Genomic DNA, 72089 nt, shown 5'->3' with positions numbered 1-72089 from the left:
CATTAATTGGAGACAGTTAGCGAGGAATGCATACATTGGATTTCAACATAAAGTGGTTTCAAATATTTGAAAATCCAAATTGATGGATACAACCTTATGAATCTGAGATCATGCCATTTGTAAACCATATTTATGTATAAAGGGTGTTGTGCTTTTGAAAGTATATATAAAAAATGATGTATATAGAATTTTATTCGAATCGAAAATGGATCCCGCCCGAAAAAAATAGAATACAAACGGGATTCGAATTGAGTTGGCACGGTAAACGTGCACTCTGCAAAATTTGAACGAAGCGGGGAAAGTCGCAGTAACCGCCCAAAACCAAAATCTGCGAGATGGAAATTACTACTGCCTATCCCTGCCACGCAAAGCCTATCTGCTCGATTTCTATACGTTTCGATAGGGGTAGGTTTGTAATTTCACTCAAACGTGACATAACCGCCTCTCACCCGGATTCATACACGGTGGGCTCCAAAACACAGTGTGTCCTCGGCCGAAATCGACTCCCTCCTCGATTCATACACGATGGGCGCTAAAAACAAACTCTCGTCGGCAAATATTCGGTTTATGCGAGGTTACCGTCCTATCCCCAACCGACTAATATTGTTGTGATGTAGGAGTAGGAAATTTGAAACGGGGGCTAAGTTTGTAAATTTCCTCGCATTTGAGACGAGCGTGCCCTGAAGACATGGTTCCCCTTCCTCTCTACCTCCATTTCCCATTCGTACTCCATGGGCACCAAAACACCCTCTCCACCCCAGCCTCCTCCGTCCGCTACCCCATCCACCGCCGTCCTCCTCCACCATGCCGGAGCTGATACCCCCCGCCGCCGTCCATTACGAGAGATCGACCTCTCTCATCCACGGCTTCGGACCGAGATCCTTGCATCCCGTCCTCTCGCTTCATCCCCGCCGTCGTCCACCTTGCCGGTGCCGCTCCTACGACCGTCTCATCCACCGCGCCCCGCCGCCACCGTCTACCCTCCTAGATCTGCTTCCACACCGCCGACAGCCATCACTACTGCAGCACCGTCAAATTCTCAGCAGATGCATACACGGCGCCGCACCAGAGGCAGTACTCTTTCGTATCTGCTCAACTTATTTATCGCAGCAAGAAAATAGATCGCCACTGCTTTACTCTGATTTCTTGTCCATCACTTACTTGCTAGTTGAAAGCACACATTGGTTGCGAAGTTGCCTTTGTCCGGTTTGCACCTTCAGATCCGCCATGGCATGCTCAACACTATACTCCCAATGCTTATGGTTTTCCCCTTTTATATACCACACTAGTTAAATCACAGTAGACTAAATTTCAAAATTGGGTCAGTCGATTTTTCAGAGCTCGCCGGAGTTCGTCGGTGCGAACGAAGGGGCTCGGGTGGGGACAGTGGTTGTGGGGGGCGGTGGTGGGGCCTCGCCGAATGAAGAAAACTCGACGCGGGTGGGGGCGGGGGTGGGGGTGGGGGTGGCGGAGGAACGCAGGCGGTGGGGGCCGGTGGTCCGGCCGGCGCCCGTGCGGTGTTCTGTATGGGAAGAATCAGAGACGAGGAAGAAGAAGGGTTAGGAGACGTAGGATCTTCATCCAACCGCCTGAAATGGTCAACTGATCCAAATGACAAAAGTCACGCGACTTGCATGCAGACATGCTCCTGAATCCATCAAGCTAAACAACGTGCCACTCATAATTCCAAACTTGTTGCTCAAGTACAAATCTGATATGATGCTGATATTACTAAAACAGATAACATTTAATTGGTCAGCTAATGTTCCTACTTTACTTTTGAAAAGCACGTGCACCACATATAGAGAGACAGCTGGGAGTTGCTTTCTTAATGCGCTCTGGTTCATCATGTGTGGGCACTGTGCAACGAACATTTTATTATCCAAAATCTGCTTGCTCTTCTTTAGCTTGTTCCTCTTCTGTTCTTCTTTAATAAGAACTCTCTCCGTTCCTAAATACAAGTCTTTGTATAGATTCCACCATGGACTACAAATGGAGCAAAATGAGTGAATCTACACTCTAAAATGTATCTGGATACATCTGTATGTGATCCATAGTGGAAATCTCTACCAAGACTTATATTTTGGAACGGAGGGAGTATGATAGTAGTACAGTATGTTCCTTGTAGTGAAGATGAGCAAGGACATTGCAATGTAGAGGTCTATTCGGTCGGTTGTGATGGACACTTTGAACTCTTCGGGCCTCCTTGATTCGTAGGATTTTGTAAACATGGGAATAGGATCTGTAGTGGCCTGCCCACTTGAATCCTATAAGAATAGCAAGGAAATGCGGGGAGCTGTGTCGCCTTTGAGAGTTACACTGATATTAACAGTACCGCACCTTCAGTTGAAGAGAGCTGGTATCCGAAGCCTTTCTAGCCGTACCGGCAATACTAGCACATATATTCCAGCAAGTTCCACTTTGCTGATTTTACTCTGATGCTTAAGGTTTTCCCGTTATATCTACACTATGATCTGTGTAGCTGCTTTGTGTCGTACTAGCAGTAGTCCACTCTTGAAGCAAAACACTGCAATGACTTACAAAATTGGCACCAAGGCATTGAGTGCCATTCTGGATGCAATGAAACTCATACGCTCCCCACCTATTGACTCTTGTTCAGAATATGATCCTAATGACTCTTGTTCAAAATTGTCACATATAGAGAGACAACATGGAATTGCATTTCTTTGGGCGCTGTGATTCATCATGACTGGGCAACCAACATTGTATGCCATGAAGCGGAACCTCAAGAATATGCTTCCTCTTCTGTTATTTAACATGTTCCTCTTTTGTTATTCTGTATTTAGTACGTACAGTATGTTCCTTGTCAGGAAGGGGAGCAGGGACATCTGCAGTCAACAGCTGATAGAGATGGCCTGTACGTGATCGATAGGCTTTCAATTACTAGCGGCAATACAACACCTTATTTTCAAGCCAGTTTCACTTTCCCGATTTATATATCGTGGCTATGGTGTACCCCTTTTATGTACACTATGATCTACCTAGTTGCTGTGTGCTCTTGTTATCATGGTTTGGCAATAAACTCTCTATACAGTATATTTTGAACCTATCATCTGCCAACTATCCTTACTTCTGGAGCCTATTTTTTGTGTACTTGTGCTAGATTATATAAATGCACGCACCATATTACAGCACACATGAGCTCTCTCATCAGAATCCAGTGATAGCACACAAGTGTTTACAGGGGCGCCCCTATATTAGAATATCCTCTGCATTACAAAGATAATCTCACAACTATTTATGTTTTCATGGTTCTCACATATTATACGTAATTACAGTGAATATCAGAATCCGCGCATCAGAAGAATATTGTGGAACACTGCAATGACTTACAAAATTGGCACCAAGGCATTGAGTGCCATTCTGGATGCAATGAAACTCATACGCTCCCCACATGTAGATTCTTGTTCAGAATATGATCCTAATGACTATTCTAATCTCGAGGAGTCAAAGGCAGATGGCCTGCCATGTTCACCCATCAAGGTGCCTGTTCTAATTTGGCAAGGTTTTATTGATTGCGCGTATCTTGCATATGTTGTCTTGCATTTCTTCTACTTTGTTGCACCGCCATCTGCTTAGTTTACTCATCATATATGTCGAGATGCCATGCCCATCCATTATCAATATATATTCCATCTATCATCATACCATGTTTCACACTAAATGTTGTTCTTGTGCATCAGACATCAAAAAGGAAGAGGGTGATTGCCGAACCTGAAGGAGCACCAGCAAAGTCCTTGAAAACCGTGGTTGTGCCGGAGAAATCAGACAGCACCCCACTTATATTGGTTGTACAACCAGTGACACAAAACGTAGGACCGACTGCAGCAGACTGTAACCATACTTCACTGGCCACACCACTAGCCCCACCACACAGGACCTGCACGCTAGCAAAAGGTATGCTGATTTCAGTTGCCATAGCAACAGTCGTATCACAGAAAAATCCCACTCCAGCAAAAAGTACAGCAAGTCCACTGGCCGAAGACCTATCCCAACTGCAGAGACGGCCAATTCCTGTAGATTGGAACCCCATTCCAGTTATTCCCAGTTTAAAAGACAATGCTTTCAATGTTGTTAGGGACTACGTGCATATATTCCCATCATGGGAGGATTATAGTGAAGACAAACACCATTTTCACATCTTCCTGTCCCACTTACGTGTAAGTGCTATTATTGATGGTGATTATTTTCCTATTTTCTGCTGATTGAACACATCAATGATTTACATTACATTGTTGTAAGTAGGCGAGGGTCAATCTGGATAGTCATGACTAGCAAAGCTTGCTTGCGCTTTTCAAGGAAGCATTGCAGCAGTATTTGTGTTACCTGAGGAAATCACACTTTGATGGCAAGTCTATAAATGAATTTCTGCTGAAGTCTCCTGTGCTAAATTTAGAAGACATTGAATGGAAAAATCTTGTTATGCACTGGTCTCGTTCCGGGGATGAGGTACTGTCTATGATATCGCATGACAATTTGAACTTCTACTTTTCCGCATGTGCCTTACGGATCTTTTTTGCAGGAAATCTCCTTGAAAAAGAATTCCAGTTTGAAAAGAACGACAGGATATCGCAAATATGCTGCCCGCTGCTTTGCTCTTGTTAGTACCTGTTGCCCTGTATCACTGTACTTGCATACATACCTGGTTCATTATGTGACAGCAGTATGCATGATATCTTTCTTATCAATTGTTCGCTCCAAATTATCTGATCTGTATAAATGGTTACATTAGTGTAGAATATATCCAATGCCAATGAAATTTTTTAGCTCTGTATTGTTCTTGTAAGTACTTGTTGTCCTTTATCAGTGTACTTATATTGACAGGTAGTTGTTCATGTACTATCACTCTGCAGCTTATTTTCCTTTGCCCTCCATTTTCTACACATCAGATCTATATTTACTCTTACCATAAGGTTGGATAACACCGATGGTACTGAAGAAGTTTAGCTGTGCATTGCTCTTGGCTGTACCTTTTGCCTGTATCGCTGTACTTACATTTATAGCTACTTGGTTATGTAGCATCACTCTTCATCTTATCTTAAATATTCTCCATTTTTTCTTATATTATCACATCTATATTTACTCTTGACAAAATGTAGAATAAAGGCAATGCTTATGAAGAAGATTCTGTGGTAAACTTCTTGAATTGCCCCCCCCATCAGCATGGACAAGGGCTTTATGGAGCCTGTCTTCACCAATAATGTAAGTTTGTCCTTCTCAAGCCTTCAAACTTTGTTGTGTATATTTGGTTAGGCATGACTGCAACAGCTGTTTATTTTTGGTGTTTTCATCAAATTGCATGTTTAAAGTTTATTATGTAGTTCATAAACAAAAGTTTGTCCTTCTTAATTTAAGTTTTCAGTTGTACAACCAAGTTCCTGCTTCATACCATGTAAATTAAACTATACAGAGCAAGTGATCTTCTTTTGCACTGCATGTATGCTTCTGTTCTTGATCTGTAATCCAGTGGTGTGGTGAACCTACCCACTACAGCACAATGTCATATTCTGCAATGTCTTAACTATGAACAATGTCATATCATTCTACTATTATTTAAACCGTCTCTTTATTTGCCAATCTGAAATGGGATAAATTGATAGCACACTAACCATTGATACTTATGAGTTCTTGATCTGTAATCCAGTGGTGTCGTGAAGCTGTCAACTCCTTCACAATGTCATTTCCTGCCAAGTCTTGACCTGAACAATACCATATTGTGTTAATGCAATTTTAAACTGTGTCACTTTATTCGTCAGTAAGAAATGTGATGAATTGTCAGCACTGATACTTTTATATGCAAAACATGTCATCTGTCTGCTTGTTTATCTTTCAGAGTGAGGAGGATATAAGTGTTAAACAAGCGCAGTCTCATCAGCTTGCTCAGCTGCTTGCGCTGCAGCTCCCCAGCAGGGCTAACCTTTCTTGAACTCTACTGAAGTGCTGTCGGTTTTGTATATTATTTGGTCGGCGTGTTTATTTGCACTGGTGGCGATCTTTGATGCCCAGTGTATGTAATCTGCTGTCTGCTTGTGCTTTATTATCATAGTGGCGAACTTTGATGCCCAGTGGATGTAATATGCCGTAATTTCTTTGTTGTATAGTCTAGGTTTTTTCTTATTCACGATGCTGCAGTTATTATACTGTATATATATCCTGTCTTCGCAGTAAATCGGTCGAACCGTAAAATTACGGTACATAATCGGGCCGTCATGCAATCACGATGTATGATCCGCATCATGCGCCCCGTCATCTTGGTCCATTAAAAGGCCTAAATGTAAACTGGCCCACTAGTAGATTCGGGCCTTTAATAGGCCGAGTAAACCGTCGACCCTCTTTTCGCAACAAAACTCAATGGGCTTTTAGGAGGCTGAGAAGCAGGTTGGGCCTGAAACGTGCCGAACAGCTCACGGGCCGGCAGCAGCCCGAAATTGACCTCGGCCCATGATTGTGCCAATCAAATCATGGGCTTTTAACAGGCCAAAATTGTCTCTGTCCTTGTTTGGCCCAATCAGATTATCGGCTGCGAGAAGGCCGAATGCAAACCGGGCTGTAGTTAGGCCCAACTATATGACGGGCTTTTAACAGGCCGAAATTAATATAGGGCCGAAATGTTAAACGGGCCCTTAACAGGCCGAAACTAATATCAGGCCGAATTACTAAATGGGCCTTTAGCAAGTGGGCCCAAAAGCATAGCGTCCAGTTGACGGGCCGAATCTGATATGGGCCATAATTTAGCGCAAAGCCTCTTAAAGGGTCGGACCTGATCTGGGCCGTAATTTGGACCAGAACGTGGTAGGCTTTTAACGGGCCGGATCTCATATGGGCCATTATTAGGCCCGGAACGTGGCAGGCCATTAATGGACCGGATCAAATATGGGCCGGCATTTGGCCCAAAACATGGCAGCCAGTTAATGGGCCGGCCTACTAGGGTCCTCAAAATCTTGTGGGCCTACAGCTGGGCCGGCCCATTAATGTTGGTGAAATCTTGTGGGCCTTTAGCTGGGCCGGCCCATTATGGTCCACAAAAATCTTGTGGGCCTTCACCTGGGCCGGCCCATTATGGCCCGCAAAAATCTTGTGGGCCTCTACCTGGGCCGGCCCATTATGGCCCGCAAAATCTTGTGGGCCTTTAGCTGGGCCAGCCCATTATGGTCCGCAAAATCTCGTGGGCCGGCCCATTATGGTCCGCAAAATCTTGTGGGCCTTTAGTTGGGCCGGCCCATTTAAACTTTATGAGCCACTTTTGGGCCGGTCCACGTGCCAACATATCATAGGCGCATCTCGCCCATTGGATGAGTGACACCTATGCCAACACGGAGCTGACACGTGTTTCCTCCAGCCAATGATGATTTTACACGTGGAAAATCCCCATTGGTCCGGGTTGTTAACGGGTTATCGGATCCAAAACCAGACCCGATAGCTTAACGGCGTTCCGTTACGGTGGATGCCACGTGTCGGTCACCCTTGACGAAAGCACTTCTGTGATGCGCGATTTATCATCATGGAAGTGGACACTTCCGTGATGATAATTTTGGTAATGTCATGGAACACTTCTATGACAGTACAGGTATGACTATCTTGATTATGTCATAAAATCGTCATGGATGTACATGCATGACAGAAAACGCGACCTACTGTGACAAACACGTATCATCACGGAAGTGTATTTTTTTTGTAGTGTTGGCGAGACGACCACGACGCTATGATGGAGATCAAGGTGTCAAGCCGGTGACGATGGAGATCATGACGGTGCTTTGGAGATGGAGATCAAAAGCACAAGATGATGATGGTCATATCATGTCACATATTTTGATTGCATGTGATGTTTATCTTTTATGCATCTTATTTTGCTTAGTATGGCGGTAGCGTTATAATATGATCCCTTACTAAAATTTCAAGGTATAAGTGTTCTCCCTGAGTATGTACTGACATGGCCTCGGAACACTGGAGACCGAAAGGTCGAACGTGAATCATATAGTAGATATGATCAACATAGAGATGTTCACCATTGAAAACTACTCCATCTCACGTGATGATCGGACATCGTTTAGTTGATATGGATCACGTGATCATTTAGATGACTCGAGGGATGTCTATCTAAGTGGGAGTTCTTAAGTAATATGATTAATTGAACTTAATTTATCATGAACTTAGTCCTGATAGTTTTTGCATATCTATGTTGTAGATCAATGGCCCGTGCTTCCGTTCCCTTGAATTTTAATGCGTTCCTAGAAAAAAGCTAAGTTGAAAGATGATGATAGCAACTACACGGACTGGGTCCGTAACTTGAGGATTATCCTCATTGCTGCACAGAAGAATTATGTCCTTGATGCACCGCTAGATGTACCACCCCCAACAACTGCAGACGTTGTGAATGACTGGTTGTCGCGTGTTGATGACTACTCGATAGTTCAGTGTGCCATGCTTTACGGCTTAGAATCGGGACTTCAAAGACGTTTTGAACGTCATGGACCATATGAGATGTTCCAGGAATTAAAGTTAATATTTCAAGCAAATGCCCGAGTTGAGAGATATGAAGTCTCCAACAAGTTCTATAGCTGCAAGATGGAGGAGAACAGTTCTATTAGTGAACACATACTCAGAATGTCCGGGTATCATAACCACTTGACTCAGCTGGGAGTTAATCTTCCAGATGATAGTGTTATTTACAGACTTCTTCAATCACTGCGACCAAGCTACAACGGCTTCGTGATGAACTATAATATGCAAGGGATGAAAAAGACAATTCCTGAGCTCTTCGCTATGCTCAAAGCTGCGGAGGTAGAAATCAAGAAGGAGCATCAAGTGTTGATGGTTAACAAGACCACTAGTTACAAGAAAAAGAGCAAAGGAAAGAAGGGGAACTTCAAGAAGAATGGCAAGCAAGTTGCCACTCCTGGGAAGAAGCCCAAGTCTGGACCTAAGCCTGAAACTGAGTGCTTCTAGTGCAAAGGGATTGGTCACTGGAAGCGAAACTGCCTCAAGTATTTGGCGAATAAGAAGGATGGCAAAGTGAACAAAGCTATATTTGATATACATGTTATTGATGTGTACCTTACTAATGCTCGTAGTAGTGCCTGGGTATTTGATACCGATTCCGTTGCTCATATTTGTAACTCGAAACAGGGGCTACGGATTAAACGAAGATTGGCTAAGGACGAGGTGACGATGCGCGTTGGGAATGGTTCCAAGGTCGATGTGATCTCCGTCGGCATGCTACCTCTATATCTACCTTCGGGATTAGTTTTAGACCTGAATAATTGTTATTTGGTGCCAGCGTTGAGCATGAACATTATATCTGGATCTTGTTTAATGCGAGACGGTTATTCATTTAAGTCACAGAATAATGGTTGTTCTATTTATATGAGTAATATATTCTATGGTCATGCACCCTTGAAGAGTAGTCTATTTTTGTTGAATCTTGATCGTGGTGATACACATATTCATAATATTGATGCCAAAAGATGCAAAGTTGATAATGATAGTACAACATATTTGTGGCACTGCCGTTTAGGTCATATTGGTGTAAAGCACATGAAGAAACTCCATGCGTATGGACTTTTGGAATCACTTGATTATGAATCATTTGATGCTTGCGAACCATGCCTCATGGGCAAGATGACTAAAACTCCGTTCTCTGGAAAAATGGAGCGAGCCACTGGCTTATTGGAAATAATACATACCGATGTATGCGGTCCGATGAGTGTTGAGGTTCGCGGCGGGTATCGTTATTTTCTGACCTTCATAGATGATTTGAGCAGATATGGGTATATCTGCTTAATGAAACACAAGTCCGAAACATTTGAAAAGTTCAAAGAATTTCAGAGTGAAGTGGAGAACCATCGTAACAAGAAAATAAAGTTTCTATGATCTGATCGCGGAGGCGAATATTTGAGTTACGAGTTTGGCCTTCATTTAAAACAATGTGGAATAGTTTCACAACTCACGCCACCTAGAACACCATAGCGTAATGGTGTGTCTGAACGTTGTAACCGTACTTTATTAGATATGGTGCGATCTATGATGTCTCTTACCGATTTACCACCATCGTTTTAGGGTTATGCATTAGAGACAGCTGCATTCACGTTAAATAGGGCACCATCTAAATCTGTTGAGACGACACCGTATGAACTATTGTTTAGCAAGAAACCTAAGCTGTCGTTTCTTAAAGTTTGGGGTTGCGATGCTTATGTGAAAAAGCTTCAGCCTGATAAGCTCAAACCCAAATCGGAGAAGTGCTTCTTCATAGGATACCCAAAAGAAACTGTTGGGTACACCTTCTATCATAGATCCAAAGGCAATATCTTTGTTGGTAAAAATGGATCCTTTCTAGAGAAGGAGTTTCCCTCGAAAGAAGTGAGTGGGAGGAAAGTAGAAGTTGATGAGGTAATTGTACCTTCTCTCGAATTGGATAGCAGCTCATCACAAAAAACTGTTCTCGTGATGCCTACACCAACTAGAGAGGAAGCTAATGATAATGACCATGAAACTTCAGATCTTACTACCGAACCTCGTAGGTTAACCAGAGCACGTTCCGCACCAGAGTGGTACAGTAATCCTGTTCTGGAGGTCATGTTACTAGACCATGACGAACCTACGAACTATGAGGAAGCGACGATGAGCCCAAATTCCGATAAATGGCTTGAGGCCATGAAATCTGAGATAGGATCCAGGTGTGAGAACAAAGTATGGACTTTGTGTTGGGGAACGCAGTAATTTCAAAAAAATATCTACGATCACGCAACATCTATCTAGGAGAAGCATAGCAACGAGCGGGGAGAGTGTGTCAACGTACCCTCGTAGACCGAAAGCGGAAGCGTTATATCAACGCGGTTGATGTAGTCGTACGTCTTCATGATCCGACCGATCTCAGCACCGAACATATGGCACCTCCGTGTTCAGCACACGTTCAGCTCGATGACGTCCCTCGTACTCTCGATCCAGTTGAGGCCGAGGGAGAGTTCCATCAGCACGACGCTGTGGTGACGGTGATGATGAAGTTACCGGTGCAGGGCTTCGCCTAAGCACTACGACGAGGCGGAGCACTTTTGCCCTCCGACGGAGTGATCCCACCGGGGACTTCCCTCCCGGAGGGGGAAATCATCGTCATCATCATCACCAACAACTCTCCCATCTTGGGGAGGGCAATCTCCATCAACATCTTCAACATCACCCTCTCATCTCAAACCCTAGTTCATCTCTTGTGTTCAATCTTTGTACCGGAACTATAGATTGGTTCTTGTGGGTGACTAGTAGTGTTGATTACATCTTGTAGTTGATTACTATATGGTTATTTGGTGGAAGATTATATGTTAAGATGCAATATGCTATTTAACACCCCTCTGATGTTGAGCACGATTATCATTTGTGAGTAGTTACTTTTGTTCTTGAGGTCACGGGAGAAATCATGTTGCAAGTAATCATGTGAACTTGATGTGTGTTTGATATTTTGATAGTATGTATGTTGTGATTCCCTTAGTGGTGTCATGTGAACGTCGACTACATGACACTTCACCATATTTGGGCCTAAGGGAATGCATTGTGGAGTAGTTATTAGATGATGGGTTGCGAGAGTGACATAAGCTTAAACCCTAGTTTATGTGCTATTCCGTAAGGGGACGATTGGATCCAAAAGTTTAATCCTATGGTTAGAATTTATTCTTAATACTTTTCTCATAGTTGCGGATGCTTGCGAGAGGGTTAATCATAAGTAGGAGGTTTTTTCAAGTAAGAACAGCACCTAAGCAACGGTCCACCCACATATCAAATTATCAAACTAGCGAACACCAATCGAACCAACATGATGAAAGTGACTAGATGAAATTCCCGTGTATCCTCATGAATGCTTTGCTTACTATAAGAGACCATTTTGGCCCGTCCTTTTGCTTCTAAAGGATTGGGCTATCTTGCTGCACTTTTGTTACTATTATCGTTACTTGCTCGTTACAAATTATCTTGCTATCAAACTACTCTGTTACTTACAATTCCAATACTTGCAGACATTACCCTGCTGAAAACCACTTGTCATTTCCTTCTGCTCCTCGTTGGGTTTGACACTCTTACTTATCAAAAAGAGCTACAATTGATCCCATATACTTGCGGGTCATCATGCGAGCGTCCTTAACAGAAAGCCAACTTCGTCAATTTCCACAGTTACAGAATTATCACGAGAAAGATTACGAACAGAAACTAGATTCTGAATAAGATGTGGAGAAACGATGACATTATTAAGAGAAAGAGGTCTAGAGTTAGAAGGAAAACTAGTAGAACCAATATGAGAGATGGGAAGACCGACACCATTGCCGATGATGATACAGGAGGGAGTGGAAGTGGGATAGACGGAGGAGAGGTTACCCGGTTGAGCAGACATGTGGGCGGTGGCGCCGGAGTCCAGGAACCAATCGCCACCGCCAGAGTAGGGCGGTGGGGCCTGCTGGAGCGCCGGGTCCCAAGCCCCGGGGTAGGGCCGCTGGCCGGCGGGAGGGCCATAGGCCGCACCGTACCCGGAGCCGCCATAGGCAAGGGGCACGGCGGGAGGCTGGACGGAAGGGCCGCCGTAGGCCCCGAAGGCGCCCGGCTATGGCGCGGCCAGAAGAGCCTAGTGAGTCGGCGGCCAGGGGCCGAGGATGCCCGGGGCGGGGGGGTTGCGGCACCGGCATGCTATATGCATGAACGACCCCATCTAGGGGTTATAGCCGCCAGCCCAGGGCGGCGTAGGCTACTGGTGCCCGTCGTAGCAGGGCTGCTGGGGGTCGCCACCTCCTTTGCCACCACCTTGGCGCTGGCCGCCACGGCGGCGATTCCCGCTGTTCCCGCCGTTGGCAGTGTGCGGCGGCATTGCGGCTGTGGCATCGGGCGGGTGCTGCATGGGCGTCGGAGGACGAGGCGCCAGTGGTGGTGGTGTCAGAGCGCCGTGAGAGAGGCCGGCGGCAAGGGCGGCGTGGGCGGCGCGGGTACGAGGATTCTTCATCCGACGCTCCTCAAGACGAAGATAGGCCACAACCCGCTCGTAGGTGGGATTGGCCATGAGGGTGAGGTTGGACGCGGCGTTGCCGAAATCCTCATTGAGGCCGGCAGTGAGCGTCGACAGAAGAAGCTCATCTTCGACCTTGAACCCGACGTCATTGAGCTCATCGGAGAGGGTCTTGAGGCGGAGACAGAAGGCGTCGATGGTGGAGTCGTTCTGGTGACACCCAAAAAACTCCTGCTGCAAGAAGACGATCCGCTGGAGCTTGTTGTCGGTGAAGAGGCCATTGATCTTGGTCCACACCGTGTAGGAATCGTACCCATCGTGAACGACGGTGTGGAAGATGTCCGGAGAGACGGTGTGGAAGAACCACCGGATGAGGGTGGCGTCGATGGCCAGCCAGTTGGCGTCGCGGCGCACGGCGAAGAAGTTGGTGAGGTCGTCCACGTGATCACGAAGGTTATACTCACGGAAGAGGAGATTGAAGTAAGTTTTCCATGCGTAGTAGTTGGCGGAGGTGTGGGATAGGGTGATGGGAACGTGATCGGAGTTGGTCAAACATAAAGAAGTTTGACATAGATCAAACCTAGGACTACGATTATTTTTCACTCTCATATACATGTTCGCTTTTTTAAACCCATGTTGAACACTTTTTGTATAAGAGTTGAACATTTTTCAATACACATTGAACATTTTTAAATACACACTGAACATTTACCTAAGTACATCTTGAATATTTGGAAAATGAACACTGAACACTTTTTCGCACATATTGAGCGTTTAAAAAAATTAAAGATCATTTTGTATAACACGGAAAACATTTTCTTATAAATGGAACAAACATTTGTATATGTTAAACATTGCATGAATATAGTTTTACGTTTCATGAGTTTTTATAAAAAAATGTTATGAACAAATTTTTAAATGCGCAAACAATAATATGAAGAATTTTTGAACGTTGTGAATATTATTTGCAAATTACGCGGATAAATCTTGGCATTTCAAGAATATATGGACATTTTCTTGAACATATGTTTATTTTTTAAAAATACATGTCAAAAATTATTATAATAAATAATTAAAATAAAATATTTTTCGGAAATTCTTTTCAAGAACTTTTTCCAAAACAAAAACTTGAGAAGAAAACTGAAAGGAAGAAAAAACTAAGCGTATGTGCCCTAGCTCGCAGCTGCCATTGGGCCTAGCCTAGGGGGTCCGCTCCAGACTCGCCTTTGCGTTGGTCGTTGCATTTTGATCGATCAAGCAAACTATTATTTATTTTAAAGGTTTGTAGTTTAGTCAAGCAGAGATTGATACCGCGAAGAAGATGTTTACATGATATTTTATTGTAATTCTTAGTCATAGAACTTACTTTGTATTTTCTTGAATCTTAGGTCCAAATCAATGTATCTGTAATTTTTATGAGTATCAATAAAGTCACAGGTGTTTCTAAAAAAACTACAATTGATTTTAAAGGTTTGTAGTTTTGTACCTCGAGCTCCATATCGGTTGGTCCCATCGCAGGGAAAGGTGGACGCGGACGCCTTAGTGTTAGTGACAGGGGCGGGCCCAGTTCAATTCATGGGTATTCAGTTGAATACCCACAATTTTTGCCAAAGAAATTTGCATATATAACGTGTGTACCATGTATTATACCGAAAAGGCAATATTTACGCAGAATAACAGGCTGCATACGCTTTCAGCCCAAGAGAATAGCCAGCCCCTTTCCGTTTCTCTCCCCTCCCGCTCAACATGGCCCAATGGCCCAATTGCACGATCAATCGATCACACGAACCGGCGCTTCCAGACTCCCAGTTCTCGTCGCTAGCACGCCGCAAAGCCGCACGGCGGCAGGGGCATCGGGCGCAGTGGCGGGCGGGGACACGACGGTGCCGCGCATACATCCGTCGTGGAGTTTGAGTTGAGGCGTCGATCTCGTTCTTCAGTCAACACATCCATCTTTTCAGATACGTTTTATAAATTTTTCAGATCCGTTTTATAAATTTTCTCCATCTAATGTAATCACTTTAGGGCCTTGTGGGTAAATTCTTCGATTGTTGTCTCCGGTTCAATCTATGGAGGTGCTTCATAGTTGTTTGTTGGTCAAATGTTTTTTATTTGTTTTGGAGACATGGACATTAGTAGTACTGAATGTGAATTTGTTTTGGATGAATTGGCATTAGTAGCATCGATTTTACTCTCCATTTGTATCAGATGTCGCCACTTTGATATGTTATAAATAATTTGCCGTTATTGAGCAATTCCAAGCTATGATCCCAATTAAGAAAATCAAGTTAGGACCAATTATATGAATCTGAGATATTATTCCCAATTCTATGTTTATATTGTACAATTCACATAACATGGTGCTATAATCATTTATACTTGCCGAGATCAAGAGGCTGCAAAAAATTGAAAATCTTCGAAATTTTGAATGCACACTCTAAGAATCCTGGGCCCGCCCCTGGTTAGTGATGCTGGTGGAGGCGTTAGTGTGGCTTGCTCGCGGTAGATGTCCGACCATGCATTCTATTTCTTCTATCAATAAAAAGATATGCAAGCTTTGCGTATTCGTAAAAAAACCTTACGAAGTGCACCGACGACGAGACCTAGCCGAACCACTATGTTGACAAATGTTTTTTTCTTCTTATTTTTTTCGAGTGGTAGGCACGTGTTCTTCTTTTGAAGCTAGGCCGGGCCTATTTTGTTGAACTTTTATACGGAAGCCCAAAAGGCCTATCCGGGTTTTATTTTTTTCCTTAGATTGCTGATTCATTGGGGGACTCCCTATTCAGTGCCTTTAGGGCCCCCGAAGACAACTAGCGCTCGTTGCAGCATAGCATGGGCCACCCCACGAATGGGGGAAATATCTGGTACTCCCACCCCTAGGGTGCTCCCGGTGCTCCAAAACTCGGTAGCACATTTTTAAATGGTCAAAAAATTCTGAAAAAAATTCAGCACATTGGTACAACATCAAAGTATGTTGTCAAAAAAATTGAAATCAAAATTCGAAACATAGCTTGAGAAACATAAATGACAAATTTGACAGTAAATAGTACACAACATAAGTTGGGGTTTAGATTAGGCCCATTATCACATTGATGTCCATTTTGTCATTTTTGTATCTCGAGCAATTTTTTGAATTTTGATTTGAATTTTTTTGTCAACATACATTGAAGTTGTGTCAATGTGCTGGATTTATTTTAGAAATTTTTAAACATTTTAAAATGTGCTACCGAGTTTGGAGCACCCTAGGAGGGGGAGTACCAGATATCCCCCCCCCCCCCCCCCCCCCCGCGAATGCGAGCTCCTGGTTTGCTCGGATCACCACCGACATGGGTTTGATCTTTTGTTTTTTTGCACGGACTTGGGTTTGACCTGTCGACTTGACCCTGATGACCATTGACTGTTGACCATTCAAAATGGTTCACGAACTTGAAAAGTTCGCAGATTTCAAAAAGAAGTTCACAAACATGCAAAAGTTTGCGAATTCAAAAGAAGTTCGTAAGTTCAACAAATATTCATGAATTCAAAAAAGCTCACTAATTAAAAAAAACGTTCACCAATTCGAAAAAGTTCACGAATTAAAAAAGGTTCACCAATTCAATAAGAAGTTCATGAATTCAAAAAAGTTCATTAAATAAAAAAGGTTCGTGAATTGAAAAAAAAGTTCATGAATTCAAAAACTTTCACAATTTCGATAAATTTTTTACGAACTTGAATTTTTTTTCACAATTTTCAAAGAAGCTCACGAATTTGAATAAATTTTTAATGAACTTAAAATAAAATGAAAAAATAAATAGGCAAAAGAAACAGAAAAACTAAATAGAAAACCAGAGAAAAAACAAAGAGAAAGCAATGAGAAAAAACGCAGCAGAAAAGAAAGAAAAGGGGAAAAACCAGGCTGGAACTTTCCGAAAGCGGGCCAAGAAGTTTCTGGAAGCTTCACAAACTTGGCCGGCCCACTTGGAAACTGGCTAAAGGAGTACATAGGCGCCGCGTATGGGATGGCCTCCAAATACGATTCGCCATTCATTGCCGCCAATAGTTATAGGCATATGCGATTTCAGACTTGTACTGTACCTCAATTTCTCCAATAATTATTGCTTTGAAGAAAGCCAGCCGCATGATACTATTTTCATTATACCTGAAGGCATGAAAACTGAAGGTTCGCTTAATCAGAGATGAAATGATTTCAGAAGCAAATGAATCCTCAGGTGTTTTTTGTCAGGTGATGCACAGGGTGTTAGTGTTCATTCAGGGTTTTATTCAGCTAATGAATGGGAAACATTATGTAACTTGGTCTAAGTACATTATGCATTCTAATCAAATTTGCTGACCCCTGAGATTACCCGGGTCAGTTTATAACCCGCAAAAAAAAACATGCTGAGTTTATACAAAAACAAGGATATGAGGGCCTTCTATTCAGACTGGACACTTCTTCAGAAGGCCCTTCTTTTGGTGCCCTCCTGAATTGCTCCAATTATTGCCGTTTTGGAGAACAGCCGATTGTACAATATTTGATTCTCTTGTGTGTGTGTGTGTGTGTGTGTGTGTATTTATCTATCTCTGTTCAAAGTTCACACACTTCACGAGAGAAGAAAGAGATGGCAACAACATGGGCGTGTATGCCTTGCATGTGAGCGGTAGAACGTATGCCCATTTTGTAGATCTCTGCATGTGAGTTCATGGGCTACATGCTGCTGGGGCAGCATTGCAGTTGCAGCAACATTTGACTCATCGTCTCCTTTTTGATTCATGTGGTTGGACTGCCGCAGACATGTGAGCAATCAATCTCCTCCAAGGAGCCTTCTGAGCTTAGCTACTACTAGTAGCTAGGATGATAAGATTGCATCTGCTGGTGATCACACCACACACAAAAAGAATGTTTGAACTTTGTCAGGAAGAATCATATGGATGCATGCACATGGCAGATCTCATTCATATCTCTCCTTTCGGCCAGGTGAAAAATATATAACATGGATGCCGTGAGAACCAACATGTCTTGGCACCCACCAGCTATGCGGAAAGTTCATCGCCGTCCATGATCTATCTGAGTTTCTGCTAGATCATGTGCAACCTGGATGCATGTTTTTCGCAAAAAAAAATAAATCTGGATGCATGTTACAGTACTGTAGCAAACTATGAAAACAAAAAACAGGACAGGACATTCAGGCATGTTACAACACAGTGATTACCACAACCTATGTAACATGGCAAATAAATTAAGAATGTGCATGATTGCTACTCAGATCTGAATGACATTTGCCAATCTAGGACCTTTTAAATAGTTTAGCCAGGCTTAGCTAACCACTGTGCAAAATGCTACTAAGCACTTGTCATTAAGATAGATAGAGGCCAAGATGCTGAGGGAATAGCGGGCAGTAGCAGCTAGAAAGCAGTTAGGGGCACATCAGCACTAAGTTAGGGGGAATCACATCACAGTAATGGGTGGATTATAATGATTGAATGGCTGCAGTTAGTTGTTCCCCGGGCCACATGGATCTCTAATCTGGGTTAAAATATGGTGCCCCCAATCTCACCAGAGATCTGACAGGTGCTGGTACAGTCACCCAACCTTTCTAGCTTGGATAATCAATCATCCATAAGCATATGTTACTTGTAAAGCCAAGCCTGTAAACTAACTCCAAGATGGATAAAAGTTCGGGAAAAGCGAAAAGGGCATCTATTGAGAAGCCCCGGTTTGTGCTCACCTAATGATGAGACCATAATTGATTACACCATAAACAAGGCGCGGCGTATCGCATAAATTTGACGTCCACTACTAACAACTTCCTTTTTTAAGACAGACTAACAACTTCTCCTGGATCACTTCAATTAATTCTAACGTTCGGCGGCACTAACTTTTTTCATTCTATTCATCATTACAAACTTAATTGGGATGTGAGATCATAATGATTTAAAGTTTACTACTCCGTCTGTTAAATATTACCCTCTCAGTCCCAAAATAAGTGTCTTAACTTTAGTACAACTTTTGACACTTATTTTGGGACGGAGCGAGTAGTGGTCACTGATAAATCAGCGACAACTAATATGAAACGGTGGGAGTAGCCGAATGCATCACTAACTTGGAGTCTGGAGATATATGCCCATACCGAGAAAATCTGCTTTCTTGATTGGCGGCGATAATATGTATGGTTTGTACAGATTTGCCACGCAAAAACCATGGAAGAATGGGCACATTAAGCTGCAACATGATAAACTAGTGTTCCATTTGCTTGGCAGAAAAGCAACTGTGAACTTAACTTATGGGCAAAAGCAAAGGTTGCGTACGTACCTATATAAGGACCTCACTGAAGCTTTCTTGCACACCAACCTCTCTTTCTTCTCTCTTCTTATAGAGGGGCACACACAAGTAAAGAGAGAGAGAAAGAGACACACACACAAATTGAGAGAGAGAGAGAGAGAGAGAGAGAGAGAGAGAGAGAGAGAGAGAGAGAGCAACAATGCCTTGGGGAAGCATCCAAAGGGATCGCATTGATCCTTCCATCCATGGTGCTGGTGGCCGTTATCAATCGACCGGCTCGACGGATCATGCGATCCTTTTGGAAGCTTCCTCTAGCCATTACTCCACTGATGATTCCATGGCTGGCTAGCTAACTCTTCGTTGCTTCCATCATGTTCATCTCCAACGAGCTAGGAAATATTTGGCTGGTTTCCAAATATCACATGGTATGCTGTCGATTCCTGTGATGTTCCATAGCAAACCACGCCAGAACTTGAGATTGATGTGTTTGCTTTGCTCTATCCTACAATCCCGTTACTATCTTATGCTCATGATCAGAAGGAAGTAGAATCATTGATGGATAGGTGCATGTAAATACTTTTTAAAACCCAATTAACCCAGCATACGTGTCCAGCCTCCTGACTAATTTACTAGCACTAGCTGTAGCCCTTTTCCATGGAACCTATCGAGGAAAACTTCCACTGTAATAAAGAGATAAAAGTGAGCTAATGGAGGACTCTGATTAACCATCTCTTACAATAAAAAGGACTCTAACCATGTGACCATCAGATGCATGTAGATCCTAAAAATAATTGTTAACATTAGTTAAGTAACTTAACAATCAGGTCCAGAGATATGGATCTTGGTTAAGGCTGTCGGTTGCATGCACGTCACATGACCCCTAGCAATAACAAATTAGCAACTAGGTCGATCAGGACGCCTATCATTGGTGTTTCGTGTTAGTTAGGTAACGAGAATACCGGATCGATGATCGATCTGGATGCACTAGTCCCATGACTCGCTCGTCATCTCATCGCCACATCGATCCATCGACGCATGTGTATCTTATTATCGCCAGGGATATATCTCTCTCTTATTATTGTTGTTTTTTGAATAATATATCTCTCTTATTGCAAGATGTATACTCGTCTTTCCCTCAAAAAAAAGAAAAGATGTATACTCGTCTTGCCTCTCTACTGCTTACTGCGCTCGCCTTACTGGGCCTGCCCATTAGAGACTTTTTTGAAAAGGTTTTACGGGTCGGCTGTATACCTTCCGTCCATTCCTTTTTCCATTTTCAGTTTTTTATATTGTTTTTTATGTGTTATCTTATTTTTAATACTTAATAATATAGGTTGCATAATTTTGTAATTTTTTTCCAAATACGTGTTGATTTTTTTAAAAAAAATGCACATTAAACATTTTTTGAATACAGGATGAGCATTTTCTAAAATACATTTGAAAATTTTAAAAAATGAGATAAACTTTTATTAAGACATGCAAACGTTTAGTTATATGTTTATGAACAATTTTTCAATAGCACAAAGTTTTTTTAAAACATAAAAATGCTTGTGCCATTAGTTTTTTAATGAAAATATCACAAATTATTTGCACCATTTTAAAAGATGTTCATGAATTTGAAAAAAACAATCAAAAATATGTTGAAAAATGTTCAATTAGAGTTTTGTAAAATATGTAACATGTATTTGCAAAACAATTTAACTTGTATTTAGAAAATGTTTAACCTATATACGAAAAATGTTCAATACGTATTTTTCAAAAAGTTGTTTTTTTTAATAAAAAACAAGACAGAAAAATCAGAAACCTAATGAAAATTGATGAAAATGAACGAAAAATACATCAAAACACAAAGAAAACAAATATAAACAGAAAAAAACCGCATTGAAGATTTTAAAACTGGTTCGTACCGGTATGTACAACCTTCCCAAACCCCCCTAATGAGCTGGTGAGCACGGTCCGAGCACCAGAGGCGAGACGGGAATACATCTCACAGTAAGCGAGATATATCTCGCGCACATTATTATGGTCGTTATTCATTTTTAGGGGGTTGTGATCGTCAGTGGAGCACTCAGAAGGGAGCTCCTAGTCTCCACTTAGAGTGCCGAGCTTTCAGGCATTGTGTAGCGGGTCGGCCCATTACCTGCTCAAAAAGGAAGACGTAAACAAAAATAGGGGGCATTTTCTAAAATACATTTTGACATTTTAAAAAATGAGATAAAATTTAATTAAAACATGCAAACATTTAGTTATATGTTTATGAACAACTTTTAAGTAGCACAAAAGTTTTTTAAAACAAAAAAATACTTGTGCCAATAATTTTTAATGAAAATTTAACATTTTTTTAAAGAAGTTGCTTTTTTTGAAACAAAAAAAGAAAGAAAAATAAAAAACCTAATGAAAATTGATGAAAATGAACAAAAAATACATCAAAAAACGAAGAAAACAAATATAAACAGAAAAAGAAAAACCGCATTGAAGATTTTAAAACTGGTTCGTCCCGGTATGTATAACCTTCCCAAACCGCTCTAATGGACTGGTGAGCACGGTCCGAGCGCCAGAGGCAAGACGGGAATACATCTCACAGTAAGCGAGATATATCTCTCGCACATTATTATGGTCGTTATTCTGTTTTAGGGGGTTCTGACCATCAGTGGAGCGCTCAGAAGGGAGCTCCTAGTCTCCGCTTAGAATGCCGAGCTTGCAGTTGCAGGCATTGCGTAGCGGGCCGGCCCATTACATGCTCAAAAAGGAAGACATGAACAAAAATAGGGGACGTTTTCTAAAATACATTTGAACATTATAAAAATGAGATAAACTTTTATTAAAACATGCAAACATTTAGTTATATGTTTATGAACACTTTTAATTAGCACAAAAGTTTCTTTAAAACATAAAAATGTTTGTGCCAATATTTTATAATGAAAGTTCATAAATTATTTGAACCATTTTCAAAATGTTCTTGAATTTGGCAAAATGTTCAGACATATGTTTAAAAATGTTCAGTTAGAGTTTTGTAAAATGTGTAACATGTATTTGCAAAACAATTTAACATGTATTTAGAAAATGTTTAACCTATATACAAAAAATGTTCAGTATGTATGTTTAAAAAAGTCAGTTTTTTAAAAACAAAAAACAAGGAAGAAAAAGGAAAAAAATAATGAAATTGATGAAAATGAACAAAAAATACATAAAAACCAAAGAAAACTGATAAAGAAAACAAATATAAACTGAAAAAGAAAAACCGCATTAAAATTTTGAAACTGGTTCGTACCGGCATGTACAACCTTCCCAAACCGCTCTAATGGGCTGGTGAACACGGACCGAGCGCCAGTGGCGAGACGGGAATACATCTCACAGTAAGCGAGATATATCTCTCACACATTATTATGGTGGTTATTCTTTTTTAGTGGGTTGTGACCATCAGTGGAGCCCTCACAAGGGAGCTCCTAACTGTCGCTTAGAGTGCCGAGCTCGCAGGCGTTGCATAGCGGGACGGCCCATGACTTGCTCAAAAAGGAAGATGTGAACAAAATCAAGGGAGAGCTGGGATTCGAACTCAGCACCGCACGCCTGTAGACTAATGCAATAACAACTGGACCAAACTCGTTTTCTTGTCTATTGCAGAAAACATTGCTAGTTAACTTCTAAGAAAAAGTTACTGTTTAGTAAAATGTTAACTTAAAATTTAAAATTACTTGAATAGTTCATCAATTTTGAAAAAATATCACCAATTTTTAAGAAAAAGTTGAAAAAATTAATCGAATTTGGAAAAAAAATCGTCAATATATTTTTTCAAAAATTTCACCGATTTGAAAAAAGTTCATTGAGTTTGAAAAAGTTCATAGAATTTGAAAAAAAGTTCATTGTTTTTTTTAAAATTCACAAATTTGAGAAAAGTTCACCTAATTTGAAAAAAATGGTCATGAATTTGAATGAAAGTTCATGGATTTGGAAAAAAGTTCATCGATCTTGAAGAAAAAGTTCATGATTTTTTTAAGAATCCGCACATTTAAGAAGGAAATGTATAGTCCTGGGTCAATGGGCTTTCCATCTACGTGCCTTTTTTTCCTTTTGAGAAAGGAGTCTTACATGCGCAGCTTCGCAGCGTGCCAGCTAATTGATGGGCGTGACCACCTGTGCTATCGGATAATTGTGGACCAGGGGAGGGGCCCTCCATGTTGGGGACCCGGGGCGGCCAGCCCTGCGCATATATTATTTGTTACTCGTTTATTGTTAATTTACTTCTCGTTCTTTGTTATAAGTTACTCTCGTTAGTTTTTATTTCTGATGTGATCTGATTTATTGTTAATTATTTGCTATTTGCATCACCTTCAGTTGCCGTGACAGCAATATACCCTACCGTGGCAACGTACTAAATGCAGCCCGAATAACTTACCAGTGGAGCGCGAGCAAAATGGACCGCCACAAGTACGTTGAATGTCCAGTGGCGGGCGCTACACTGATAGGATCTTTACCAGTGGCGGATGGCGCGCCTGATAGCTCCGACCGCCACTGATGGCTGTTTTCAGCCCGCCACTGCTAGCCTTTTCTGCAGTAGTGAACCTTGTAGGCTTTTCACATTTTTCATTCATTTTAGAGGTTGAACGACTACTGCACTTCCTAATATCTGAGATGCAACCAATGAACTCAACCTCAAGAGAAGCAGAGCCAAATGCATTTGAAATGTTAGTCTTATTGTATGTTTCAATTGACTCACATATATTGTTGCATAAAATAGGATAGTCTATCATCCTGGACTGTTAATATATTGCATCTATTTTTTAGGTGGATCCTGGCAAACAACCGCCGGGTAGGTATGTAGAAAAACATACCTCAGGTTCTATTGGGGCGTGTTTGGTTGCCGTCGCCTACAGTACCCGCGTTGCATACACATCTCCACTCGGCCTGACTCTAGAAAAACAGCCTCATATGCGACATCTGCGAGTTGTTTGGTTGCCTGCATATGAACTGCCTGCATTAGGAGATCAACTTTGGCACGTTGTTTGGTTGCCTGCATTGTCTCGGCGCATGCAACTACACGTTGTTTGGTTGCCCGCATGGAGTATGATTAAGAGCTAGCATTGCACTTAGCACATAGGGTTAAGAGATAACAGAGGAAGTGAGAGAAGAAATGCAGTGTGCGCCGGACCATGGCGACTGTGGTGGATAGTGGCAGTGGCGCCGTGTCTGACATGACGAGCATGGAGTCGTGGACGAGCGATCCCGTCGGCGGCACGGCGAGCGACACCGTCGGCGAACTAGTTGCGGTGCTCGCGCAAAGACAGTCGACAGAGGAGGAAAATGCAGTGCCCGCACCATGGTATCGTCAGTGCAGTGGACGAGAGAGGAGGCCGAGATGATTGACACCGGAAATGACTCTAGTGTAGTAGGGCGAGAGAGAGGAGGCCAAGATGATCGACCCCGTCGGCGGCGCGCTGAACTGCAGTGTGCACGGAGGCAGAGGACACAAGAAAGCAATGTGCATGCCGTTGCAGCGTCAGTGCAGTAGGAGGATGACAGTGAGTAGGCCGAGATGAGCGACGCCGTAAACGACTCTAGTGTAATAGGACGTGGGCAAGGAGATCAAGGGGAGTCGGCGTCGAGAGGGACGAATAGGAGGACTCTGAGCAGAGGACAGAGGACAGTAGACTGCTGATCGAAGAGAGATGAAGCTACGATCGTCGAAACCAAAAACTTACAACACGAATGTTGTGAGGAACTGCGAGATTAGGCTGCTGGTCAAAGGAAATTTCAAACGATCGATCGTGCACGACGAATCTGACAAAATTCGTCAAGAATAGCTTCAAACGGGAAGACGAAATTAAGAACTTACGGCCGACGAAACTACGAACCGATCGCCTAAATGGAACCGTAGCATCGAGGTGCATCTTTTTCATGTAGAGCTTACCTCGAATCGAAGCACCTTTGGGTAGATCGGAAGGGGCTAGGAAGAACAAAATTAGAGCAAAGGTTAATGGAGGTAGGAGAAGATAAGCACCCACAAGCTGCATACCAGCTCGTATCCCTCCCATCTCCCCTCGTGCAAGTGGCCCATCTTGTATGCTCGCCTCAGCCTGGCTCGCTAGAAACTTCGAACATGTCGTGAGTTAAAAGTAGTGGCTTAATAGGAAAATGCAGCCAAGTACACTTGATCCCGAAAGAATGATCAACAGATAGTCTACCCTAGCAATTGCATGTGCAATAACCGTCAAGTATCTTGTTTCAAGAGAGAAAAAATGGTAACCAAGTATCATATGGAATCAAAAGGATAAGAAAATGTATCATTTTCGCAAAAAGGAAAGGTGGATCAACATGACTGTAGTCGTGCTGGTTTGTTGATCTAGAACTTCATTTTATGTGACATGATGAGAATTTAGCTCTAGAAATAGAAACATTAACTCAAAGAGTAAGTAGAAAGATCCGAGCAAAAGTCTACCTCTTATGGTAGACTCAACCAAAGCAAACTTCACCTGGAGTAAGTGGATTGGTAAGTGAGTTCTAAATGCGAACTATATGAGATGGCAAATCTTACCTACGAAATATATTTTATGGCAACCACTTTCACAGTCTGCATTTGATAACACATCAATGCACCCACTGATATATTATGGTCTAGCAGAATTGAAATGGGAAAAAGGAGACAGGGAGTTAGAAGACAATGATGCATCACAATGTACATATAATATCAACTGAATTTAGCTTGCATTTAAATTCCATGAAATCTTTACTCTATGTATATTTTTACAAACGCAACAATCATCAGTCTTACATCTTTCACAGAAGAGAAATATGATAATGAAATATGAACTTACTTTTGAAGGGAGAGGTGGCTAGGAGACCAAGACCTGCGAACAAATGGATATTTTGGCTCCAAACTTTGCATGCATTTTTGCCAGTTGTTGCACAGCAAAATGACATGAGGCATTTGGAAGTATCAAAATATGAAAGAGGTTCACATGAAAATTTCAGTATCACCTTAGACTTTCCCAAATTGGTTCAAACCAGATAAAAATATCAAAATATGAAAGAGGTTCACATGAAAATTTCATTATCACCTTAGACTTTCCCTAGGAAAAGGTACCACATGAGGGTTTACAAATGAAAAATAGAAAGCTAATAGGACCTGAATTAGAAGCAACATTCAATTACCCAAGAAGATGTTACAAATCACATTATTAGTTATAAATCATACAATGTTTAGCTTAACTAAAATTAGAAGTTTCCCAACTGAGGTAACTTGATTCGGTGTAAGTATATGAGTTGAACTAAAATCAGAAGTTTCACAATAGAGCTAGTCTATATACATTTATCACTAGAGATGACATACATGCATGACACATGTGATCCTCCTTTATTCAGCAAGCCGTATCTACTGGGAGAAAAATCGATAGCGGAAAGAATATAAAACATAAATCCTGTGTACTACTTTAGACAACAAACAGGAGTAGTCAAGGTGAAAGAAAATTATATTGGCCCCATTATTAGTGAAACTTACCTGAAAAACACTTAATGACTCTAGATGTGCTTTCTCTACAAAAGAACGCCACCCCACCTTCCTGAAACTGTAGGAAGTTTTTTAAAATGAGCGCCTGAGTGGGCATTCACTTATGTCCAGTGGCCATTCTTACCACCGTTAGCGACGAGTGTCATGTACTTTGCCGCCAGCTTCTTTGCACAAAATTGGCAACATAAATCAAGGACAATGCATCAAAGCAATAGTTATATAGCATTATTGCATCAACACAGGCGACAATCATTGGGTGCAAAAAATCAAGTGATTTGATAGTGGAAGGATTCACGACAGTTACATGCTTATTTTTGGTGATATATAGGACAAGTGTAAGCGAGCGTGACTGCGTGAGGGAGAAAGTGTTGGGCCGGTGGAGTGGGCTATGTGTCTACAGGGCCCAAACAGAGTAACAGACATCAAACAAAAAAAAGAAATCCCATCGCTCGATCCAGAAACCCCATCGGTACGCGTACTGCGGCGGCGGGGGGCGGTGCTGGACTGCAGCTGGTGCTGGAGCTTGGAGGTCGGTCCAGCGGCGGGGGCGGCGGTGGGGAGCGGCTCCGGCGCACCGCGGCACTGAGGTTATTCCGCACCCTACATGATCGTTGTTTGATCCTGATAGCACAAGTCATTCAGAGTAATTTTTGTTGTTGCTTCCATTGCCTAGAACTAGAAGGCTGCAAGTAGTTGGGGCTACGGCAGTCCAAATCCTAAGATGATTCCTTGCGTAGACTAAACTGGATGCATTAGATATGAATATTATTTCTTTGCGATGACCCCCAACGCCCTTCCTACATAGACATAAGTCTAGCTTGCAGGCATAATTAGACATGTGAACAGAATTTGAGCATGTGCAATGCAGCCTTTTAGCTTTCCCTTTTTAACTGACGAAGTCAATGAAATTGATGAAGCAATCTAATTGTTGCAGCAGCGCGAGCTTGGTGGCGCCCCACTGGCCGGAGTGCCGGTGATGGATTCCGATGAAGAGGAGGATTGGATAGGGATAGCTGCTGCCGTTGAACTCGAAGAGGCTGAGGCTGAGGCTGCTGCTGCCAAAGAAGCTGCGGGTGTGACAGGGGCAGTAGCTTCGGCGCCCAGATCAACCAACCGGAAGCGACCACATGACTCCGATGACCAGCAGGTATCCTCTTCTAGTATCCTTTCTTTGATATGTTAGTTGGGAACTTGGAATGTTGAATAAGAACATCAGGTTGTTAGCAGTAACAGGACACTCAATTTTGGTGCCATTTGATGTTGTAGGGCATTCCTCCGGCATTTCATGCTAATGCATTCATAAATTTGTAGGTCTCGTTCGGAAATTGGAATTATGGGATCATATTGTGGCATAAGTGAGCATTTTTAAGTGACAAGAGTCCATGTTAGCAGTTTACTAGTTTTTAAGAGCCTTTTTATTCATTTGTTGTTGAATGCTATGAGTTTTGGTTGAATAGACTTGCATTTCTAGTGAAAAAAAATTAGACATTAAATGTTCGCCCCAGCTAACTCCAATTCCAATTCCTGGGTCTGCCACTGAGGACAATGTTGGAGGACCCAAGTAAGCTGGCCTGAGGAGACACGCCGTGCATTTGCTACCCTAGCTACTGCACAAAACGAACTAATCCTTTTTTTTGGGGGGGGGGGGGGGGGGGGGGGGGGGGTGTAACATCATGTTGTTTGGAGAGAGGGAGAGAGAGAGAGAGAGAGAGAGAGAGATCCTAATTAATCATGTTCCAGTTCCTATTTTTCACATTTGCAAGTTTGTTTTAAGTCATGTCACACTATGACCGTCTTTGCATATTGCAGCGTCATTCAACGTATATAATTGGAGGCTTGTGAAAGTCAAATTACTCCCTCTATCCATCTATATAGGGCCTAATGCATATTTTGAGGTTAATTTTGACCACATATTAAAGCAATAATATATGACATGCAAGTTACACAAAAACACATCATCAAATTCGTATGCGCAAGGAGCTTCCAATGATATAATTTTCACATTCTATATCTCATATACTATTAATCTTATTAATAGTCAAAGGCAAACACTACTGCTGCATTCCTAGCAAGTGAGGTGATAAATTTACTATAATTGCCGCAAAATTAAATCAAGGTTCTGGTGATAAATGTACTCCCTCCATTCACTTTTGTAAGTCGTTTCAGATGGCTCAAAATGGATTGTTTGCACATTGTCTGAAATGTCTTCAAGGTCTTATAAAAATGAACAGAGGGAGTACATAATACTCTACCCATGATACTTATGACACTTTCTGTGACAAACTATGAATTCATACGCAAAGTCTAACAGAGTCATCAATTCAACATAAAAGAAACTGATATGCAAGTACAAGTGACTAATATGAAGAACACAACCTTCTAAATGTGTTGTGTGGTTTAATTTTACCGGATCAATGGAAAGAGATGAAGACAAAAGAGATACCAAGCACTAAAAGGCACTGAATCTCGGCACTATATAGTTAAATCTATCGAGAAAAGTACATGAATCACTCATCCATGAGACTGATCTGTTCAGCACACAAGCAGAAGTCAGCTCATAAAATCATCAGTTATTAGTTGATAAATTTACCACCGTGTTCACCACATCTGGTCAATATTACAGAGCAGGTTCTTGAAATTTTAGAAAGCTTGGGACCATAAGAAGCTCTCTGCAAACACTAACAACAGAATGTGATGGCACATAGTTCGATTTATTCCCTCCTAAACTGACACTGTAATAATCAATAGTCAATCCAATCTGTTCAGCCACTTAGCATCGCAAATCATCCATACATCGCACCGTCACCAGCAGAACCAGGTAGCACATAGTACTAAGGGCAGGAGTAGCGGCAGAACCTGAACTTGCACATGGTCGATGGCGGAGATGCCAAGTGGATCGTGGTATAAATAAATTTAAACAGACAAATAATGCTATGAATGTTGTTAATGTTATCTGCAAACCTGATTCATAATTAAAAAAGAGACCTTCTAACTTGCCACTGCAACCATTATCCTTACATATATATACATAACCACAGCTTACAGGAGAGGCAGCCCCTAATTAATACACTGATATGCTTTTGTTTTTACATAGCCAGAGTAGAAGAAACATCAATTTTTGCACTTAAACTAGGAAAGGGGTTCAGGCATTCATCGAGTAGATATAAGAGAACACTTTTGCCATGATCGGTAATACTATGAAGAAAAAGAAATAAATGTTCCGGCGATGCAGAAACAGGAGATCCAGAACCGAAGCTCGCTCACCCCGTGCCACCGGATTCCCTTGAGAGCTAGTATTTGGGTTGAGTATCCCTTTTTGCCTCCTGTGAGATCTTTTATTCGTGCCGTATAGTTGCCTGACCACTGGTTTGACCACGTCTGCCTCTGCTAAATTTAAACAAGGCAACTGTTAGATGCAGAAGATGGGGAATGAAAGGCATAAAACCTCTCAAGGGAAAGGTTTTCTATGGGGAAAGGCCTCGACTAGAGTTCGCACGACACCATAGGATCGTAATACACAGATCATGAACCAATTGTGTTTTGGGATAGAGTAAAAGTTGTTCTTTCTTCTTACAATTTCATTTCATCGCTATACCACAAAAAAGAAGAGCTGCAGCGTGAGCCATGCCGTGGTTCGACCCAACAACAACTAAGGCCACCCCACAGTGGCAAAAATGGTGTCTCGGGGCAGAGACATGTCCACCAGGCATGCCAGGAGACATCATGGTAATGGAAGGAGATTGGATCTAGCTAGCTGCAGTTAGACAAGGTTCAGATGTCACTGCAGTGGAACTTTCGTGATGGCTGAGTCATTTTGTACCAGAGCCGGTTGGGTTATGGTAATTTGTGGTGCAAATTAAAAGCCACTTGTTAACAAACTTGCCTGTCTGTCGATACTGTAATTTGAAACCCATTTGGGCGAGATTAGTACTAGGACGGGTGACCTCCTGGGAAGTCCTCGTGAAAGAGTTTCATATCTAGCCTACCCCAACTTGTTTGGGACAAAAGGCTTAACATGCACTCCCTCCGTTCCTAAATATTTGTCTTTTTAGAGATTTCAAATGGACTACCACATACGGATGTATATGTGCAGATTCACTCATTTTGCTTCGTATGTAGTCACTTGTTGAAATCTCTAGAAAGACAAATATTTAGGAACGGAGGGAGTATTATAATGTAGTTGAATTAGCATTTACAGTTCCTTGCCTCAGTACTCATAAGCACTAGCAGTATTTAGCATCAGCTGAGGCCTTTTGCTAGTTTCCAACACATGAACATGTATATTGGATTGGGCACTCTAGTTGATTTTCAAGTTCGAGGAGCGGCTACACAATCTAATGTCAACAGTGTCAATATACAGATGTACATTCTCCTATGCAAGCACACTTAACCAACAGCTAACCAAGATTCCAAAAAAAAAACATCATACTATATTGTTGGTAAATCACATTTTGGGCATGAGAGGATGGAAAAAAGGGCAGAATTACCATACCTACTGGCATATTGTCGAGGTAGTACTTGGGGAAGGCACATGGAGAGTACATGGTAACGCCACAGAAGGGTTGGGTGGACACTGGGACTAGCGCACTGAGAGAGGCATGTTTCATGTCAAGTGCGACAATCCATGTCGTGTCATCTTGAGCCTTTACCATGGCCCTTATGTAGAGAAGATGGTCATCTTGGATGCTCAGGGTGGGGTTAATGAAAATAAGATTCTTCAGCTCCAGTAGTTTGTTCTCATCATCCAGCAGCTCAGGCAACAAAGCAGAATAACTCGTGTCGACCGAGATTTCAGCAACATCAACCGTGCGGCGGTTGCGCCAATCATCCCAAGAGAGCTTCCTGTTCCATGTGGTGGCTTTCCAAGCGATGCCACTGCTTCCATAGTCAGGCTCATCGAAATCTATCTGGACAAACTTGATGAGATCGCCGCAGCAGGAGACGTCGCACAAGTGTTCCGCGGCGATGTCGGGGACACCATCCTCATCAACGAGAGGAACCCTGGATGCGGGGAATGGAATGTACTTGATGACGGGACGCTTGTCGAAGAGGTTGCAGAGGAGGACAATACCACACAAGAGATCAACCCAGCCCAGCGAGGTTTCTCCGACAGTGATCTGCTTGCAGCTGTAATGCCTATCGAGCAGCACCTTGTCAGACTGGGACAAGCGCGGCATGGACGGCTTGGTTCTGCTCCATGCCCGCGTGGTGGAGGAGAAGACGTAGGCGCGATACTCCCAGCAGTCACGATGGTCAATCCAGTTGCGATCGAGGAAAGCCACGGCGAAGTGGCCGCCGCCGCAGGGCAGGATGCCGAACTGCTGGGACTGGAAGGCTGGGACCTCAGGGTCCGGCTCCGGGAGCAGGTGCAGCGACGGGCGGTTGCCGGACGGGCCGCGCGCGGAGTAGACGAAGTGGTGGACGGAGCCCCACTCGGGGACGTTGAGGGTGACGGAGAAGAGCACGAAAGCCCCCTCGGCGCAGATGAGCAAGGGCGGGGTGTCGGAGTAGTCGTCGCCCTCGAGGCCGGGGCAGTGGACGGAGAAGTGGGAGACGCCCGGCGGGTCGGCGAGGCAGAAGGACACCTCCACGGCCTGGCCCTCCGGCGTGCGGCACCCGGCGGTGGTCTCGTTCCGGTTGTCGGAGATACGGCCCGTCTTGTTGAGTAAGGCCCAGTCGGGGTGCGCGGAGGGCCGGACAGGAACAACGGTGAGCGCCATGGATCTGGAGGTTAAGGTCCGCGGGAAAAAAGTGTGAGACGAGGTTGGCAGCGGCGGCGGCGATTTGGTGCGGGACGGGAGCGCTTTGCAGTTTGCTGTTTCTCTCTGGCGCTGGAGGGAGCAGTTTTGTGACCGGGGAAGACGAGAGGGACTCTGATTCACATCCGATCCGAGTCTGACTCCGAAGGTTTTCTTTTCCGGCTCTCTCTCTCTCTCTTTCTCTCGATCGATCGATCTCTCAAACGTGCCAGCCTATCTTGTTCGGTCCTCCGCAGATTATCGTTTTTTTTTTTTTTGTTTGTTTCGCACACATCCACTCATGGATTGGAGCCTCGTTTCCGATCCAAACCAAATTAAACTGATGGACATGCCGGTTGCTCAAGGTGGATTGAGAGAAACATAGAAGGCGCGCGCGGAGGCCAAGGCCAGAGGCACCACCCAAGGGAGGACCGACGACCATCCAAGCTTCTGCCGCTCACCGCCGGTCTAACATGCTTGTCCTTCCCGCCTCGCCATCGCTCCTCGTCCCAAGTCCTAACTCGCACGCGTACCCGGCATGCAGATGGATCATCCTTTACTATATATGGACACGCGGAGAAATCAGGCCATAGCCGCTTGGGCCCCGCGTCGCTCCCGTAGGGGCAACTCGGGCGGCGATAACCTAGCCCGCCGCCGGCCACCCCTCCCCCCTCTCCTCTCCCTCGCCACCACCGGACACTAGTGCAGAACCGGGCTTTAGCGCCGGTTCGTAAGGGCCTTTAGTGCCGGTTCTACAACCGGCACTAAAGAGTGGGGACTAAAGGTCCCCTCCCTTTGGTATCGGTTCATCACGAACCGGCGCTAAAGTGCCACCACGTGGCACGAGCCAGGCCAGGGTGCGTGCAGGACATTAGTATCGGTTGATAACACCAACCGGTACTAAATGTTTGGGGGTGTTTTGGTATTATTTTTTTCCATTAATTTTGTGTTTTCAATTTAATTTAGTGATTATTTTAGTTGTTAAATCAGTAGGTGAAAGTACCGCAGATTAGTTTCGACTGGATGCATGTGGATCCTAGCTAGCTAAGTGAAGTATATGCCATATCCATATTATACTTGTATGCCATATCCATATTATACTTGATCACTTAATTATAGGTGATCAAGTATAATATGGATATGGCATATACTTGATCACTTAGCTAGGATTCATCCAGCTGAAACTAATCTGCGGTTTCTTTCATAAATGATATAATAACTCATCATCATCATCATATTAATATAAAAACTCTTGCATCATATCATCAACAACAGTAAACTAGCTAGCTAAAAATCATCACAGTCGTCATTACCATTGTTTAATCATCATAGTCATTACCGCTATCTAATCACCACCAGCACTAGCTTAAAGAAAAAACATTCACTTGTACCAGAAGCAAAGATATCATCGAGTTCAACATGGTCATGATATTATAAGCGTTCATAATTAACACCACAAAAGCAAATCACCCCTTTGAGATTAAGTTCAGGACGAAGAACACGGACATGAGAGAACAAAAGTACTAAGAGCATGAACTAGCTAAATCACTCCTGCTGCTCTCTCTCAGGTAAAATAGCATAGAACATGTATAGCTCTCCTGATTCATCATACTGGAGCATGCAGATGAACCTGTCTCCTAATCATGGGCTGCGCTTCTCATTGTTGCCCCCTAGTACTTCTCTGCTAGGATCGTTAACAATTTTGCTCCAATCTTTCACTATTAAGCATTCATCGCTTTTAGAAATCCTGAATGCACTCATGTGCAATGTAGGATATCTTGGCCGTAAGCTACCCATTGACATGTGACCTTTAGTCTCGATCCACTGAGGCACAACTGTCATCGGGAGTCCCTGTTGAAGAACATCGTATAGTAATTAATATACTTAGCAATGAAAGTTTAGCAAAAAAATAATGTATGCAAAAGATGCACTGAGGACAAATAGTAAAAATCTTACCATATTTCGTAAATAGATGTGACCGTAGTTCAATACGATCACTACTTGTCTCACGTTTTGAGTACTAACATTTCTAAGTCCAGGAAGAAAATTTGTCTTAACAGTATGAAGATCCTCAAGTCATGAAACATAATGACTTATCTCCTTGCAGTTTAGTTCAGCTCCGGGACAGTAGTAGGTCCTATCTACCAAGCGCCGGACATGTTTGCTTGAATGGAAATAAGCTGTCAATGAAAATAAGTTGTCAACTATTTTTGAATAAACAATATCAAAGACATAAATATGGTTGAGAAACTCACATAATGGTAGAACTGGAGGCGTCTGCACATCGACCCAGATGTCGATATTACCTTCAATATCATCTTCCGGACGAATATCAAAGGTGATAACCATATCAGGCTCAAATGCATAAGCCTTGCATAGTGCTTGCCAAGTTTTGCATTCAAAATAGGTGTACGTGTCTGCATTGTATAATTTGACGTTGAAAGTATAACCATGCTCGGTCTTCAGGTAAACTCTCTTTACCTCCATAGTTTCTATAGCACTGAAACCTATCTTATTCAAGACAAAAATTCTTGCATGGCAGGGGATGCGCTAGTAGAATAGTGAAAATTTAAAATTGTAAGTTGAAGCAAATGAAGCATATATATAAGTCATGTTTAATTATGAAAAAAGACTTGTCGTTGTGACTTACTGTATTCACTTCGAAGGTCTCATCCAACTTGATGCTGAAGCGTCTATCATCAACAAGGAAATTTCTGTCGCACAGGCCGCGCTGGTCTTCACAGTATTCACACTTAATGAAATCTTTTTCATCGTCAGACGACATTTCCTATTAATTAGATCATCAAATCTCATATATCTAAATTTTCTTACTAAAAATAAACTAGTTCTATTAATTCAACTAAGAATTTACTAAAAATAAACTAGTTCTATTAATTTTCTTACTAAAATATATAAAGTAGCTACATATAGTAATATTTTAATTAGATCATCAAATCTCATATACGTAAATTTTCTTACTAAAAATAAACTAGTTCTACTAATTCAACTAGTTCAACTCCGCACATTTACTAAAAATAAACTAGTTATATTAATTCAACTACTTCAAATAATCTCATATACCTAAATTTTCATACTAAAAATAAACTTGTTTTATTAATTTTCATACTAAAAATAAACTAGTTATATTAATTCAACTAGTTCAAATCTCATATATATACCTAATTAATATCTAGCTAATTCATCTAAAATTGACATTAATATTTAACATCTTTTCCATATAATTCATCTAACATGCATTAACATTAATTTTAACACAATCTTAATTATCTACGTAATTCATCTAACATTAATCTAAACAACAGAAAACAAAAAATAAGTAAAAAAAAAAATATGTGTGTGTGTGTGTATGTGTGTGTGTGTACGTACGAGCGGGGGGCGGCGGCGTACGGGCGGCGGCGCGAGACAGCGACGCGACGAGGGCGACGCGATGGGGGCGACGCGACGACGGACGGCGGGCCGGGGGCGACGACGGGGACGGCGGGGACGGCAACGCGCGAGACGGCGACGACGGGGAGACGGCGACGACGGGGGCGGCGGCGCGAGACGGCGGGGGCGACGGCGCGAGACGGCGACGACGTCATCACCCTGCGTCGGTAGCAACATCATCACCGTCATCACGCCGTCGTGCTGATGGAACTCTCCCTCGAAGCTCTGCTGGATCGGAGTTCGTGGGACGTCATCGAGCTGAACGTGTGCTGAACTCGGAGGTGCCGTGCGTTCGGTACTTGGATCGGTCGGATCGTGAAGACGTACGACTACATCAACCGCGTTGTCATAACGCTTGCGCTTTCGGTCTACGAGGGTACGTGGACAACACTCTCCACTCTCGTTGCTATGCATCACCATGATCTTGCTTGTGCGTAGAATTTTTTTTTTTGAAATTATTACGTTCCCCAACAATGAAACTCTCCCTCGACCCTCTGCTGGATCAAGAGTTCGAGGGACGCCATCGAGCTGAACGTGGGCAGAACTCGGAGGTGCCGTACGTTCGGCGCTTGATCGGTTGGATCGTGAAGACGTTCGACTATATCAACCGCGTTAAACTAATGCTTCCGCTTTCGGTCTACGAGGGTACGTGGACACACTCTCCTCCTCTCGTTGCTATGCATCTCCTAGATAGATCTTGCGTGATCGTAGGAAATTTTTCGAATTTGCATGCTACGTTCCCCAACAGTTGAGGTCGCAGTTGATGTGGCCGGAGAGCTCAAGGAGACGCGGTGGTGCTTCGGTCACAAGAAGCAATAGGCGCAAGGAAGAAGATGAAGCGAGGATGCGGAAACGGTAAAATAGACCTTGGAGCCCTTCGTACGTATTTATAGAACAATAAGAAGGGGAAATGGTAAGTGCGAAACGAGGGCAACGCAATAATTTTCTGACGGAAAGGCGCCTCGATTTCCAGGCCTGTCAGATCCACTCAAGATTCGTGATGATGTCATGCATGGATTACGGAGGTCTGGCGAGATGACGTCACGACAATCTTGAAGGGGTGTGAAATGCTAAAGCGAGGAAACATCAGAAGCCGACAGTGTCTCACAACCCGGCTCGAAAATAAGCTAAAGGAACAAATGGGAGTTCTGGCTTGCAAGAAGATGACCCGGACTTAATTCCAGTATGAACTTTAACATGGATGAATCCAAGTTAACCTAGGGTGTACGGGATATACCCCACGATATGACCTGGCCAGGAATGACCTGACCATCCTATGGCGGCTCGTCATCAGGCTAGTTATGTGGGCCGTAATTCAAAGCCCAGGAGGCGATTGAAAGAAGAGGCCGGCTCGTGGGCCAGTATCTGGTAAGCTAGCTCGACAAGGAAGCTGTAAGGAATTTTCCTTACTTGAAGGACAAGATAAGCAGGAAATAGACTAAGACACGAGTCATAGTATGACCCGGATTCTGTTGTGACCTCAGGTCCTTGACCTGTATATAAAGGGGAACCCCTGAGGGGATTAAGTTACAAGCTCTCCAGTACTAGGTTAGCCAAGTCACACCCTTGTAATCGAGATCTCAAGCAATAATCAATCAAGTGGGAAGTAGGCTATTACCTCCATCATGAGGGGCCGAATCTGGGTAAATCTGTGTCTCTCGATTTCGATCAACCCATTGAAGCTACTACCTAGCTACGATGACCTAACGACTAAGTCCTTTTTCGAGGACATCTACCGTGACAAAACCACGACACTTCGGGAATAGGAATGGCATCATGCGGCTGGATTTCTTCAACGCAATAATTATGTGAGAAAATGAGTTACTGAAAGAACTGTTCGGTCTGAAGCCTGAAATCGCCTTTTTTTTCTAGGCAAGCTCACAAATCGTTTTTTTAGCCTTTTGACCACTCAAATCGGCTAAGGAAAGAAAAGAAAAAAGGCCCGGAAGCCCAAGAGACCGACCCCGACGGTCTGTCTCTTTGGGCTTGGGCTTCCAGACGAAATTGCAGCAACAGGCCCATCCCGGCTACGAACAAAACACCGTGCCCACCCTCTCGAAGGAAAATTGGAGGAGAAAGTATCAGCCGGCTCGGCCTCCGGGTGCGGCTGCGCCTCGCCGTCGGCGCGCGTCGCCAGCCGCGGGCGGCCGTCTACCGCGAGCACCGCACCACCTCCGCCTCCGCGAGCGTCACCAACCCTCCGCCTCCGCCTCCGCCTCCTCCGCCGCCGGTTTCAGCCCAGAGCAGCTTGAGGCGCGAAAACCCCACGGTCTCGCCGTCGTCGGCGCGCTTCGCGAGTCGCGGGCGGCTGCCTACCGCGGCCACGGTCGCACCTAGGCCCCCGGAAGCATCCCAAGGCCTCCGCGTCCGCCTCCCCTCCCCCTCCGCCGTCATCGACCCGTAAGGAGCTTGAGGTGCGAAACCCTAAGACGCACGGCCTCGCCGTCGGCGCGCTTCGCCAGCGCGGGCGGCTGTCTGCCGCGACTAGGCCCCCGGAAGCAGCAACGTTACAGAGATCGAGGTACGAAACCCTAACGCTTAAACCTCACGGCCTAGCCGAGCTCATCATCTGTCTAATCAAGGTGCTAATCTAGCCTAGCAGGTCCAATCACTGCCGAGATGGCGCACCGACCGGCTCAGAGGAAGAGGCAGCGGAAGAAGCTGGCCGAACTGAACTGCAAGCTTAGAGCAGAGCAGCTTAGAGCAGAGCAGAGGAGGTTGGTGGCCACGCCCTCACTGAAGTTATGTTTCTTGATGCTGGTGGGGTGGGTGTGGCGGTCAAAGTATGAGGTATGAAACTATAAACGCTTAAATCTCACTGCCTAGCAGAACTGTCCTAGCTGATCAAGCTGATAATCTAATCTAGCAGGTGCAATCTGGCAAGAGGCATGGACAGCCCACAAGAAGGAGGCAGCACCGCAAGTGGAGGGCGGTGCAGACGGTGTCCGATCGACCTGTGATGAGTTCTTTCCTGTTCCCATTGATCATCTTGCTCCTGATGCTCCTGGTGCTGGCGCGGTTCGTACCACCCGAGTGGCTGCCAAAGTTTATGGCCTGGCTTCTGCCTTGGATGTCATCTATTCTACCAGTCGCAGTACTGGTGCCAATGTTTCTTCACTTTCTTTCTGGTTGGCCAATGGAGCAAGCTTGGCTCCTGCTGATTGCCATATGGCCACAATGGGCGCTTACCCTTTTGGTATGATTTGTCCCTCTAAATTCTTATTTTTCATGTACTTGAAATCCAAATATGGTCCCTGTCATCGTGACATAGAAATAACTGACCTTGTTGGTAACAATTGCATAAGAAATTTTAATTTTATATGCAACTGAGCTTGATCGACCTTTTGCTTTCTTACACTTCATCTTTGAATTCTTTCTGGTGCTTCTTGTGCAATTTACTTATCTCAGCCCACTTAATTTATCTTGAATTTGCATGTAGTAATATACTTGTGCCGACCCCCCTTTGAGCCATAATGTGAAATGGAGATGAACCATGAACACATTAATTGATTTCTGATTGCTAGTATAAAGTCTCAAGCAAACAGTCAGCACCAAAACATTTTTAAACAGGTTGCAACTTAGAAGTGCGCACACTGAATGACCCGCATATAAGTAGCTGTTTTGCATAACCCTTATGTAGTTATGTAGTCTGCCCTTTACTTGGAGAATAGCTCTTTTTTCATTCTTTTATTGTAGACTTCCGTTCTAGAAACTTATTTTCGTGTGCATACACTGAATGAATGAAGGAAGGAACTAAATTTCTTGACTGAGGCGCTAGGCCATGGCAGATATGGATATCCATGTAATCTGTTCAGTTTATAACAAATCCGAACATTCGGTGTTCTTCAATCAATAAGCACATCACGTCCTCACACTGAAGGGTACTTTCCGAATTATTTATTTTTGAGTATGCAGTAGGTAATTGAGTATGGTTTCAGCTTCATCATTGTCAACCTGTATCCATGGCTATGCAGGATCATGATAAGCTGGCGCTGAAGTTTTATGCACATTTTCATATTCTGTTAGAGTTGAGTCTGAACTTATCGACTTGCATGTGGCTGGGCTCATTCCCATGTAGCCACGTAGTTACGAGGTAGACGGTTTAGCGGAAATCTGGTCTATTCATTCTTGCCGATGTAACATAAGATGCATGTTCTTTGTAGGGATAAACCAGCAAATAACTATCCTAACTCAAATAAGACGCCAAGTCAAACTCCTAACCCAGCCAAATAGTTTTAATATGAATTTACCTACCAACTATGATCTTAAGGATCCCCTAGTAGCTTCCTTGCATTATTTACAGTGTCAAGGAGCCTTGCTGCATTTGTTGTTGTCTTCTCCAACTGCCTCAGGTGCTGGCTTACAGTGGCTCTAATTCGTTGTACCCCAAAAAGGAGTCCATATATATTATTCATAGCCCTGAGTTTATGCGTCTTGTTAATCTAAAATATTGGTGCCAAACACAAGTTTGCTTTACTGTCTTTTGTATCTCTATATCCACAAGAGTGTGACCAATTGCGAACACGAAAACGGAGATAATGCTTTTACTTTAATTGATAACTGAACAATATTGTAGGTAGGGCTGCCTGTCTTGCCTTTAAGTGCTTACCTGACATATTATATATGGCAAGCAGACCAGCTGGTTTACTTTAGAAAGCGGCATATAAACTCCCTTATTATTCCTTTAGTGGTTTCTATCTAAACTATACCTTGTTTGACTGAAGTTGAGCGAGGAATAGTCTTTGGAGGATTATGTGCGTGCCAATGCTGTCACTGAAGAGTACAAATTGAGTGCTAATGAAGACAAAGATGCTGTACTTCTTACCACTAAAGTTGGGATGGACCTCTGGTCTGGCTTCATTGAAGTGATCATTAAAGCATACCGATGTAACAAAAGTTGGGGAGGTGGGTTCTCATCGGAGGATCTGAGGATGTGCGGCCATAGCTGCCGAATCAGTTTGAACCCTACCTTCCCAGCCTCGTTCCCAAATCTACTTCGTGATTTTGCAAAGCTGGCCCATCTATTAATCAGTCATTTCAAAGTTGAAAGGAAGCACGAAGCGTACATGAGATTTCTCTACAGGAGCATGATAAAGCCTGGAGCAAGTGAAACGCCAACTCCGGATGCCCAGGAGGCCCACATCAAGTTCATAAGGAATCATCCTGCCCTGCGCTCACTTCGTCAGAAAAGACTCTTCCTTGAAGACGTCATCAAAGCTTTCAGATCAATGGGACATGCTGAAAAGAGACGATTTGCAAAAACCTTGCAAAAGATAAAGGCTGGACCAGATTGGAGGCTGATTGCTCAGCGGAATGCTAGCTTCTCTGGGGTGTTGTTCTTCAGAAGCGTGAAGCATGTGTTTGTATATCGGTCAAGTCAAGAGGACCTGTTCCGTTTTATTCGGAACTTTTTTGCTCACGGGTCGGACGCTGAAGTAAGTAACTGTAACCATAACTTGAATCTGGGTTGACATTAGTTGGAAACTTTGAATGTGCTGTAATTAACATGTATCTTATTTTGACAGGGTGGCGAGGAACTTATTGGTAACATGGAGGACATTGACTGTATTGATATGGAGTTGATGCCAACATTTGTTATACAGCTATTCCATCAAATGATAGTGAATTCAAACATGTCTGGGAAGTAAGTTTTCTTTTCTGACCTTAACACGAACAACCAGCTCATGTTGTATCTGACCCCGGTGTTTTCAAACATGTCTGGAAATACCTCATGAACAACTCAATTTTTTGTTTTTATAATTCGGCGTACGTCATGAACAGAAAGTGACTGGAATATGAGCACACCGTTGTTGTTAACCTGTTGTTTGTTGTTTGACCAGTAAGGTACACCAGTATATCCACTTTATCCTCTCTGGTGAACCTAGGAGCCTTGTTTTCATCACCTTATATGACCTAGAATTTGTAGCGCCTTAGCCCTTGAATCTAATTAGGGGGTCTTGTGGCCTAAATAGTCCGCCTAAATGACCTATACTTATGCTGTATTGTTTTATGTGCACAGATACATAGAGGAGGATCTGTCGATCATTTTGTGTATTTTCTGTTTATGATATGATTAGTATTATTATCTGCAGGGATGTTAACAGTATGATTGAAATCTTGCAGGTTCGCATATGCATGGAAGCATTACGGGTTGATTGAATGAAGTGTGCTGGAGGAGTCATCGTGGCTGTTGTGGGGCAAGGCGAAGGCTGGTGTTTGTAACACTAGAACAAGATGTAGAGATACTGATTTAGGCGTGGAAGTTACTCCCTCTGTCCCAGAATATAAGAACGTTTTTGACACTATGCTAGTGTTAAAAACGTTCTTATATTTTGGGACGGAGGGAGTAGCTGTTAATCTTGAGGCCCTTCCTCTGATGGACGTCCTGATGGTGTAGGAGTTTAAGGAAAGTTAGTGCGATTGGCCCTGGGGTGGGCAGGATGCTGTGGTTGTTAGTCTTAGCGCCGGGCCTGAGTGTTGGTAGGAAAGATTTGGCTGGCTGTCCGTAAACCTGGGTGAGGGGTTGTAAGGAGTTAGCCCTGGCCGGATGATGTTGCGTCCGCTGGGAACGCTAGCTTATGACGTTGTGCGAATTACGGCAGCATTTTGATGTGGATCTTTTATCACTGTGTCCGGCCTTTGGTTTTTCTGTTGCAGTTTATTACTAGTATGTGCTTACTGCTATTTTAACAGCCTGGTAAGTTTGTTTTCTTTTCTACTTGGGACTGTGCTGGTGGTGTTTTTGGTTCCTGCCTGGGCTAGTGTCTCCAAACCCCAAGGGATAACAGTGGACAGGCTAAGCTAGGCCAGGCGATGGGCTTACCTGTGGCTTGCCCGTAGAGCATAGGCATAGGAAAGAAGAGAGAAAAATCTCATTTTGCGTTCCAGTGTAGTTTGCAATGTGTGCACTAAATTTCCATTGATACTGTACTAACTACACACATAATGGGAAAAAAGAGAGAGGAAAAGAAGAGCTATTCCTGTTTAGTGCTTTGGTACATGGCTCTCTTGACATTTGGCACTTTTCCTGCTAGCATTCAAAAAAGTGAACTAGCCGCCAAAAGAAACAACCAGATTGATACTTGGGTAACAAAGGGCCGCCGTAACAAAGGGATAAAACAACAACAACAACAACAACAACAACAAACCTCTACAGCATGAATCTCATACGTATCCAAAATCTCACAACATTCTTATAACAAAGGAACACGAACCAAAATAGATGCAACAAATTTCACTGGCTCGCAAAAACCTTATCACCTAGCAATTCCATGCCTTCCAGACACTTGCTACCAACAACGACATCAAAACCTCTAGTCCCAAACACGCTTGCTACCAACATGTCACCAATTCATATCTTCATATAAACTGGCTAGTATCAGGTACTCCCTCCGTTCCAAATTACTCATCGTGGTTTTAGTTCAAATTTGAACTAAAACCACGACGAGTAATTTGGAACGGAGGGAATAGTATGTCAGGGAGATATAGCAGCAGCACCACCATCATGTGGCCTACCATATGCGGTCCACACATTTACCACAGCCAAAACGATCATTGCACACTTGTTCAAGATTACATGCCCAGCACCAGGATGTTGCTCCTTAAGAGTGTCCTACTCTCCTACCTAGTCACCAGCATCACAATCAATGCCATCACCCAGAAAGCGAAACACACAGAACGGCGATTCCTTGAGACCACCTCTTGAAGATGACCGAGCTTCCATCTCTCTTGCTCTGGCTCATCATATATTTCCATTTTATGGCCTCGATTCCTGTGCCTGCCAAGATGGACAAGGCCACAGAACCATCACTAAACGCAGATAAAATTCAGAACAATGGAACAAGCAAAAGGTAGCAATATATGAATTACCTCTTAAAGTGCTTGCCCACTTGATCGGCCATGTCTGCCCCTGCAAAGAATATGGACAAGGAAACACTTAAACACCACACAAGATGGGGAGGAGACACCATTAACTTCTCAAGCGAGTAAATTTTAAAGGGGAAGGCCCCGGCCTGAGTACCCATGCAACAGAAAAGATTATTACAAGATCCTTGGATGTCACTGTAGTGGCATTTCCATGATAGACGAGGCATTATGAACAAATACTACTTAGGCTATACTTGTCCATTTACAGTTTGATACTTTTGTTTGATTCAGGGAGTGGATTTCAATTAGCATCACAGTTCCTTGTTTTACACAGCAGAATGGCATAAGTCGGTAAGTGGTCTCAATTCTCACAGAACCATGATAATCAAAGAAGTTAATTAGGTATGTGATCATTAACACAAAAATCATGAAATGTCCTCATGATTCACGATGACTGTCTTGTTGACACTTGACACTATCAGCAGCTGTATCACATTGCATACTTAAACCTACCTACCATAACATGCAACAAACAAACTCATGGAGGTCAAGGGACTGGCTGTTGAGAACGGATGCTGTCTACTTGTGTGGGCTAGTTCTGGTAGCACACTTTTTTTCCGATGGATGTGAGCCCTTGTCCTTGTGCCAGTTTTTAATACACAAACATGAACGACGGGTAGCCTATTTGATTTTCAAGGTCGATGAACAGCTAAGCATTCCATGTCAATAGTGTCAATACTGAAACGTGTGTTCTCCTAAGCAAGCAGACATAACCAACAGACAACTAAGAGCCTAAAATATGAAGGAGGTTTAGGTGCATATGTATCTGCGAACAAAACAAATATGCAAGCTTATGAGAAAGTATGTCATCCAGAAGTAGAAATATCTCTAGTTAAGTGTTGTAATGTTGAATTGTTGCACTCTATTATGCCCTCACTTAACAATTAGTATATATAAACCAGTTCATGTGTAATTTGCATAGGCCAATTCGTTACCCTATAGCCCCGCAGTAGTAGTAGTTCTGCTCAGTTAACTCAAAAAGGGGAGAATTACCATACCTGCTGTGAAGTTGTTGAGGTACTTGGGGAAGGCACACGGAGCGCACATCGTAACGGTGTAGTGCCTTTCGGTGGAAATTGGGACAAGTGCCTCCAAAGCCGCATGCTTCATGTCAATGGCGACTACCCATGCTGTGTCATCTCTCATATTCACCTTGGCCATCATGTAAAGGCGAGTGTCATCTTGTGTGCTGATGGTGGGGTTAATGAAGATGAGATTCTTCAGTTGCAGCTGCTGAGTCTCATCATCCAGCAGCTCAGGCAACAAAGCAGAATAACTCGTGTCGTTTGAGCAACATCAACTATGCAGCGGTTGCGCCAATCATTCCAACTGAGCTTCCTGTTCCATGTGGTGGCTTTCCAAGCGATGCCACTGCTTCCGTAGTCAGGATCATCGAAATCAATCTGGACAAACTTGATGAGGTCACCGCAGCAAGTGACATCGCATACGTGTTCTGCGGCAATCTCCGCGACACCATCCTCGTCTGTGATGCAGATCCTTGTTGAAGGGAATGGGATGAATTTGATAACAGGATTCTCGTCGAAGAGGTTGCAAAGAAGGACGATACCACACAGGAGATCCACCCAGCCCAGTGAGTCTGGCCCGACCATGATCTGTTTGCAGCTGTAATGTCCATCAAGTAGCGCCTTTTCGGTCTCAGATAACTGTGACAAGGGCACCTTTGTTGTGCTCCATGCTCGCATCTTGGAGGAGTAGAGGTATGCTTGATACTCCCAAACCTCATCACTGGGAATCCAGTTGCGATCCAGGAAGACGACGGCATAGTGCTGGCCGCCACAGGGCAAGAGGGCAAACTGCTGGGATTCGAAGGCTTCAACCTCGGGGTCCAGGACCGGGAGGAGGCGCAGCGAGGGGCTCCCTGCAGGGCCGCCGGCGGAGTAGACGAAGTGATGGATTGAGCCCCATTCAGGGACGTTGAGGGTGAGGCTGAAGAGAACGAAGGGTCCTTCGGCGCAGATGACGACCGGCGGCTGGTCAGAGAAATCGTCGCCTTGGAGGCCAGGGCAGTGGACGGAGAAGTGGGAGACGGCCGGGGGGTCGGCGAGCCAGAAGGACACCTCGACGGCCTGGCCCTGGCTGGTGTGGGAGTCGGCGGTGGTCTCGTTCCGGTGTCGGGGGGAGATTCCCGCGGCCTTGTTGAGCATCACCCACTCTGGATAGCGCGGGGAGGTGGAGCCCTCGACCTCGACCTCGACGACGGCCGCGATGCGCTTGCTGGTCTCGCTCCCGTCTCGGGAGGTTTGAGCCTTGCTGCTGCTCGACCTCGACCCATTCGCCGGGGGGCGGAGCGGCGGGGCGAGGCTCCGCGGTGGGGACCTTGCGCTTGTCCTTGCCTCGGGCGGTGGTTACCCATGCGACAGTGAGGCGGCGGGCGGGTAGGGGGGGCGGGGGCGGCGGGGATGACAAGGCGGCGCATTCGCCGGGGCCAGGGACGGGAGCGGTGGAGACCGTGGATGGACCGGTTGCCCCCTTTGTCCATACGGAATCACTGGTTTTCATCTCGACATGGCCATGACGGGTGGGTAGGGGGGTGTCGGGCAAGGGCGCCGAGATCTCGGGCAAGAGCTCCGAGATATGGACGGGAGCGGAGGGGATCCCCAAAGATTTCTTCTTGTTTTTGGCGTGGCGCCCCATGGATACGGATCTGGAGGTGGACAACTTCTAGGGCACGGGCAGAGGAGAGGAGGACGGAGGGCAATTTTTCTTGCTGCGTCTCTTTCTCGATCTGCCTCTCCCTCTGTGAGTGAGTGGTGGGTGGGGATTGGGATGGGGATGGGGGGCGGCTTCGAGACGATGGGGATGGGGATGGGGATGGGCATGGGCCGACTTGTCTTGCGCAGTTGCCTACTGGCCTACTATTGGCTACTTGGAAGTTGGAACATCTCTCAAAACAACACAAAAAAGTTGAAAGTTGGAATGAGCGAATCTCGACTTGTCTAGCCAAAATTCTTCCAAATAAAAGCCCCAACTCGCCCCGCGTCGTCTCTTCCGAGGCGACACAGGCGGAATCCTCGGCCACGCCGCCCTCCCGTCCCACGCCCTCCCCTCGCCGTCACCGGAGGAGGCCGGCGGGCTAAGCCCAGGCGGCGGCGGGGTCGTCTTCCTCTCGTCTGGCCGCGGGAGCTCGAGGTGGGGGAGGCTTGATCCCCTTTTTCATGGCGCGACAGATCTAGGCGGGTCGGCTGCTCCGCCGACGGCCAGGTGGGCTCTTCCCTAGCTGATCTTCTCTGGCGTGGCAGCTTCCGAGCAGGAGCTCTCGCAAGTGGCAGCCGCGGCATCTTCGTCGGCGGGCTCTGGTCTTCAGGCCAGCCGCTCCTCTCCGGCAAGTAGGGGTGGGTGCGGCCCCCCTCCATGCTCCATGGGCACGTCCTCGCGCGGGCCGATGGTGCGTTGGCCTTGGTGGTTCTTGGTGGCGCTGCGATGGTGAGATTCCAGATCTGGCCAATTCTGGCTCGTCGGTGTTTGGCCGGCGAGGAGGTGTGCAGCTTGGTGGCTCTCCAGTGCTTCCGGCGTCGTGGCTCTTCGAGAGGTGGGTGGGCGAGCGGAGGTGCTGTCCGTGGGGGTGATGATGGTGTTGGATTGCTCCGGGCAAGCTCTTGCCGGCCGGCGGCGTCGGCGCCTATGGGCGTCGAATAACCTCCTTGGAGGCATCGTCGTGGAGCCCCGCATCCTCCTACACCCTCGAATTTGCTCTTCGGCTAAAAGCCTAAGGCCCAGTAGGGTCGGGCGACGGCGTCGACATCGTCGCTTCCCTCTTTGGGGCGTCGCCTTGAAGAGCTTCGGATCCCGTTTGCGCGCTCACGCGCTGGACGGCCGCGACATTGCGGTCGGCTGGTGCCCATCCAGCGATGTGGATGTTGGCACGACTTCTTGTGTAGTAACGATGGCAGTTTCGAGGGGAGCATGCTTGCAGATGGGTCTTGGTAGTCGGTCTCCTTCCGACGTGTTCGAGGGGTCGCCGTGCCCCGCTTTGTCTTCCTAAAGTTGGAGCTGCTGAGGAGGGGCCCTTGCGATGACGATGACACGAGACGAGTGGTCAGCTCTGGCGCTAGCTCGGCGCAAGCCCAACACTTTTCCCCTAGGATGCTCGTTGATAGAGTCGGAGCTGTCTGGTCGCCGGCGCGTGTGGCTGACTGTTTGGCATCGGCCGGCGCAGGTCTTGACGCTTGTTTGCGGTGAGGGCTTCTTCGGTGGTCCGCGATGGTGGAGCCGGAGTCGCCCCCGCGGAGGTGTGATGACGATGACGCCGGGCTGCAACCTCGACGACGCTTTTCTCCTCGGCGGCGTGTGCGCGTTCTTGTGCGGGTGGCCAGGTCGCCCGTGTGTCCTGTGTGGACATGTTGTAACGTTTTTTGCCCGGTTTTCCGTTAATTAACCGGGCAACTCTCTTCTTATTTATTAATGAGATGAGGCAAAACTTTTGCCTCCGTTTAAAAAAACTTCCAAATTCAAACACAAAAAAACCGAAACGCAGTTGTTTTTGGAAAAAGGAAACCATCGAATCAACATACAGTCAGTCACATTGCACAGGTCATCTCACGACCGCTGGCTGTCCATTTCCTTTTCCTTCTATCCGAATTCACTCCCCCACAGCCGTCATGCCCCGCGGCCTTCGTTTTTAGTTGCCCGATCTGGGGAGGGAGGGGGGACGACGCACGTTTGTCTTGCGTGTGTGTGTCAGACCCACAGACCCACTCAAATACGTGGAGGTCGTTGCATTCGAACTCCGGCATACTTTTGCTTGTAAATACCAAAAACTTCATAAAGCTTTTCACGAGCCTTAGTGAAGTCATTAGTATTATCTAAACTTAGTGACATTTATGGTCAAATTGAGTGCACTATGATACCCTTCAAGTTTAGCTCTAGGATCCAAGATAAATGCAAATGCATACAACAGAGAAATTTGTTGCCAATATTTTAAATACTTGGGTTTCATGCCAGCAACAACGTTAAGTAATAATCCACCGCCTTCATATGCTTTCAGATGACTAGCAATGTCTACTACGGTATGCACCATCAAAGGAGATGTTGGGTAATAAACCCCAGGCAAAGTAATTGTTACATCATAGAACAACTCAAGAAATGTAGTCAAGTATCAGTACCGATTAGAGGATCAACCCCATAATATGCATTAATAAAACCACTGAACGAAACTCCATCTCGGATAACTGCCTTAAGCATCATATATGTAGAGTTCCATCTAACAGGCATGTCTGAATTAAACTTCCGAGGAATTGGTCCTAGAGCAATGCAATATCTCCTATAGTTTGCAAATCATAGATTTGAATGCGAAAGATAAGAAATTACAGTGCTATGACTTCAACGTGTGGTTCACATATATCTAAAGTACCTTTAGCAATAAGATTAATGATATGGCAAGCACACCGTTGATGCATTAAAAAGGATGCAACATATACGCAGAATAAATGAGTCAGTGTATTCATTGTAGTAGTGTTTGCTGAAGCATTATCAAAAGTTATTGCGAAAACCTTCTGGCAAGATCAAAATCATTCACAACTTTGGGTACAGTTTCAACAATGTTTACACCACTCTGTGATATATCAATTAATTCAAATCCTATTTCTCTTTTTTGTAGATGCCAATGTTCGTTAACATAATGAGCTACCAGACTAATGTAGTCTTGCTTTGCCCGACCACTACAGATATCAGGTGTTAACAACACTGAAAAAGTGCATGTAGGAAATTCTTCTTTTCTTTTATTTTCTTTCCTTTTCTCTTTACTAGTTTGGCATAGCTTTTTAATATCCCTAGTTGTAGTTTGTCTAGAAATTGGTCTATAATTAGGCTTAAGACAATTTTGAATATATTCTACGGAACCCTCACATTCACCAAAGCCTAGTGGTAAATCATTAGAAGCAATAAGACGTCATATACCTTCTCTCTGAACATTAGCATCGTATGTGAAATTAATGCACCGTACCGTCAAAATATAAACCGCCAAAGCCTAAACTAATTGGAGCAATGGAGGAGTCACATACCAAGTAGCAATCCCCCAAAATAATTTCAGAAATGGAGCTTCGAGCAAAGAGATCGAAATCCGCGGGACTGAGAGCAAAAACACACAATGGTGATTTTTTTTCTGGAGGTAGGAGATGACATGGGCTAAAGAGATAAGTGAGGGGACCCACGTGGGGACCACAACCCACCAGGGCGCGCCTGGGGTTTCTGGCGCGCCCTGGTGTCTTGTGGGCACCAGGGGCACCCCTCTGATGTTATTTGTGTTGGGGAACGCAGTAATTTCAAAAAAATTCCTACGCACACACAGGATCATGGTGATGCATAGCAACGAGAGGGGAGAGTGTTGTCCACGTACCCTCGTAGACCGAAAGCGGAAGCGTTAGCACAACGCGGTTGATGTAGTCGTACGTCTTCACGATCCGACCGATCCAAGTACCGAACGTACGGCACCTCCGAGTTCAGCACACGTTCAGCTCGATGACGTCCCGCGAACTCCGATCCAGTAGAGCTTCACGGGAGAGTTCCATCAGCACCACGGCGTGATGACAGTGATGGTGTTGCTACTGACGCAGGGCTTCGCCTAAGCACCACTACGATATGACCGAGGTGGAATATGATGGAGGGGAGCACCGCACACGGCTGGAATAGACCAACAGATCAACTTGTGTGTCTAGAGGTGCCCCCTTGCCCCCGTACATAAAGGAGCAAGGGGGAAGGCGGCTGGCCAGGAGGAGGGCGCGCCAAGGGGGGAGTCCTACTTCCACCGGGAGTAGGACTCCTCCTTTTCCTTATTGGAGTAGGAGAGGGGAGGAAGGGAGAAAGGAGGAGAAGGAAAAAGGGGGGCGCCGCCCCCTCCTTGTCCAATTCGGACCAGAGGGGGAGGGGGCGCGCGGCTGCTCTGGCCGCCCCTCCTCTTCTCCCACTAAGGTCCATGAGGCCCAATTAACTCCCCGGGGGGTTCCGGTAACTCCCCGGTACTCCGGTTTTTCTCCGAAACCACTCGGAAAACTTCTGGTGTCCGAATATAGTCGTCCAGTATATCTATCTTTGTGTCTCGACCATTTCGAGACTCCTCGTCATGTCCGTGATCATATCCGGGACTCCGAACTACCTTAGGTACATCAAAACACAAAAACTCATAATACCGATCGTCACCAAACTTTAAGCGTGGGGACCCTACGGGTTCGAGAACTATCTAGACATGACCGAGACATGTCTCCGGTCAATAACCAATAGCGGAACCTGGATGCTCATATTGGTTCCTACATATTCTACGAAGATCTTTATCGGTCAAACCGCATACCAACATACGTTGTTCCCTTTGTCATCGGTATGTTACTTGCCCGAGATTCGATCGTCGGTATCTCAATACCTAGTTCAATCTCGTTACTGGCAAGTCTCTTTACTCGTTCCGTAATGCATCATCCCGCAACTAACTCATTAGCCACTTTGCTTGCAAGGCTTATAGTGATGTGCATTACCGAGAGGGCCCAGAGATACCTCTCCGACAATCGGAGTGACAAATCCTAATCTCGAAATACGCCAACTCAACAAGTACCTTCGGAGACACCTGTAGAGCACCTTTATAATCACCCAGTTACGTTGTGACGTTTGGTAGCACACAAAGTGTTCCTCCGGTAAACGGGAGTTGCATAATCTCATAGTCATAGGAACATGTATAAGTCATGAAGAAAGCAATAGCAACATACTAAACGATCAAGTGCTAAGCTAACGGAATGGGTCAAGTCAATCACATCATTCTCCTAATGATGTGATCCCGTTAATCAAATGACAACTCATGTCCATGGCTAGGAAACTCAACCATCTTCGATTAACGAGCTAGTCAAGTAGAGGCATACTAGTGACACTATGTTTGTCTATGTATTCACACATGTATTATGTTTCCGGTTAATACAATTCTAGCATGAATAATAAACATTTATCATGATATGAGGAAATAAATAATAACTTTATTATTGCCTCTAGGGCATATTTCCTTCAGTCTCCCACTTGCACTAGAGTCAATAATCTAGATTACACAGTAATGATTCTAACACCCATGGAGTTTTGGTGCTGATCATGTTTTGCTCGTGGAAGAGGCTTAGTCAACGGGTCTGCAACATTCAGATCCGTATGTATCTTGCAAATCTCTATGTCTCCCACCTGGACTTGGTCCCGGATGGAATTGAAGCGTCTCTTGATGTGCTTGGTCCTCTTGTGAAATCTGGATTCCTTTGCCAAGGCAATTGCACCAGTATTGTCACAAAAGATTTTCATTGGACCCGATGCACTAGGTATGACACCTAGATCGGATATGAACTCCTTCATCCAGACTCCTTCATTTGCTGCTTCCGAAGCAGCTATGTACTCCGCTTCACACGTAGATCCCGCCACGACGCTTTGTTTAGAACTGCACCAACTGACAGCTCCACCGTTCAATGTAAACACGTATCCGGTTTGCGATTTAGAATCGTCCGGATCAGTGTCAAAGCTTGCATCGACGTAACCATTTACGACTAGCTCTTTGTCACCTCCATAAACGAGAAACATATCCTTAGTCCTTTTCAGGTATTTCAGGATGTTCTTGACCGCTGTCCAGTGATCCACTCCTGGATTACTTTGGTACCTCCCTGCTAAGCTAATAGCAAGACACACATCAGGTCTGGTACACAGCATTGCATACATGATAGAGCCTATGGCTGAAGCATAGGGAACATCTTTCATTTTCTCTCTATCTTCTGCAGTGGTCGGGCATTGAGTCTGACTCAACTTCACACCTTGTAACACAGGCAAGAACCCTTTCTTTGCTTGATCCATTTTGAACTTCTTCAAAACTTTGTCAAGGTATGTGCTTTGTGAAAGTCCTATCAAGCGTCTTGATCTATCTCTATAGATCTTGATGCCTAATATGTAAGCAGCTTCACCGAGGCCTTTCATTGAAAAGCTCTTATTCAAGTATCCTTTTATGCTATCCAGAAATTCTATATCATTTCCAATCAGCAATATGTCATCCACATATAATATCAGAAATGCTACAGAGCTCCCACTCACTTTCTTGTAAATACAGGCTTCTCCAAAAGTCTGTATAAAACCATATGCTTTGATCACACTATCAAAACGTTTATTCCAACTCCGAGAGGCTTGCACCAGTCCATAAATGGATCGCTGGAGCTTGCACACTTTGTTAGCTCCCTTTGGATCGACAAAACCTTCCGGTTGCATCATATACAACTCTTCTTCCAGAAATCCATTCAGGAATGCAGTTTTGACATCCATTTGCCAAATTTCATAATCATAAAATGCGGCAATTGCTAACATGATTCGGACAGACTTAAGCATCGCTACGGGTGAGAAAGTCTCATCGTAGTCAACTCCTTGAACTTGTCGAAAACCTTTCGCAACAAGTCGAGCTTTGTAGACAGTAACATTACCGTCAGCGTCAGTCTTCTTCTTGAAGATCCATTTATTCTCTATGGCTTGCCGATCATCGGGCAAGTCAACCAAAGTCCACACTTTGTTCTCATACATGGATCCCATCTCAGATTTCATGGCCTCAAGCCATTTTGCGGAATCTGGGCTCACCATCGCTTCTTCATAGTTCGTAGGTTCGCCTTGGTCAAGTAACATGACCTCCAGAATAGGATTACCGTACCACTCTGGTGCGGATCTTACTCTGGTTGACCTACGAGGTTCAGTAGTAACTTGATCTGAAGTTTCATGATCAATATCATTAGCTTCCTCACTAATTGGTGTAGGTGTCACAGGAACCGGTTTCTGTGATGAACTACTTTCCAATAAGGGAGCAGGTACAGTTACCTCATCAAGTTCTACTTTCCTCCCACTCACTTCTTTCGAGAGAAACTCCTTCTCTAGAAAGGATCCATTCTTAGCAACGAATGTCTTGCCTTCGGATCTGTGATAGAAGGTGTACCCAACAGTTTCCTTTGGGTATCCTATGAAGACACATTTCTCCGATTTGGGTTCGAGCTTATCAGGTTGAAGCTTTTTCACATAAGCATCGCAGCCCCAAACTTTAAGAAACGACAACTTTGGTTTCTTGCCAAACCACAGTTCATAAGGCGTCGTCTCAACGGATTTCGATGGTGCCCTATTTAACGTGAATGCAGCCGTCTCTAAAGCATAACCCCAAAACGATAGCGGTAAATCAGTAAGAGACATCATAGATCGCACCATATCTAGTAAAGTACGATTACGACGTTCGGACACACCATTACGCTGTGGTGTTCCGGGTGGCGTGAGTTGCGAAACTATTCCGCATTGTTTCAAATGTAGACCAAACTCGTAACTCAAATATTCTCCTCCACGATCAGATCGTAGAAACTTTATTTTCTTGTTACGATGATTTTCCACTTCACTCTGAAATTCTTTGAACTTTTCAAATGTTTCAGACTTATGTTTCATTAAGTAGATATACCCATATCTGCTCAAATCATCTGTGAAGGTGAGAAAATAACGATACCCGCCGCGAGCCTCAATATTCATCGGACCACATACATCAGTATGTATGATTTCCAACAAATCTGTTGCTCGCTCCATTGTTCCGGAGAACGGCGTTTTAGTCATCTTGCCCATGAGGCATGGTTCGCAAGTACCAAGTGATTCATAATCAAGTGATTCCAAAAGTCCATCAGTATGGAGTTTCTTCATGCGCTTTACACCAATATGACCCAAACGGCAGTGCCACAAATAAGTTGCACTATCATTATCAACTCTGCATCTTTTGGCTTCAACATTATGAATATGTGTATCACTACTATCGAGATTCAACAAAAATAGACCACTCTTCAAGGGTGCATGACCATAAAAGATATTACTCATATAAATAGAACAACCATTATTCTCAGATTTAAATGAATAACCGTCTCGCATCAAACAAGATCCAGATATAATGTTCATGCTCAACGCTGGCACCAAATAACAATTATTTAGGTCTAAAACTAATCCCGAAGGTAGATGTAGAGGTAGCGTGCCGACGGCGATCACATCGACTTTGGAACCATTTCCCACGCGCATCGTCACCTCGTCCTTAGCCAGTCTTCGCTTAATCCGTAGTCCCTGTTTCGAGTTGCAAATATTAGCAACAGAACCAGTATCAAATACCCAGGTGCTACTGCGAGCTCTAGTAAGGTACACATCAATAACATGTATATCACATATACCTTTGTTCACCTTGCCATCCTTCTTATCCGCCAAATACTTGGGGCAGTTCCGCTTCCAGTGACCAGTCTGCTTGCAGTAGAAGCACTCAGTCTCAGGCTTAGGTCCAGACTTGGGTTTCTTCTCTTGAGCAGCAACTTGTTTGCCGTTCTTCTTGAAGTTCCCCTTCTTCTTCCCTTTACCCTTTTTCTTGAAACTGGTGGTCTTGTTGACCATCAACACTTGATGCTCCTTCTTGATTTCTACCTCCGCAGCCTTTAGCATTGCGAAGAGCTCGGGAATTGTCTTATCCATCCCTTGCATATTATAGTTCATCACGAAGCTCTTGTAGCTTGGTGGCAGTGATTGAAGAATTCTGTCAATGACACTATCATCCGGAAGATTAACTCCCAGTTGAATCAAGTGATTGTTATACCCAGACATTTTGAGTATATGTTCACTGACAGAACTATTCTCCTCCATCTTGCAGCTGTAGAACTTATTGGAGACTTCATATCTCTCAATCCGGGCATTTGCTTGAAATATTAACTTCAACTCCTGGAACATCTCATATGCTCCATGACGTTCAAAACGTCGTTGAAGTCCCGGTTCTAAGCCGTAAAGCATGGCACACTGAACTATCGAGTAGTCATCAGCTTTGCTCTGCCAGACGTTCTTAACATCGTCAGTTGCATCTGCAGCAGGCCTGGCACCCAGCGGTGCTTCCAGGACGTAATTCTTCTGTGCAGCAATGAGGATAATCCTCAAGTTACGGACCCAGTCCGTGTAATTGCTACCATCATCTTTCAACTTTGCTTTCTCAAGGAACGCATTAAAATTCAACGGAACAACAGCACGGGCCATCTATCTACAATCAACATAGACAAGCAAAATACTATCAGGTACTAAGTTCATGATAAATTTAAGTTCAATTAATCATATTACTTAAGAACTCCCACTTAGATAGACATCCCTCTAATCATCTAAGTGATCACGTGATCCAAATCAACTAAACCATGTCCGATCATCACGTGAGATGGAGTAGTTTTCAATGGTGAACATCACTATGTTGATCATATCTACTATATGATTCACGCTCGACCTTTCGGTCTCAGTGTTCCGAGGCCATATCTGCATATGCTAGGCTCGTCAAGTTTAACCCGAGTATTCTGCGTGTGCAAAACTGGCTTGCACCCGTTGTAGATGAACGTAGAGCTTATCACACCCGATCATCACGTGGTGTCTCGGCACGACGAACTTTGGCAACGGTGCATACTCAGGGAGAACACTTTTATCTTGAAATTTAGTGAGAGATCATCTTATAATGCTACCGTCAAACAAAGCAAAATAAGATGCATAAAAGATAAACATCACATGCAATCAATATAAGTGATATGATATGGCCATCATCATCTTGTGCTTGTGATCTCCATCTCCGAAGCACCGTCATGATCACCATCGTCACCGGTGCGACACCTTGATCTCCATCGTAGCATCGTTGTCGTCTCGCCAACTATTGCTTCTACGACTATCGCTACCGCTTAGTGATAAAGTAAAGCAATTACAGGGCGATTGCATTGCATACAATAAAGCGACAACCATATGGCTCCTGCCAGTTGCCGATAACTCGGTTACAAAACATGATCATCTCATACAATAAAATATAGCATCATGCCTTGACCATATCACATCACAACATGCCCTGCAAAAACAAGTTAGACGTCCTCTACTTTGTTGTTGCAAGTTTTACGTGGCTGCTACGGGCTGAGCAAGAACCGTTCTTACCTACGCATCAAAACCACAACGATAGTTCGTCAAGTTAGTGTTGTTTTAACCTTCTCAAGGACCGGGCGTAGCCACACTCGGTTCAACTAAAGTTGGAGAAACTGACACCCGCCAGCCACCTGTGTGCAAAGCACGTCGGTAGAACCAGTCTCGCGTAAGCGTACGCGTAATGTCGGTCCGGGCCGCTTCATCCAACAATACCGCCGAACCAAAGTATGACATGCTGGTAAGCAGTATGACTTGTATCGCCCACAACTCACTTGTGTTCTACTCGTGCATATAACATCTACGCATAAAACCAGGCTCGGATGCCACTGTTGGGGAACGCAGTAATTTCAAAAAATTTCCTACGCACACACAGGATCATGGTGATGCATAGCAACGAGAGGGGAGAGTGTTGTCCACGTACCCTCGTAGACCGAAAGCGGAAGTGTTAGCACAACGCGGTTGATGTAGTCGTACGTCTTCACGATCTGACCGATCCAAGTACCGAACGTACGGCACCTCCGAGTTCAGCACACGTTCAGCTCGATGACATCCCGCGAACTCTGATCCAGCAAAGCTTCATGGGAGAGTTCCGTCAGCACGACGGCGTGATGATGGTGATGATGTTGCTACCGACGCAGGGCTTCGCCTAAGCACCGCTACGATATGACCGAGGTGGAATACGGTGGAGGGCGGCACCGCACACGGCTGGAATAGATGAACAGATCAACTTGTGTGTCTAGAGGTGCCCCCTTGCCCCCGTATATAAAGGAGCAAGGGAGGAGGCGGCCGGCCAGGAGGAGGGCGCGCCAAGGGAGGAGTCCTACTCCCACCGGGAGTAGGACTCCTCCTTTTCCTTGTTGGAGTAGGAGAGGGAAGGAAGGGAGAAAGGAGGAGAAGGAAAAAGGGGGGCGCCGCCCCCCTCCTTGTCCAATTCGGACTAGAGGGGGAGGGGGGCGCGGCTGCCCTGGCCACCCCTCCTCTTCTCCCACTAAGGCCCATGAGGCCCAATTAACTCCCCGGGGGGTTCCGGTAACTCCCCCGTACTCCGGTTTTTCTTCGAAACCACTCGGAACACTTCCGGTGTCCGAATATAGTCGTCCAATATATCGATCTTTATGTCTCGACCATTTCGAGACTCCTCGTCATGTCCGTGATCATATCCGGGACTCCGAACTAACTTCGGTACATCAAAACACAAAAACTCATAATACCGATCGTCATCAAACTTTAAGCGTGCAGACCCTACGGGTTCGAGAACTATGTAGACATGACCGAGACATGTCTCCGGTCAATAACCAATAGCGGAACCTGGATGCTCATATTGGTTCCTACGTATTCTACGAAGATCTTTATCGCTCAAACCTCATAACAACATACGTTGTTCCCTTTGTCATCGGTATGTTACTTGCCCGAGATTCGATCGTCGGTATCTCAATACCTAGTTCAATCTCGTTACCGGCAAGTCTCTTTACTTGTTCTGTAATGCATCATCCCGCAACTAACTCATTAGCCACTTTGCTTGCAGGGCTTATAGTGATGTGCATTTCCGAGAGGGCCCAGAGATACCTCTCCGACAATCGGAGTGACAAATCCTAATCTCGAAATACGCCAACTCAACAAGTACCTTTGGAGACACCTGTAGAGCACCTTTATAATCACCCAGTTACGTTGTGACGTTTGGTAGCACACAAAGTGTTCCTCCGATGAACGGGAGTTGCATAATCTCATAGTTATAGGAACATGTATAAGTCATGAAGAAAGCAATAGCAACATACTAAACGATCAAGTGCTAAGCTAACGGAATGGGTCAAGTCAATCACATCATTCTCCTATTAATCAAATGACAACTCATGTCCATGGCTGGGAAACTCAACCATCTTCGATTAACGAGCTAGTCTAGTAGAGGCATACTAGTGACACTATGTTTGTCTATGTATTCACACATGTATTATGTTTCCGGTTAATACAATTCTAGCATGAATAATAAACATTATCATGATATGAGGAAATAAATAATAAATAATAAGAGTTCTCGTGGTCGATAGCACATGTATTATGTTTCCGGTTAATACAATTCTAGCATGAATAATAAACATTATCAATGGGATATGCACATCCCCAACAATAAGTATGTCATATTTCTTTTGGGCAGCAGGTATGGAGAGTTGAAAACTTCCAATAGTAAGTGTCGGAGATTTTTCAATAACTTTAATACCATTCACTTGAAATTGTTTTTCAGAAAGTGCACTGTATGCTCATTACCATTGATATGAAAGGTGACCTTGTTTTTATTGCAATCAACAACAGCCCCTGCAGTATTCAGAAACGGTTTATCAAGGATAATCGATATGTTGTCATCCTCGGGCATCTCAAGAATAACAAAGTCCATTAAGATAGTAACATTTGCAACAACAACGGGCACATCCTCGCAAATGCCGATAGGTATGGCGGTTCATTTGTCAGCCATTTGCAAAGATATTTCAGTAGGTGCGGCGGCAGCTCCGTATCGTGAAACAAGATGAAACTTTTTCTCCTATTTTTTCTCCAAAAATGTGAATTTATAGTATCCTGAATAGGGTTGGAGGAGCCTCATGGGCCCCACTACCCACCAGGGCACACCGGAGGGGGATGATAACCCACAAGTATAGGGGATCAATTGTAGCCTCTTTCGATAAGTAAGAGTGTCGAACCCAACGAGGAGCTAAAGGTAGAAAAAATATTCCCTCAAGTTCTATTGACCACCGATACAAGTCTACGCACGCTTAACGTTCACTTTACCTAGAACAAGTATGAAACTAGAAGTACTTGTAGGTGTTTTTGGATAGGTTTGCAAGATAATAAAGAGCGCGTAAATAAAAAGTAGGGGTTGTTTAGATAAAGACACAACTAAATTAGTTTTAGTAAAGAGCTTTTTGTCACGAGAAAGTTATTTGTCCCTAGGCAATCAATAACTAGACCGGTAATCATTATTGCAATTTTATTTGAGGGAGAGGCATAAGCTAACATACTTTCTCTTCTTGGATCATATGCACTTATGATTGGAACTCTAGCAAGCATCCGCAACTACTAAAGATCATTAAGGTAAAACCCAACCATAGCATTAAAGTATCAAGTCCTCTTTATTCCCATACACCATGACCCACTTATCTGTGTTTGTGTTTTAGTCACTCACGCAACGCAGACAATAAGCAAACCACGAACATATTGCAAACCCTATAGCGGGGATCCCTCACGCTTGTGCGACACAGAGAGCACCATAGGACAACACCAATAATAAAACATGCAACTCAAACCAATCACGATCATCAATTAACCCATAGGACAAAATGGATCTACTCAAACATCATAGGGTAGCCATACATCATTGGGAAATAATATATAGCATTGATCACCATGTTTAAGTAGAGATTACAGTGGGTAAAAGAGGAGTTACACTGCTGCATAGAGGGGGGAAGTGTTGGTGATGATGGCGGTGAAGTTGTTGGTGTAGATTGCGGTGACGATGATGGCCCCAGCGGCGTTCCGGCACAACCGGGAGAGAGGGGGAGAGAGCCCCCCTTTTTCTTCTTCTTCTTCTTCCTTGACCTTATCCCTAGATGGGAGAAGGGTTTCCCCTCTGGTCCTTGGTCTCCATGGCATGGGAGGGGCGAGAGCCCCTCGGAGTTTGGATCTGTCTCCCTGTCTCTCTCTGTTTCTGCGCTCCCAGATTCTGGCCTTTCACCGTTTCTTATATTCCCGGAGATCCGTAACTCCGATTGGATTGAAATTTGAACACGATTTTTATCCGGATATTAGCTTTCTTGCGGAGAAAGAAGGGCAACAACCGCGTTACGAGGTGTCCACGAGGGTCAGGGGTGCGCCCCCTGCCTCGTGGCCCCCTCGGGCATCGTTTCGCGTTGATTCCACTTCCCAAAATTCACATATATTTCAAAAAAAATCTCCGTCAGTTTTTGTCCCGTTTGGACTCCGTTTGATATGGATTTTCTGCGAAAGAAAAACATGCAACAAACAGGAACTGGCACTGGATCAATATATTATTCCCAAAAATAGTATAAAAAGTTGCCAAAAGTATGTAAAAGTTGTAGAATATTGGCATGGAACAATAAAAAATTATAGATACGACAGAGACGTATCAGCATCCCCAAGCTTAATTCTTGCTCGTCCTCAAGTAGGTAAATGATAAAAAAGATATTTTTTGATGTGGAATGCTACCTAGCATAATCTTGATCCCATAATCTAATCATGGCATGAATATTAAGACATGAGTGATTCAAAGCAATAGTTTATCATTTGACATTAAGACAATAATACTTCAAGCATACTAATAAAGCAATCATGTCTTTTCAAAACAACATGGCCAAAGAAAGTTATCCCTACAAAATCATATAGTCTGGCTATGCTCCATCTTCACCACACAAAATATTCAAATCATGCACAACCCCGATGACAAGCCAAGCAATTGTTTCATACTTTTGATGTTCTCAAACCTTTTCAACTTTCACGCAATACATGAGCGTGAGCCATGGACATAGCACTATAGGTGGAATAGAATATGATGGTGGAGGTTGTGTGGAGAAGACAAAAAGGAGAAAGTCTCACATCGATGCGGCTAATCAATGGGCTATGGTGATGCCCATCGATTGATGTCAATGTGAGGAGTAGGGATTGCCATGCAACGGATGCACTAAGAGCTATAAGTGTATGAAAGCTCAAACTGGAAACTAAGCGGGTGTGCATCCAACTTGCTTTCTCATGAAGACCTCGGGCATTTGACGAAGCCCATCATCCGAATATACAAGCCAAGTTCTATAATGAAAATTCCCACTAGTATATGAAAGTGATAACTCAAGAGACTCTCTATATGAAGAACATGGTGCTACTTTGAAGCACAAGTGTGGTAAAAGGATAGTAACATTGTCCCTTCTCTCTTTTCTCTCATCATTTTTTTATTTTTTTAATTTTTTTTATTTTTTTCTCCTTTTTTTGGTTAGCTTCTTTGGCCTTTTTTTATTTGGGCTTCTTTGGCCTCTTTTACTTTGATGACCTCACCTGGGACAATGTTCTAATGATGATCATCACACTTTTATTTACTTATAACTCGATATTACAACTCAATACTTGAACAAAGATATGACTCTATATGAATGCCTCCGGCGGTGTACCGGGATGTGCTATGATCTAGCGTAGCAAGGATATCAAAAAACGGACAAGCCATGAAAATATCATGCTAGCTATCTTACGATCATGCAAAGCAATATGACAATGAATGCTCAAGTCATGTATATGATGATGATGGAAGTTGCATGGCAATATATCTCGGAATGGCTATGGAAATGCCATGATAGGTAGGTATGGTGGCTGTTTTGAGGAAGATATAAGGAGGCTTATGTGTGAAAGAGCGTATCATATCACGGGGTTTGGATGCACCAGCGAAGTTTGCACCAACTCTCGAGGTGAGAAAGGGCAATGCACGGTACCGAAGAGGCTAGCAATGATGGAAGGGTGAGAGTGCGTATAATCCATGGACTCAACATTAGTCATAAAGAACTCACATACTTATTGCAAAAATCTATTAGCTATCAAAACAAAGTACAACGCGCATGCTCCTAGGGGGATAGATTGGTAGGAAAAGACCATCGCTCGTCCCCGACCGCCACTCATAAGGAAGACAATCAATAAATAAATCATGCTCCGACTTCATCACATAACGGTTCACCATACGTGCATGCTACGAGAATCACAAACTTCAACACAAGTATTTCTACAATCCACAACTACTCACTAGCATGACTCTAATATCACCATCTTTATATCGCAAAACTATTGCAAGGAATCAAACATATCATATTCAGTGATCTACAAGTTTTATGTAGGATTTTATGACTAACCATGTGAATGACCAATTCCTGTCATCTCTCTAAATAGATATAAGTGAAGCAATAGAGTTTAATTCTTTTTACAAAAGATATGACCACGCTCTAACAAATATTAGTGAAGCAAAAGAGCATTCTACAAATGGCAGTTTTTTATGTGAAGAGAAACAAGCAATCCAAACTTCAAATGATATAAGTGAAGCACATGAAGCATTCTATAAAGCCATACTCAAAGAATATAAGTGAAGTGCAATGAGCATTCTATAAATCAACCTATCTCATACCAGCATGGTGCATAAAATAAAGTGAAAACTAAATGCAAAATACGCTCCAAGATTTGCACATATCGCATGAACGAAACGAATCCGAAAACATACTGATACTTGTTGAAGAAAGATGGGATGCCTTCCGGGGCATCCCCAAGCTTAGATGCTTGAGTCTCCTTGAATATTTACTTGGGGTGCCTTGGGCATCCCCAAGCTTGAGCTCTTGTCTCTCCTCCTTCTCCTCATATCGAGACCTCCTCGATCTTCGAACACTTCATCCACACAAAACTCAACAGAAAGCTCGGTAAGATCCGTTAGTACAATAAAGCAAATCATTACTCTAAGTACTGTTGCAAACCAATTCATATTTTGTTTTTTCATTGTAGCTACTGTAATATAACTTTTCCATGGCTTAATCCACTTATAGAAATTGATAGTTTCATCAAAACAAGCAAACTATGCATCAAAAACAGAATCTGTCTTAAACAGGACAGTCTGTAGTAATCTGAACATTCACCATACTTCTGGTACTCCAAAAATTCTGAATAAATTAGGAAAAATAAACAATTTGTATATAAAGACAGCGCAAAAAGTTTCAGAACTGTTTGAAGTTCCAGTAAAAAATGTAAAATCGCGCACTACAGCCAAAGTTTCTGTCTTGCACCGCGCAAACCAACAAGCAATCTAAACATCCCAAAGGCAAACCTTGGCACATTATTTTTATAATACAATGGAATTGTACAAGGGGATAATTATTTTTGTTGAACTTTCCGTAATCTAGATTCACAAAGTTTCCGTGAGCATGAACAAAGTTCAAGGAGCTCCCCCACTTCAACAATGCTTGTCTCTCTCACTTTCACTTTCCTTTTTGAAAAAGTTTTGGATTCCCCTCTTTATTTTTGTTTTTTGTTTTTAACCTATATAAAAGCACTCAACAGAAATAAATGACTCTCTAAAACTTCTGGGTTGTCTCCCTGGCAGCGCTTTTTTTAAAGCCATTAAGCTAGGCATATAGTGCTCAAGTAGTGAATCCACCCGGATCCCAAGGTATATCAAAGCCAATTTTAATTAACAATGATTTGTAATTTAGTAGTGAGCACAAAGTAACATATATCATGTAATGACGAAGTCTAACTCCCTTCCTATGCATCGGCGTGTCATACAAGAACAATTCATGCACATCAAATAAAGGCCAATGCATAGCATAAGCAGTTTCTTGCAATTTTATCATGTGGGAAACATAGAATGGTGGAGATATAGTTCCTCTCTCATAATAATTGCAAGTAGGAGCAGCAAGCACATGCATATTATATCTATCAAAATCATCATGTATAATAGTAAAACGCAACCCATCAATATAATCCTTAATAAGGACAAACTTCTCTGATATAGTGTAGTTGGGAGAATTCAAAAAGATAATAGGACTATCATGCGTGGGTGCAATAGCAACAATTTCATGTTTAACATAAGGAACTATAGTAAGTTCATCTCCATAAGCATAATTCATATTGGCATCTTGATGCGGAGCATCCCTCGCCTACCCGCACCGACACTACTTCACCACCGCAAGCACCGCGAGGACCGATGACAAGAGCACGTGCACACGCCATCGAGAACGAGGTTGATTCTCTCCTCTTCGAGTTTCATTCGGAATCGCATGAGAATTGGGTTCTACCTCATAAAGACATGTTATGCATTCTAGGGTACCAAGGAGATGATCATGAGCAGGAGAAGGTGAAGCTGCGAGCATCCATGGAGCAAGAGAAAGAAGAAGAGGTCGAGAAGAGTGAAGAAGGAGGAGAGGAGGCAAAACCCCCTGGACACCCCGGGTGCCCGGGCTCCTGCCCGCCTCCAGCCGCGCCCCTCGGGTGCCCGTGCCTTGGCCGGCCGGGTGCCCGGTCCCCGCACCTCCAGCCGCTGGGCGCTTCCCCGGATGCCCGGGCTTGAGGCCCCGGGTGCCCGGCCTCCCCACCAGCCGGCCTCCAGCGCACCCCCGGGTGCCCGGCCACCCTCCAGCCGCCCCCTGAGTAGGCCGGGTGCCCGGCCCATGTTGCCCAGGTGCCCGGACCCCTCCGGTCCAGCCGCGTGTTTTTGGCCTTTTGGCCTTTGTACCCCCTCTCTTAACTTGTTTCGCCCCTAAACTATATAAGGGCATCTCCTACGTCATTTGTAGGATAGCAAAGTATTTTGGAACACCAAAGAGAGCTTTGCTCCTTGTATCCTCCTCCTCTTGGAGATCAAGACCCCTCTTTGGGAAGAATCCTTGGGATTATCAAGCCCTCCTCTTGAAGGAGATCAAGATCAAGACCTCACCTAGTGGGAAGAACTTACCTAGTTCTATTTTCCTTGAATTGTTCATGTAATCTTGTGGATCTCATGTATGCTACTCTAGTGGATGTGATATTTGGGTTTGTTTGAGTGATTTGTGCCTTGTGTTCTTGAGTGTTCTTCCTCTTTTCCCCCTCCAAGTATGAAAAGATCCCCTCTAGGGTTTCACCCTACAACATCTTGGTATCATGAGCAAGGTTGATTCACATCTTGGAGTCCCATCCCCCCATTTGCTAGCTTGATTTTGTTGTTTTCGTCCAAATTCGAAAATTCCCCACAAAAATAGCCCCAAAAAGTTTTCTTGCAATTTGTTGGATCTTGTGAGATTTGGTTGTTTTGGTCCATGGATTTGATGTTTGGCAAGTGGATCTAGCCCCTCCCCAACAATCCCCACCCTTCCCACCACGAAATCCTCCGAATCTTGCATTTCCCCCAAAATTTCCGGCCAAATCGACGACCACCGGGTGCCCACACCTCGAACCACCGGGCAACCGCACCCCCGGGCCACTTTCCCCTGACCAGCCCGGGCACCCGCACCCTCCACCCCCGGGTGCCCGCACCCGCCCAAATCAGCCCACTACCAACACCGTTTTGGCCATAACTTCCACCTCCCAAGTCCGTTTTTTGTGTTCTTTAGCTCGTTTGGAAGCTCTTGACACCCCCCATCCACATATATCATTACCACCACCATTAGCCTCCATCCACAAATCAACACAAAAACACCCACCTTCCACATTTGACCGCTTTTGAGTTGCGGTTTTCGTTTCCTAAGGTGTTTCGGCTACTTAGGAACATGTGACATCGACATCACCACCATTCATCATCACCTCGGAGTCACCTTCACCGCTAACCGTAAGAAAGGACGGTAACCTCGACGACACTCACTCCTTACCTTGCTTTTGCTTTGATAGCCCGAGCCTTTTTACGTTTCTTACCCATCGAGACTAGCGAGTTGAGAATTGTCGGGCCACGCTATTGTGCACCGTAGTGATCTTGTTATCATCTTAGTGCCATAAGTCTCTCCCGTCCATATCTTACATACTTGTCTCATATCATAGTTGGCTCGAGCATCAAGCATAGTGAAAAAAAGCTTTGAAGCAAAAGAGGAGAAACAAAGAGCTTATAAGCTATAGCATTGAGCCATTTTTCATATCATCTTGGTCACCGCATACATAGCATAGTCGGGATTGAAGACGGCACGTTTCTCTTATAGGTTGGTGCACATGCGTATCTCGCCCATTTGAGCAATCGAGCTAGCGTCTCTCTAGCATTCGCACAACAAGAGCATTTTCCGTGGTTCACACATTTTGAGCTCACCCCTTGGTTGTGCGGATCCCATCTATCTTCCGTGTGTGTGTTCCTAGTGATACTCTTGGCTATGATCTATTTGCTTTACTTGCATTTTTGTGAACCTTCTCAACCTTATCGATATCTTGACTAACATTTTCTTGAAATTTTTGCCACCATCCTAACCGAGCTCCTCCATAAGCCTTTTCCTTGTAGGTGTGAGAAACAAACCCGGTTCCAATTCTATTATTGTGGCATTACATTGAGTGACACTTGTTACATCCTCAATCCTCGGAAAAGGTAACTTCAGTATTGTTCTCTCATTTTCCTACTCACCCCACTTGGTTATGATGGATAGGCCAAGTTCGTCGGCGAACCCACTTTTCGAGGAGCAAGGTGATGATAACGGCTACGTCACCAAGAACCACTTCTTCATCGCACAACGAGCTCTACATCAAGAAAGCGTAGCATTGGGTGAACGCTTGGAGCAACTCACCTCCGACCTTCATCAATCGATCGATGACAAGTTCACTACACAAATGGAAGAACTTCGCAACATGATCGTGCGACGCCCGTCTTCCTCATCATCGTCAACAAGACGACGCCACTCAAGCCACCGCTCAAGTCGACACTCTTCGGACTACTCCGCCTATGATACAAGTCCTCCACGAGCTCAAGTCCCTCGACGTGAAGCACCTCAAGATCGCCAAGCTCAAGAAAATCCATTCTATGGCAATGGCTTACAAGACCGAGTCCGAGCACATGAAAGGGCGCGACAACAAGCGCAAGAACCAAGGGAGCAAGAGCAAATGCCTCCACAAGTGCCACGGCAACAACCTCAAGATGAAGATGCCATCCGTCAAGAACAAGTGGAACGAGCGTGCCTACACCAAGAGGAGCAAGATGCTGAAGCACTTCAACAAGAACAACTACGGAGAGAAGTTCAAGCTCAAGCGGCCCTAGATGCACTCCAAGATTCCGCACGGGCCGTTTCCCAACGCGGTCGGGAAGCACGAGAACAAGAGGAAGCTCTTCGTCGAGAGATACAAGAAGAAGCCACGAGACGCGAAGAGCAACAAGAAAGGCGCAACCAAGCGCATATCCCTCGTCCTCCTCCAAGACAAGAACGACACCAAGCGGAACAAGTACTTCAAGACCCTCCTCCACGCCAAGAGCGACATCTCGAGGAACGAGCATTTGAGAACCTTCCTCCATGGCAAGAGAGATATCAAAACCGCTACTTCGATGAAGAACTCCGCTACGGCAAGCTCAAGTTCACCATGCCCAAGTTCTCCGGAAGCAATGATCCCGAAGAGTATCTCTCATGGGCCTTGAAGGTGGACAAGATATTCCTTCTTCACAACTACGACGAGGAAAAGCAGATCGCCATGGCCTCCCTCGAGTTCCAAGACTATGTTCTCATTTGGTGGGAACAAGTGATCGAGCGACGACATACAAGAGGCGAACCACCAATCACAACGTGGACGGAAATGAAGGATGTCATGAGAGCTCGCTTCGTGCCTACACACTACACCCGTGATCTCTTCAAGAAGTTGCAACTCCTCAAACAAGGCACGGAGATGGTGGAAGAATACTACCAAGAAATGGAGATTGCCATGATACGAGCAAACAATGGCACGCTTCTTGAACGGCCTCAACCACCCAATCAAGCGGATTGTCGACTTCCAACCATACTCAAACCTTCTCGAGCTAGTTCATCAAGCGACCAAGGCCGAGCAACAAGTCCAAGATGACTTCAAATATGCCAAGTACTCGTCCAAGACCTACGGCTCCTACTCTCAAGCTCCCGCGACTTCGGCAACTCCTACCTCAACTAGAGCATCACCAAGTACCGGCGACAAGTCAAGTTCCAAGCAAGCTACGCCTTCCTCGACTCGTTCTCCGGCAAGCAACTACAAATCCAAGACTCCCTCATCTTCGGCGCCACCGAACGACCCCGTCAAGACAAGTTCTCTCAAGTGCTTCACATGTGGTGGCCGAGGACACAAGTCCTTCGAGTGCACCAACAAGCGAACCATGATCTTCAACGATGATGGCACATATGACTCGATGAGTGAAGAAGAAATGGAAGCCCTTGAGCACGTGGCCATGCACCGGCGTGTCAACGAAGATGAAGATGATCAAGTGTTTTGTGACAATGATTCAAGTCCCTCTCTCGTGGTCTCCAAGGTCTTGACGCTCCAACACCATCAAGATGAAGACCAACGGTGCCACATCTTCCACACAAAGGCCGGCATCAACGGGCGTTCCGTGAAGGTCATCATCGACGGAGGAAGTTGTCACAACTTGGCAAGCGACGAGCTATGTTCCAAGCTCCAATTGGTCAAGAAGAAGCACCCTCGTCCCTACAAGGTGCAATGGCTAAGCGACTCCGGCACCATTCAAGTGGAGCATACGGTGCAAGTTTCTTTCAAGATTGGCGCCTACGAGGACACCTTGGAGTGTGATGTAGTTCCTATGTCGGTGTGCCACCTTCTCTTGGGACGACCTTGGCAATTTGACCGTGGAGTCATCCACAACGGACGAACCAACTACTATAGCTTCAAGATGAAAGGCAAGGAATATGTGCTTCGACCAATGTCACCAAGCCAAGTGATCGCCGATAAGCAAGCATCCACCCATCGTGGAGATCCTAGTGAGAGAGTGATCCACCAAAAGAAAGTGAGAGCCACAAGCCAAAATTGAGCGCCTCTTCGCCAAGAGAGAAAAACTTAGTCCTCCTAGCCACAAAAAGAGAGATGAGAGAAGTGTGTGAGAACCCATCGAGTGTCATCCACTTTGTTCTCCTATGCAAAGATGAGGTGGCAAAAACTAACACTCCTAATCCTCTTCCTCTAGTGTTTTCTAACTTGTTGCAGGAATTCGAGGATGTCTTCCCCGATGAGCTACCTCCCGGTCTTCCTCCTCTACGTGGCATTGAACATAGGATCGACCTCATCCCCGGAGCACCTCTTCCGAACAAGGCTCCCTACCGCGTCAACCCCGAAGAAACTAAGGAGATCCAACGGCAAGTACAACAACTCATCGACAACGGTCATGTACGTGAAAGCTTAAGCCCTTGTGCCGTTCCGGTTATACTTGTGCCCAAGCAAGATGGTAGTTTTCGCATGTGCTCCGATTGTAGACCCATCAATGCTATCACCGTTCGTTATAGGCATCCCATTCCTCGCCTAGATGATATGCTAGATGAGCTTAGCGGTGCCACCATTTTCTCAAAAATTGATCTTAAAAGTGGCTATTATCAAATCCGCATACAAGAAGGTGATGAATGGAAAACCGCTTTCAAAACCAAATTTGGCTTGTACGAGTGGTTGGTTATGCCTATGGGTTTATCGGAAGCTCCCGGTACTTTCATGCGTCTTATGCATTTTGTGCTTCGTCCTTACATTGGAGTTTTTGTTGTGGTCTACTTCGATGACATACTTGTTTTTAGCAAATCCATCAAAGATCATCTAAAACATGTTCGGGCTGTTTTGCAAACTCTTCGCAAGGAACGTCTCTATGCAAACATGAAAAAGTGCACTTTTGGTGTTGACAAGCTTGTTTTCTTGGGTTTCGTTGTTTCCTCAAAGGGTGTCCATGTTGATGAGTCTAAAATTGAAGCAATTAAAACTTGGCCACAACCCACCAATTTGCAACAAGTGCGTAGTTTTCTTGGCCTTGCGGGTTTCTATCGTCGCTTTGTGAAAGATTTTAGCACTATTGCCGCACCGTTGCATGCCTTGAGTAAGAAAAATGCTCCTTTTGTTTGGGGACCTTTGCAATCTACCGCTTTTGATGAGCTCAAATCTTTGCTTACTCATGCTCCGATTCTTGCTTTACCCAACTTTGACAAAACTTTTGAGGTTCATTGTGATGCAAGTGGTAATGGAATTGGTGGAGTTTTGATGCAAGAAAAATGAGCTATTGCATATTTTAGTGAAAAACTCTCCGGTGCTCAACTTAACTATCCCATCTATGACAAAGAATTGTATGCTTTAGTGCGTGTGTTACATGTTTGGGAACATTACCTTAGACCGCATGAGTTTGTCATACATACCGATCATGAGACACTTAAGTACCTTAAAGGCCAAACCAAGTTGAATAAACGACATGCTAAATGGAGTGAATTTATTGAATCTTTCCCCTATGTGATCAAGTACATTAAGGGCAAAGAGAACGTTGTGGCGGATGCCCTTTCCCGCAAATGCATGTTACTTACTCAACTTGAATTGAATGTTGTTGGATTTGATCATATCAAAGATTTATATGAGCATGATGTGACTTTTGCTACTCCTTATGCTAAGTGTGTGACGCATACTTCTTGGGAATGATACTATATCAAAGATGGTTATCTTATGAGAGCTAACAAACTATGCATTCCCGAGTCTTCTCTTCGTTTGTTACTTTTGCAAGAGGCTCATGGAGGTGGACTCATGGGACACTTTGGACGCGACAAGACTTTTGCCACGCTCTCCAAGAACTATTTTTGGCCCAAGATGTTTCGCGATGTCGCCCGCTTCACCAACCGGTGCTCTACATGTTGCAAAGCTAAGTCACAATCTCAATCCCATGGTTTACATATGCCTTTACCTATTCCACACCAACCTTGGGAAGATATTAGCATGGATTTTGTGCTTGGATTACCTAGGACTCAAAATGGCAAGGACTCCGTATTTGTTGTTGTGGACCGATTCTCTAAAATGGCTCATTTTATACCATGCAATAAGATAGACAATGCTTCACATGTTGCCAATCTCTTTTGTAGGGAAATCTTGAGGTTGCACGGTGTGCCAAAGACAATTGTGTCGGATCGAGACGTCAAGTTCTTAAGCTACTTTTGGAAGACGCTATGCGCCAAGCTCGGAATCAAGCTACTCTTCTCCACGGCGTACCACCCTCAAACCGATGGACAAATGGAAGTCACCAACCGGACGCTTGCAACTCTCCTACGCGTGTTGATAAAGAAGAACATCAAGGAGTGGGAGGAGTGCCTACCCATTGCCGAGTACGCCTACAACCACGCAAGGCATTCTACAACCGGCAAGTCCCCCTTCGAGGTTGTCTACGGCTTCAACCCTTTGTCGCCATTGGACATTCTCCCTCTACCGCTTTAAGAATGAGAAAACATGGACGCAAGCGCAAGAGCCACCTACCTCAAGAAGATGCATGAAGAAACATGTTCCACGATCGAGCGCCAAGTACAATGACTAGCCTCCAAGCTCAACATCAACAAGTCTCCGATGGTGTTCCAACCGGGTGATCAAGTATGGATACATCTCCGCAAGGACCGCTTCCCCAAGGAACGCAAGTCCAAGCTACTCCCGAGTGCCGACGGACCATTCAAGATGCTAGCACGCTACAACGACAAAGCCTACAAGGTCGACATCCCACGTGACAAGTATAACGTAAGCGACATCTTCAATGTCAAAGACTTGGCCAAGTACCATGGTGATGAAGAGCACGATCCGTGGATGGATCTCTCCCAAGGGGGGGGGAGATGATGCGGAGCATCCCTCGCCTACCCGCACCGA

At 44.4% G+C, this 72089-nt stretch overlaps 3 protein-coding genes and 1 long non-coding RNA gene across 7 annotated transcripts; 2 read left to right on the top strand and 2 right to left on the bottom strand.

The window, feature by feature from the left end:
* The first annotated feature begins 27202 nt into the window (after positions 1-27202).
* Positions 27203-28315, top strand: LOC123073871 (uncharacterized). The gene is made up of 3 exons (XR_006435770.1): positions 27203-27347; positions 27695-27907; positions 28072-28315. It is a non-coding gene; the product is annotated as an uncharacterized lncRNA (long non-coding RNA).
* Positions 28316-29768: 1453 nt separating this feature from the next.
* LOC123077020 (uncharacterized) lies at positions 29769-32604 on the bottom strand. 2 transcript variants are annotated; one of them, XM_044499199.1, is made up of 2 exons: positions 31253-32604; positions 29769-30147 (listed from the first exon to the last, which is right to left on the bottom strand). In XM_044499199.1, the coding sequence occupies exons 1-2, from the start codon at positions 32478-32480 to the stop codon at positions 29903-29905; spliced, it is 1473 nt and encodes a 490-aa protein (XP_044355134.1). In that variant the 5' UTR covers positions 32481-32604; the 3' UTR covers positions 29769-29902. The 2 variants fall into 2 exon arrangements, with proteins under 2 accessions (XP_044355134.1, XP_044355135.1); XM_044499200.1 differs by having other exon boundaries at positions 29769-30144; positions 31253-32602.
* A 5395-nt stretch (positions 32605-37999) lies between these two features.
* LOC123077019 (uncharacterized) lies at positions 38000-42571 on the top strand. Of its 3 annotated transcripts, none has more exons than XM_044499196.1 (6): positions 38000-38466; positions 38548-38735; positions 38815-39141; positions 40670-41380; positions 41471-41589; positions 42069-42571. In XM_044499196.1, exons 4-6 carry the CDS (start codon positions 40784-40786, stop codon positions 42106-42108), a joined length of 756 nt encoding a protein of 251 aa, XP_044355131.1. In that variant the 5' UTR covers positions 38000-38466; positions 38548-38735; positions 38815-39141; positions 40670-40783; the 3' UTR covers positions 42109-42571. The 3 variants fall into 3 exon arrangements, with proteins under 3 accessions (XP_044355131.1, XP_044355132.1, XP_044355133.1); XM_044499197.1 differs by having other exon boundaries at positions 38540-38735; XM_044499198.1 differs by having other exon boundaries at positions 38540-38735; positions 38812-39141.
* A 908-nt stretch (positions 42572-43479) lies between these two features.
* Positions 43480-46660, bottom strand: LOC123077018 (uncharacterized). Its single transcript, XM_044499195.1, has 3 exons — positions 44870-46660; positions 43815-43854; positions 43480-43722 (listed from the first exon to the last, which is right to left on the bottom strand). The coding sequence occupies exon 1, from the start codon at positions 46034-46036 to the stop codon at positions 45092-45094; it is 945 nt and encodes a 314-aa protein (XP_044355130.1). The 5' UTR covers positions 46037-46660; the 3' UTR covers positions 43480-43722; positions 43815-43854; positions 44870-45091.
* Positions 46661-72089: the final 25429 nt, after the last annotated feature.

The sequence above is a fragment of the Triticum aestivum genome, chromosome 3D (assembly GCF_018294505.1).
Source record: "Triticum aestivum cultivar Chinese Spring chromosome 3D, IWGSC CS RefSeq v2.1, whole genome shotgun sequence".
In the NCBI taxonomy this organism is placed as follows: Eukaryota; Viridiplantae; Streptophyta; class Magnoliopsida; order Poales; family Poaceae; genus Triticum; species Triticum aestivum.
Note: the sequence above shows the minus strand (reverse complement) of the source record. Positions and strands in the feature narration are given on the sequence as shown.

Excerpts from the sequence above, each read along its gene's own strand:
- LOC123077020 (XM_044499199.1), bottom strand. The coding sequence starts at position 32,480 with ATGGCGCTCACCGTTGTTCCTGTCCGGCCCTCCGCGCACCCCGACTGG. Across the intron at positions 30,148-31,252 it reads CCTCGACAATATGCCAGTAG|CAGAGGCAGACGTGGTCAAA; the intron begins GTATGGTAATTC and ends GTTTAAATTTAG.
- LOC123077019 (XM_044499196.1), top strand. The coding sequence starts at position 40,784 with ATGGACCTCTGGTCTGGCTTCATTGAAGTGATCATTAAAGCATACCGA. Across the intron at positions 41,381-41,470 it reads CTCACGGGTCGGACGCTGAA|GGTGGCGAGGAACTTATTGG; the intron begins GTAAGTAACTGT and ends TTATTTTGACAG. Across the intron at positions 41,590-42,068 it reads AATTCAAACATGTCTGGGAA|GTTCGCATATGCATGGAAGC; the intron begins GTAAGTTTTCTT and ends GAAATCTTGCAG.
- LOC123077018 (XM_044499195.1), bottom strand. The coding sequence starts at position 46,036 with ATGCTCAACAAGGCCGCGGGAATCTCCCCCCGACACCGGAACGAGACC.